Source organism: Pyxicephalus adspersus, chromosome 1 (genome assembly GCF_032062135.1).
Source record: "Pyxicephalus adspersus chromosome 1, UCB_Pads_2.0, whole genome shotgun sequence".
NCBI classification, from domain to species: domain Eukaryota; kingdom Metazoa; phylum Chordata; class Amphibia; order Anura; family Pyxicephalidae; genus Pyxicephalus; species Pyxicephalus adspersus.
This window is the reverse complement of record NC_092858.1, coordinates 22198159-22270247: the sequence shown is the minus strand read 5'-3', so window position 1 is coordinate 22270247 and position 72089 is coordinate 22198159. Positions and strand designations below refer to the sequence as shown.

Genomic DNA, 72089 nt, shown 5'->3' with positions numbered 1-72089 from the left:
TAGGTTGTTAACAGCCCCTCGCTGTCCTCATCTATAATGCCAGACTATTGGTCCTACATTATAGATGATTAAGATTTCAGGACAGAGTGAGGCTGCAAGGGACTGGTCACAGAGAGGAGGATCCTGCAGAAGTAAGGTATAAGGTTAAGGTAACAGTTTTTTATGGGCACCTTGGACATAAATGAGCATTGTTGTGGAGCCCCCAGGCAGGGGTATTATATATATTTTGGATGACACAGTGGTTTAAAGGGCTAGCACTCTAGTGGCTAGCTTTTTCAGCACTAGGGTCCTAGGTCCGAATTTCTCCACAAGTATGAGTGGGCTTCGTCTGGGCACTCTGAATTCCTCCCATCCCACATCCCAAAAACATACAGTTAGCTTAATGGACTCATTTTCCCCAAAAAATTTTTTCATGATATATGACTATGGTAGGGACATTAGATTTTGATCCCCTGATGGGCAGTGACTATAGTCTGTTAAATGCTGCATATTATGTTGGCACCTTTATAAATACAAGATTATATTATTCATATATTATTATTATTATTATACCTTGTTTCTCTGGAAGCTGGTGTGCATTTCTTCTCTCAAATACTCTAGGTTGTTAACAGCCCCTCGCTGTCCTCACCTATAATGCCAGACTATTGGTCCTACATTATAGAATTATAAGATTTTAGGAGAGAGTGAGAAGAGGCTGCAAGGGACTGATCACAGAGAGGAGGATCCTGAAGAAGTAAGATATAAGGTTAAGGTAACAGTTTTTTATGGGCACCTTGGACGTAAATGAGCATTGTTGTGGAGCCCCCAGGCAGGGGTATTATTTTGGATGACACAGTGGCTTAAAGGGCTAGCACTCTAGTGGCTAGCCTTTTCAGCACTAGGGTCCTAGGTCCGAATTTCTCCCCAACTATGAGTGGGTTTCATCTGGGCACTCTGAATTCCTCCCATCCCACATCCCAAAAACATACAGTTAGCTTAATTGACTCCTTTTCCCAAAAAAAAATTTCATGATATATGACTATGGTAGGCACATTAGATTTTGAGCCCCTGAGGGGCAGTTAGTAATGTGACTATAGTCTTTGTAAAATGCAGCATAATATGTTGGCACCTTTATAAATACAGGATTTTATTATTTTTATTATTATTATTATTAATAATAATAATAATAATAATAATATATTTTCTTCTCAAGTTAGGGTTTGGTGTCCCAATAGGTTTACTGTACAGTTAAATATTACCTCTTAATTACCTTTTAATTTATAAAAATAGCAAATCTATGCTTGTTCATTGCTGTTGATTTAGGTTGAATGATTTGCTTCATGCCTGAGTACTTTATTTAGGTGTAATATACTAGGGTACTATCTATAATACTGTCATTGTCAGATCACAATGGGTAAATTACTGATACTTGAATTCATTTCTATGTAAAAGAAAGAGGCAGTAGAGTGGCAAATGAACATGGACCAAAGAACAGGGTATGATAAAATCAAATAATAGAAAGGAAGAGAATAAGAGAATAAAAAAACACACAGTTAATATAGACAGTAACTACTTTTCTGATACCAAAAAAGGCCTGCTTTATGTGTTTCAAATACAAAATTGGTGCTTCATCGAACTAAAAAATGATTGGCTGTCATGGTTTACTGTGCATTTTTTAGGATCATTGCCCTTGGCATTGCCTTTTAAAATAAGCCCAAATTCTGCTGCATTGGCTGGTATTATATAAACCCCCAAATTCTTCTATGTCTCAAATGTGCAACGAAGGAAGAAAATACAGCAAGGCCCTGTGATTGTCTTGGCTGAACTACTTAACACTGCACAAAGGATCATTTCATTCAGTTTTGGATATTACACAAATATTGCCGGTATGCACTGCCTAAATCATTTACCAGAATGTGGTTTGGTAAAAGTTTTGCCTATGAAAGAAATGACTTGGTTCTCTTGGAAAAACATTTGCTCAGTTTACTAATTCAGATGACACTGTTCTTTTCACTTCTGCTTCAGAGGGAATAGAATTGTTATATAATAATGACGACAGTCCATTACCATAAAGGGAATTTCCATGCTTCCACAACTTTACCACTATAAAAATCTATAAACAAGCATTTTTATAATATAATGCAGCCAGAAAGGCTTTGCAAAATAAAATATGTCTAAATCTTAAAACAAAAATTTCCTAGATTGTAAGCTCTTCGGGGCAGGGTCCTCTCCTCCTCTTGTGTCACTGTCTGTATCTGTCTGTTATTTGCAACCCCTATTTAATGTACAGCGCTGCGTAATATGTTGGCGCTATGTAAATCCTGTTTATAATAATTAATCACAACTATGTAGTAAGTCTTTAGATGTGGTGACTGTGTTAGTTTTGTTGAGCTTTCTATTTTGGTGAATGCTAATTCAATATACTGTATCCATGGATGAGCCACCTTGTTTCCCTGGGCCAGTGGGTCACAGACTGGGTGCAGCGAGTCTGTAACTTACTCTGACCCACTATCGGTGAACAGGACAAGGTAAACTGAGCTACAACTTGCATGCACAGCTTAGCGAAGAGCCAAAATTAAAGAACTCCAATGCGCACGCATGCATCATTCTGGTCTGACCATTCCAAATGGCAGTAAAGGACTGTGTGAAGATGTTGGTGCCACCATAGGAGTTAGGGAGTTGAGTTTACATCCAATTTAAGAGATTTGTAAGGACTACAGAAAAAAAAGCAGGATAGTTAAAGTTGGAAATTTAATCAGTGGTGGCTCAGTGGTTAGCACTCTGGCTTTTGCAGCACTAGGTCCCAGGGTCGAAACTCAGCCAGGACACTATCGGCATGGAGTTTGCAGGTTCTCCCCGTGTCTGTTGGAGTTTCCTCTGGGTACTCCGACTTCTTCTCAAAAAACATGCAGTTAGGTTAATTGGCTTCCCCCCAAATTGACCGTAGGCTGTAATAAAGACATATGACTATGGTAGGGACATTAGATGTGAGCCCTTTTGAGGGACAGCTAGTGACATGACATGGACTTTGTACAGTGCTGCGTAATATGATGGTGCTATATAAATACTGTATAATAATAAAGGGAAGAGAAGTGGGATCTGGAGTGGAAGGTGGGCACAAAGGTGACAATGGTCACACAACTATTCAATAGTAAAGTTCACATTCAGCCTATCTCTTGTGAATTATCATTTGTAGTTCAAAGGGTGTAATCCTTTTCTGAGTATTTTTAAAGTTTCCTTTAGGTACCCAAAACAAAAAAAGCATGGCTAGGGTAGGTTTTGTGAAAAAGTTGTACAGGTATAACAAAATTGTCCCTTGTCCAACCTGATTTGCCGTATACCTTTTTTCTTATCCCTTAGCACATTGCATTATGCCCCACCCCACCCCCATGGAACCCTCAGAGTATCTCCAGAGGTTGCCAGTGGTCCCTTGAGTTGTAGCAGGTTGATCTCCCATAACATGGCACATGAATAGTTTCTGGGCCTACACCACTTAACAGAGCCAACTGCATGAAACCAAGAACCAAGGAGCTGTCTGTAAACGTAGCATTCTGACCTCCAATGTAATGGAAAGAAACCAATGCAAATAGCTTTTTTTCCTAGTGAATACCTATAATAGGTATACCCCATCACCTGCAATTTATTTAAGAGTTCAAAAATGGTTTCCACCTACCTAAATTGAAATGTTTTCTTGCTAATCCAAATCCTACTTACTAGTAAGGGAAAACTATCTTGGTGGTCTTTGTGCTATATAAATCTTGTTAGCATTGGTGACAACTGAACAGAGACATGATATTTCATGTTGAACATATATGAGTCTGTAGGAAGCACAAACAGGTCATCTTTCCAAGACATCATGGCGCTGTTATTGACCTTGGCTTTAAAGCAGCACTTACATTTTTTCTCACTAATTTGATGAAGAGATCTGGAAAACATGACCCATTAACAGGCACTAATGACAGGTTTCGGAGACATTGGTATTTAGCAAAAACCTTCAGACATTAAGATAATATCTGACTGCTTTTAGGCTTTTACATATTTTTGACAAAGTGCTTCTTAAAAATGTATTTCAACCTCTACCAAGCTCATACATGTCAGAAGAGGCAGAAGCATGAAAAATGGCAGTGAGCAAATTCTGCTTATCATAGGGGGAGGGGGGCAGCCAGCAGAAAGGCCTGTGCAGGAAATGTTTTGGGGCTGGGTATTCATTTACAGATCTGACAAACATATATATAGCACACGTAATAAATCAAAATGTTAAAATGATATTGGAACATTGGAAAACTGGAGAATTTAGAAGAAGATTCAGGATTGTAAATACTGGGATTCATTTTTTTTATATATATATTTCCTGATAGAAACAAAATCAAAACATAATATTTACTAAAACATGGTGATAATACATTATGTAAGTACAACAAAGAAGGGTATATTTGGAAAGACAACGTGCCTGAACTTCAAAGGATTCATCTGTACATTATTACATAGTTACATAGTAGGTTAGGTTGAAAAAAGACATAAGTCCATCAAGTTCAACCACTGGAGAAATAATCATATCAAATCCCCTGGTTAGTTATGTTAATATTTTATTAACTAGAATTTAAATAGCGCCGACATATTACATATATCTTCACAAAGTCCAAAGTCATTTCACTATTTGTCCCTCAAAGAGGCTCACAATCTAATGTAATGTTGCAGATTCATATCTGAAAGTATTACTAAAAAAGGAAAATTGTGTCTACACTGGCTAAATACCCCCCCCCATTACTATAGACCCCCACCCAGATTGTTCCTGTCACCACCAACTTTGCCTCAATTATTTCCCCTTTAAAAAGCAATTTGGCACTTTACAACATTGTACGGCTTTTTGCGGCATACATTCTCTATTAATGTATAACTGGTGTGATGTGACATTTTGATGCATCATTTTGTCAACCAGACCCGCTCTATTTTCAGGACCACTAACGGCAGCTGCTGTGTGAATAAATTATTCAAACACTTCTACATTTAAAAAATGTAACAATATATGTATAATTTTTTGGTGATTATGTACAGATCACAAGCTCTTCTATATACACTCATATTATTTAGTTTACATATAAACATACGAGATAACTAAAAAGACTGCACAGTAGAACTTTATTCCCTTAAACTTTAAATAAAGCTGTCCAGGAGAGGCAGGAATTTTCAGCTTAAGCTATTGGGCTCTGTGACCCGGTGGGATTCAACTAAAAACATCAAAAGGCTTAAAACTGCACCTGGATAGATAGAATATAAAATAAGATTGATTATTATTTATGTATTTATGATATTATAATAATACAATTTTATATTTGGATGAGAAAATATGTTTTTAAAAAATTTTATTAATTTTTCAACTTTGTTTTATATATTAAATAATATTTTTATGTATGTGTGTATATATACATAAATATAAATATATATGTATATATATACATACATATACAAAACTATTGCACATTCCCCTTAAAGTATATTATATTCCGTGCCCCTTTTAGCTTGGTAATATTTTGTCAATACTTTTTATACTGAAGCAATTCATATATCGATTTGTTCCAAGACAAGTCTTTTTTTTTAAGTAATGTTATCCTTGAAAAATTATTTTATTCTTTAAGTAATTTACAGTTTAATTAGTGTAAGCTTTAAAGATTTAGATGAAAAGTATCATTTTATTCTATGATTTGTAGTGACACTGCATTTTTGTACAAAGCATTGCAATCAGATTTACAGATTAACTTGTTTTTTTCATAAGTGCATTTTTTGTAGCTCTACCAAATAAATGAACAAGAGACATTAAAAAAAATCAATTATGAATGCAAACTGTAAAAACAAAAGCAGCTAAACTATAATAATTCATGGGAGAGTTCATTGGGAAATTAGCATTTACTTGGGGAGGTTAAATAAGGACAAATTTTTCAGTGACCTTTAGATGGGTGAATTTGAATTGACCCAATTAAAAAAGTGTGTGGGGGGGGGGGGGGGGTAATTTGCAGTGAATGTTAGATCTTAGAATCCCAGTTATTCTAAAAAAAATCATCAGGGAACTTTTACTTTGGTATTGGAATGTTTATTCACAATTGTTTTAACTATTTTTAGCGGTAGGAGAGGTATTAATGTATCCCTGTACTAATTTTTCTAGGAGGATATCTGGTCTTTCCTTTAGGTAAATTCACTTCTAGATTCCACCAAACCCCCTTAAATGTGGGGAAGAGGCTTTGTTCTTCAACAGTGTGACCCCATACCTGGGGTGAGGTATGGTACAAAAATGAGGGAGCTTATTGTCTTTTCTGGCTGCCTAGGCAAACCTTGATAAAGGTCTACTATTTCTAGTACTGGGTTAGGGGGCAGCTATCTGGGGCTCATTAATAGAGACGGCCCACAGATTCTAGATAGGTCCATTTGGTGGGTACTTGGGACATTTTGTGAAAGTTGCCATGTTTAGAGACTTTTTAATTAACATCAAAAGTTGACAACCTTACACTTGAATTCAAAAAGATCAAATTAGCAGTATTTTCTATTATCTGCATACAAACCAATGCCCATTTGTTACTATTGGATCAGCCAGGTTGATGTTTACACTTGGTCTTAAGGTCACACTACAGTCTAGGCTTGTAAATTCATTATGTATTATTTATATTTTGCCATCATAAGGGTACATTAAGGTAAAAGAAATGGCACACACAGCCTTGGATGACCTTGTGCACCTTTAATAAACTGTGTTAATTTAACACCTTTCACTTTTAGGACAAAATAAAATTATTGTTATTATAGAAAATGATAGGGTGTGGACTATGATTATACTTTGCAGATCCGTTGCTTGAGTCACGCTGAGGTTTAATGTACATAATGTATATGTTTATTTATAGCGTGCCAACAAAGCACACACAGCAGTCAAAGTAGCTGTCTGCAAATTCATGCAAAATATCATTCATCAATGAGCGCAGAAATTGCAATTTAAATCATTTTAATTATAACAAAAAAAAAAAAAGCATAAAAAGCTGAACAAGAAAAACATTATTTTAGTTAAAGGAAAATTCTAATTAAAATGAACATGTACCATTATGCAGATAAATATACATTAGAAATTACAGCTGTGCTTTTCAAAGAGCATTTTGTCACTGCCTAGGTGGAATTCCTATTGGCTGTCCAGGAATAAGGCCATCTTAATCCAGAATATTATAGCAGTGTAATGGCATCAGGCTCAGGGAACTGGTTGATACAAACACAGCTTGCAGTGCTGGAAAAATTACTTTATTACTGGAAAAAGGCCCCCGAAAGAATGCAGGCAATGAACCTACAGTACAAAAAGCTTTGCAAATTTAGTTTTTTTCTGTTTTATATTTTTAAACAGCAGACTAAAAAACAAAGTGGGGTATAGAGATGGGGTTTGCTGGTTTAATTTTTCTCATGTACTAGCTATATTATTAGGTGAATCAAAAACAGATTCTGTGACCTGGCACTGTCAGGTAACTGCCTACCCCTTGTTTTACCTTTTTATTAAGGTGCTATATAAATAAAAGTTATTAATTATAATAATAATAATAACAACTGTATAAACACATTTGCCTTCAGACATTTTCTATTCCTTAAAAATAAAGGATATGAAAAAAAACTAAATCAAAAACTCCTACTTCTAAATCTCCCTCTATACTTTGCAGTGTTAACTAGGTCAATATGTTCTTGGTGACCTGCAGTCTTCTGATAATCCTAACATTTGATCACTTTGATCATTTGATTTGATGAAATAGCTGACTTGTAAAACCATTAAAGGTTATCTGGAAAACACAGCAGGTCAGGGGCAATCACCTTACTCAGAAAGTCTAAAGCTACGTACCTATGTCCAATGCTTCTCGTCCGATAATCGGCTCAGGGCGGACATCGGATGAGAATTTGGCGTGTGTACAGTGCCCGTCATGCATCGTCCGAACCACTGTTCTGGCAGATCCACGGACGATGGACAATGAACAATGGTAATGGAAGTGAGTGGGTAGAGCGCACAGCGGGGTGCCGCTCCATCGTTCTCCCCTTCCCTCTCCATAGAGCAGAACAGTGCTGTATGTACAGCACTCGTTCATGCATCGTGCAGTCCTTAGTCATTGGAAAGGATCGGGAAAAAACCTTTCCAGCGACAATTATCGCACGTGTGTACCCAGCTTAAGAATGTCAATAATATTGAAGAGAGGTAAAAGGCATAGGACTGTGAAGGGATGTATAAAATACATAAGGGGGATGAAATAAAGGATCCATTTCACTTTTGGTAATGTATTTTGACTTCAAAAACACACAATCATGCATGCACATTGTTTTCTTTATTTCATAAGAAAATCTTGGTTGTCCTTTAAATGCACTCAACAAACTCACCTGGGCAACTCTACAAACAGGAAATAGGGATAGCAGCAAAACCCAACAGGAATCCTTATCCCTCCCCACTTGATGCAAAACTAGGAAAATAAATGTTTTGGCCTGACTTACATGTTAATCTGCAGCTCAGTAAGTTAAATTGAATTTCTGTTAAATTTGAAAATTTGTTAAACCAATCAGTAGCCTGGTGTTTTTTCCCCCTCTTATTCCTTATCATTTTTAACATTTCTGTAACAATGTTTACCTTTTTTGCCTTTTCTTTTTTGTTTCTATTTCATTTTCATTATTATTAGAAAAGTGGTTTAAGTGGCTAGCACTCTTGCCTTTACAGCAGTGGTCACCAACTTTTCTGACAGCGGGACCCAGTAACATAAAATAAAATTTTGCCACAACCATCAGTCCCCAACCCCAACAGTGTATATGTTTAGTTTGTGGGGAGGGACGTCTGGTGCTTTCACTCCTGATTGCACTCCTGCCATCTGCAGCCCCCTATTCACCGGCCATGGACTGGCACTGGTCTTTGGCCTGGTGGTTGGGGACCTCTACTTTATAGTGCCGGGATTCCAGGCTCAAATCTTGGCCAGGACATCCGGAACTGATTTTAAAAAGCTAAAATGAAATAGACTATCATGCCTGCCCATCATCCAGCTTGAAATTAATTTGGCAAATGTTTTCAGTCCTGGACTAGATCTATTAGGGTTTGCTGGATCACCCAGGTTTTACCCATGATTGTCTATATTCTGCAACCTTGGAGAGCTTTGATAAATCAGGCCCACTATGTGTACAGTTTGTGTATTCTTCCCGTACCCTCATTAGGTTTCCTCCCACATCCCAAAAATATGCATTTAGGTTAACTTACTTCCCCCATAATTTGACCTTAGACTGTGTTGATGACATATGACTCTGACATAAAGCTGCGTACACACTTCCAATTTTTATCGTTGGAAATGAACGATGAATGACCGATTGGCCAAAAATCGTTCATAAAAAAAGTAACCAATGACGCCGACGAACGAGGATAGTCGTTGGAAATGAACGACCGGACTGACGGATCGGATTGGACGACGATCGTTGACCATCTATCGTGTGTACGGTCGTTCAGTGATCGTCCATGATCTGAGCATGCGCGGTGAACGAACGTTCGCTCACTTCCTGTGGTGCACGTCACTTCCTGTATCGTTCAAACGATCGCATCTATCGTGTGTACAATATCTTTGAACGATCGTGTCGTTATCTGTATGTACAGGATCGGTGCCATACGATCGTTCGCAGATATCGTGCAGGATCGTTCGTCGTTCGTTTACCAACGGTAAAAATTGGAAGTGTGTACCCAGCTTTAGATTGTGAGCCCCTTTGAGGGACAGCTAGTGACATGACTATAGACTTTGTAAAGAGTCATGTGTGGGCGCTATATAAATACAATCTAATAATGATAAGTCCTTGAATTACTTTGTTCCAAAATTAGAGCTCTGACACATGTCTTACCATCCCACTGCTCTAATAAGTTTCCTCATTACTGGGTATGTTGGCAACCCATTTTGCAGTGGGTACTAGAATGAAAACGTGTTCAATCCTGGACCAGATCCATTTCAGGTTTGCCTAATCGCCCAGGTTCTCCCATGATATTCTAGCCTCTTGGAAAGCCTGAATAAATCAGGTCCAATATGTCATTGCTTCATGAGCAAGAGGTTTCTTCAAAGAGTAAGTACCTATAGTACATCCTTGATAGGCATCTTTTTGCTGTGAAGATAACCTTTCCCAGATCAGACTCAGATTCATTATTTCTACTTTGCTTTGGTTAAGCTCAGTGTAGACACTTTTTAATCAATTGCACTTTATGTTTTTTCACTTTTATTCATCTACAAGCTTGTATTTACTTGATTCCAGAGCAAGCTCATCATCTGGACAATCATCAAGTGTTGTCCCAAGTGCCTCATAGCACGGAGTAGTGGTGTTGCTGCATGAAAGTCTTTACCTGTATCTGTATCTGCATTAGTGTTTAGTTTGTATAGGTGAAGACTACGTGATAGATTGATAGGTGATATATTGGTGAAATGAATCTGGTTAAGCATTGGCATGTGATCCAATGCCTTACAAGTGTTTTTTTTGTACTATGCTTTGCAAACTGCCATGAGTATTTGAGAGAAACTCTAAAAAAACTTTATGATATAATGATTACTAATATTATTTCACAATGCATTACTTTAGTAACCTAATACAAAACAGCTTACAAAAAAAATCCCAGCACATAGTTCTGTCCACCAATGAATGAAATCCAACCAAAATATTACTATAAAGAGAGTTTTACAGCTATATACAGTAGCAAATACAGACCACAGATCTCTTTTCATTTGTTTCTCTTTTCTATGTTAATGTACAAGAGTACTAACACTGATATACAGTATAAGGAAAATGATTATTATTGGTAATAATAATAAACAGTTTTTATATAGTGCCAACATATTACACAGCCCTAAATAGGGAATGACTAATATAAACAAATACTTACCCACAGGTTACCCCAGAACTACTTATACTTAAATTACCCATTATGGACAAACTAACAGGTTCATTATTAACCCTGACCCCTTTGTTGTTCATGCTTATCTGCTTTGAATGGCCCGATGGATCATTTACCCTCCAGGGCCAAGTGAAAAAGACCTGTGTATGCTGCAAAGCAGGCCTTTCCAATGCCAGTCCTCAAGAACAAGGTTTAAAAGACTAAACGTCATATTTTTATTTAAAACCATGTGGTATCTAAACTGCCCACCCGGTATCACCATTGGTGGTGGGGGAGAAAGGTTCTTCTGTACCAGGCCCTGATCAAAACAGTTTGACTTTTTCAATGTTGGAACTTTTGGAGGAGAGGGGGCCTTGGAAGTTTACCTTGTATAAGAACATTTCTGATGGCGGCCCTGGTCTACCCAACATAACCTTAAATTATAATGGAAAGAAACAAGCTCCGAGTTAAAAATTTATGGTGTTTATGGTGCCCTTTAGGTGCTGACACTTTGGTATATTGTAAAAAATGTGAGAACTCTCTATTACTCAGCATGTCCTACTAACTAAGGAGCTAACCAACTAACTCCACTGATTCCATGATGCAGTCAGAACAGTTTTTTTCCCTATGTAAGTCATGCTGTTCAACAGCATTTAGTAGTTTGCAAAGACGTCATTTTCAGGGGTTTGTGATTAAGTACAACTACTTCTCTTTTCAAAAGTTCATTGCTTTATATTTAGTGTTCACACTAAAAGCAAGATAGAACTTTGAAATCCCTAAGATATTCAGAACAAGTATCAAGGAGAAAAAAAAATACATTCACATTGGAAAAAAGACTTTGATTATCATGGAAATAAAAAGGCATTGGGGCTTAATGACATAATTAAAAAGATGTCAGCTCTCATTACACAAGTAGCTGATTGAAGTAGGCTTTAGATTTAACATTGTATTCATTCTATTCTTTTTTTTTCAGTAAAATTAGTGGGCTCTTGTCATGCTGTTCAGTCTCTATCCACTTGCATATTATTTGCATGAGAGCATACAAGGGCTAAAAAGCTTCTATTGAGTTACTCAGTGTTGGAGAAATGGGCCAGGTTTTTAAAGAGTTAGGCAAGGCAACAGACTCCTCAAAATCCATCATATGCTTAAGAGAATAAGCTGACAAGGCTAAATTTCAGCTCTGTTTATGGTATGAAAATGTGATGTAGACAGAAATTGTTATATTAGTATTGCTGGGAAGGATGAAGAGTAAAAAAATGTCCCGTGTTCTCAACAATGCTGAAAATTTACAGTGTTTTTGGTCATATGATCCACAGTGGAGAAATAATAGAACAGCATTTTCCAAACAGTACATATTTTAGGCCTTGTAGTTTACATACAGCAGGACCATTGTCTGATCCTAATAACATCTCTAATAAATGAATATGAGTATACAGACATACAGTCGGTTTAGTCTGCCAATAAGAGGTCTGCAGAACTAAAAGCAAATTCAGTTTAGTTTCAATGTTTGCGAGGAGAGTGAGTTAATGAAGAGAGAGGTTTAGGTAAACCATAATAATACCAATAACATTTATTAACACTTGTGAGCAAGATTATCTAGACAGAGTACTGCTAATAATGTATACGAAAAAATTTTGGAGTGTTCTCCACATAGTATAAGTTTTAAAAAGACTAAACAAAAGAAGAGAATTTTTGTCTTGCATTTCGCTGATTTACTTCCTCAGGGGAAGGTGAGACACTGGTAGCAACAGATGTATCCATGGCTCCAAATTTTTAGAGTAAAAACCCCTAATAGAGTAGGGTGGGAAAGGTCCCCCTGGAACAGATGACTTGGTCGCTGATGGTAAATGGGATCTAAAGTAAGAGAGGCTTCTGCTCCCTCTTGTAGGCAAATCGCAGCTTTGGATTAGAAAGTTGCTGCTTTATACACCCGAATAGGCTATACAGCATATCCATCACCAGGAGTCAGCCTAATCCAAGGCTGCGAATAAGAATGGCTGCAGAACTAACAGAGCAGGCAGGATCTTTAATAAAGAATGGACAGGTGACGTCCGTTTTATAAAATTTAACAAACTTACCTGCTTGATCACAATCTTTTTTTTTTAATGTACACTGAGCTGTACATGCATTACTCAGCATAGCTGCCTGCTAGGGATGAATGAATTCCCATGTGCATGCAAAAAGGCTAAATCATTCTGGCTTGACCAATCAAGATGGCTACTATTATTCTTATTAAACTGTATTTATATGGCACCAACATATTGCACAGTGCTGTACATTAAATAGGGGCTAAAGATCTCGAACCCAGAAGGCACTGAATGAAGAGCAAAGGTGCCAGCAAAGGAACAAAATAAAACAAAACAAGTATACAGTATAAATAAAATTGCAAACAGGCAGGTAAGTTGTTTTCTTGCAGAAGGAACATTGCCTGTCTCTTCTGAAATAGAAAACCTCCTGCTTGCAATGTTTTACTTAGGTTGGTTCTGCTTTAAAGTTACTAAGAAAATAAATCCCATCTTGGTAAAGAATAAATCTGGACGTCACTTGAAGAGAAGGATCTGACGTGTACAATGTTCTTTCTAAATACAAACATCAGTAACAGATGTACTTTATGGAGAATGTTGATATGGGTTACCTCATGCAGAATAAGTTGATCAGAAGGTAAAGTGGGCAACCTGAAAGAAACAAAGCTTTCACTTTATCTCCAAGGAGACACAACCAAGTACATCATTTCTTTACCTTACTCTGTATGTTTAAAGGAGAGAATAGCTTTCTCAAGTTGTTTACATTCACAGCACTCTTTAGGTAGAAGAGATTCAAGGCACTTCAAAGTTATTCTATCACCAAAATCCTAATCTGATCTCTAGCAGTCAGGGTACAAGGCAACAAGTCATGTATGAAATGTTCCAGTGATATAGAGTAAGCATAGTGTGCAGACAAACACACTTATCCCACAGCTAATTGGCCTGATTGTAAGATCTATTATGTCCAGGGATCATGAGGGATAAGAGGTGGACCACTTGTTGTGTTCCATGCTAAACAGAGGATGTAATGTTTGCATTATTCCTGGCTAAACCAAGATAGCTTTGTTATCTCAGCAATTTGATGGTCTTTCAGTCTGCACTATCTTTGTAAGTACAAAACAGGTGTCACCACTTCTAACCATGAAAGATTCCAATGAGTATTCAATACCATGCTTAACATTCATAGGCAGAGTACACCGACTACAACTTAGACTTTAGAGGATTGGTATACATTAGAATTAACATAGAAAGATAAAGGTGTTACTAAATGGTCAAATGACTGAGAATCATTAACTCAACTTCTCACCAACATGTTCACAAATATCAGTGTAGAATCACAGGAAGGTGTAGAATATTTGTTTTCTTACATAAAATAGTAATTTAACCATTGCACACCTTTAGTCTATGTACACATGTCCAGTTCCACTGATGGAAATCATCTTTCATGATCTTTTCTCTTGGCAGATGAATGAATAAACACTATACACACACATAAGGCCTGGAGAAAATAGACTATCATGGAAGAACTTGGGTGATCCTGCAAACCTGGAATGGACTTTTCAAAAAACATTTGCTATTAGTTGGCACGTTTTTAATCCTGGACTAGATCCATTACAGGTTTGCTGGATCACCAAAATTCACCAATGATAGTCTATGTCTTGGAGAGCTTTAATAAATCAGGCTCATTCTGTTAAATTGATAGGAGAGGGAGGTGGATTAATGAGTGGCACCCCGCTGTGCTCTCCTCCATAGAGGTGGACTTCAGATGTTCCTGATCAGGACTGATGAATGATGTTGGGGACAACAGTACATGTGTCAGATTTTTGCATGAAACAAGCATGATCGTTCGTCTAGGGCGACAATGATTGGACATGTGTGTGTAGCCTTTTCCTATACATCCATAGTACATTTCACAAATGCATTATTTTATTTTCATATGAATTTACCCCTCATTTTTGCTCTCCATATTAAATACTCCATAATGTAGGCTCTAATTAAATAACAGGAAATCAGACATTCCCTCAAATATTCCCTGGTGAAGAATCCTCCAGGTCCTTGTGTTTCAATGGCAGCAATTAATTCCCACCAGGGAATGTTTGAGAAAATGTCAGATTCACGGTTTTATAAATGGAGCCATTTGATTCAGACCAGTGGTGGTATTTTTTTTTAATTCTTTCTATACGCAGTCTGGATATTATTATTCTACAGCGGGATGTTGTGTTCTGAAGATATGTTACAAATATGCTCCCCATGACTATTACCAGCTAATACCTTGCAAAGCTAAGACACTCTCATATTTAGTCTAGTTTTAGACTTGCAGAGGGGTCAAGCAATCCTGCACAACTCCTGTCCCAGCTGGCACCTTGCCAGTCACTCAGTCACTTGTACCACAGCAGGTGGCAGGAAGCCATTTGGTCATTAGCACATTTGACAGCTAGCAGCAGTAAGTGGTTCACTACCCATTTATTTTCTACTGGCCTGCAGTAGATGTTACATGTAGCGTCTCCCCAATGGCAGCAGTTCACTGGGATAAGGAAGCAGCAAACAAACCTCAACTACAACACCAGTCTGAGCATAGGCTTGGGAACCAGAGTATATTTTGTATAGGACAGTAAATACATACTGGTTAAAGACTGCATTAAAAAATGCTTTCAGTTTAATGCCTGTAGATAGAATTATCTAATACTGTAATTGTCTAATACAACTATATTATTCAACAATAAAAAAATATACATTTTCCCTTTTTATTTAATTAAATATATCTTTGAAATAAAACAACATCATGAAAAATGAAAAAAGCATAGCAAAGTAAACATTAGCATTTCAGCCTAGGAGTTACTGTATATGAGTACATGTGTACTACAGTCCTAGTTGGTACTTTTACCCTTTTTTACATTTTTATCCACTAGTTAGGATAATTAACAAATTAACAGGGAACCAAAAAATGTAAATGTGCTAAAAAAGAAAAATTACTAAGGTGGCAAATTAGAGTTTTAACCTACTTAACTGATGCATATGTATGCTGACAATTTTAACCTGGGAAGCCAGGATTCAATGGCCTTTGGACATTACATTTTAAATCCCATGTACTAACATTTAAAAAGGAAGATGGAAAACACAAAACACATACAACAATCCTGTGGAGATTAGGCTGATTCATGTGATATGGTTTACGTTGAATTTATTATGTGGCTTAAAAAAAAAGGGGAAATGCATAGTAGTAATGTAATGTTCCACATGTATTATGTTTTTGGGAAGTGACCCCATAGCCATGAGACTTTTGTACAAGTCCGTAAATCTGTGAAAGTTACTCATATAATGTGACCCTACCCTTACCACAGCAATACCAAACATGACATTTTATATACATCCACAAAAAATTGGTTTGAACAAGGTCGCTAATTAAAGAAATGGTTCTACTGGTTTAACATATAATTTAATTCAAAGCATAGGTCTAAAACCAGGTTGAGCATAGTTTTACCCTCTTGCATAAAATCAACAAATTTATTAAAAACAAAAAAAGAAAACAAATATGATACATATTTACTAACCTAAGCTTGTTATCACAAAATGGACCAATTAAATCACCTGGGTGATCCAGCAAACCTGGAATGGATCTGGTCCAGGATTCAAAACATTTGCTAGCAAATAGCGAATGACTTTGAAGAATTCTATTCCAGGTTTGCTGGATCACCCAGCTTCACTGATGAAAATGTATTCTCTCCAGCCTTGGAGAACTTTATTAATTTAGGCACATGGTATCTTAATGTGATTTTATCTTTATCTGTAATTAAGATTTTAACTGTTTGTTAAAAAACCTTTTAGGAGTACCAATAAAATCCCTGTGTGTACACTGTAAAAAAAATATTCACAATGCTAACTAAATCTGTGCTCTGAACAGAAATCATTTACCAAGGGTGTTTACAAGAGATTACACCTAAAAAAATCAACTGTCAAAAAGCATTAATATACAATGTGGAGGAAATAGAACCAGTTCACACCTACACCAAAATGTCATACCAACTGTAAAGCATGGCGGAGGAAGTCTAATAAATATAATTAAAATAATGATTTATGGCTTCGTTCTAATAAGAGGCAATCATGTAGTTATTCAAACCACAAAATCCCTAATTGTTTTTAATCATCTGTATATACTCAGCATATCAATATCCTTGAAAGCAGCATTATCTTGAGGAAAATAATTCTTTATTGGCTGAAAAAAGCCATAGAGTCAATAGACTTTCTCTTCGGTTTTACTAACCAGAGATGATTGCTGAAATGTCCTCTATATAGATTACAATTGTCCTGGTCAACTCAGGACTCTCTCTCTCATATATATATATAAAATGGCTTTATCTTGAAGAAAAGCCAGCCATAAAAAAAGTTGCACAGTTGTCTCCTGAGGATCATGACACCTTCCAAAGAATAAAATGGGTTTGCTCTATGGTAATGGAAGCATAGGTCACACCCAGCCTTTTGGGACCAGGACCAAGAATGAAAAAAAAATTTATACAGATTATAAAGAAATTATGCACTGCAAACTACAGCAACAGTCTGCATCAGTGATCGATGGGAATGTTGCCGGTCATATTAGTATGGATTCATTGCACTTTGTATCACAAGTCCCTTGTAAAATCATAATCGTATCATGCTTTACTTACTTATCATTCCAATGTATTATCATTACTGTGACTCTTAGCTGACTCATCGCTTCATAAAATTATATAACAAGTAACTTCATTATTCTTAGCCATAAACACTCGAAACAGACAACACCGTCTATTAGGGGAATTTTGTCTGTTACTGTAAAATCTGGGCATTGGCACGGTTATTTAACACTTGCTTTATGACGCTATATATTTTTTATACTTTTGGTAGTGTAAAAGGATTATCATGTTACTGATCTAAAACAACTGCCGTGTAAGCAGAGGGAAGAAATATCATAGAGACAGTGAAAATGTCCGATTTTATATCTATTTATGGATCCGTTACATGAGCACTTGCATTTTTTGGGTAATCACTACCGGTGGTATAAATAGCTTCGATCGGAGTTGACTTTAGCTGACTCTAAATTGAGCTATAATGATCTTGGATTAATATTACCATTATTAATATTATTATTATTACTAAAGGGTATTTATACAGTGCCAACATTAAATAGGGATCATAACAGGGAATATGAACAATCCTGGTTCAAATTAAGAATACAGATATCTTGCAGAAAGGAAAGGTGCATGGGATTATCCAGTGACACAATACTGCAATCACAAGCTTATCTCCGTCTTTTGCTGCAGCCATCTATAAAAGTGCATAGCTGGCCAGAGCACCATTTTCTCCTATTGCTAGTCTGGGATATGGCATGAAGCTAACCTAGGGAGAAATAGAAACAAGGTGGCAGACAGTCCCCATTGATAGATACTTTGGGGAAAAGTGCTTGTAGGAAAAGTAGGTGCATTGGAAAAAATAGGACAAAGAGCAGTGTGGCTGTTTTCAGGCTGTGACTGTTAACCAAGTGAAATCACAAATATTTTCCCATTGTGGTATAAAAATGTGTCTGTTATCTCTGCAGATATAGAGGTGAAAAACAAGAAAAATGGTTCAGCTCCCATGCTGTCCATAGTTTCATAAATTGGCTAAACAATTTCTAGTAATTTATTTTTAACAAAAATATTCATTTAAATCTACTTTCAAAAAAATCAGAATTCAGAGTTCTTAAATCTGGTCAAACTTCTCAACCAATCTGATCTGTAGTAATCACAAACCAGGGCTAGTTGATTTATGGCTGATCAAAGGGGTTAAGACTATATAGCCTAAATATTAGACGCACTGAAGCATTAGGTCTCTAATAACATACTACAGTATATATATATGTAAAATGACAGTATCAGGTTGCATTTCTACTAAAACTACAGCTGGAGGCTGTACTAAATCTAATACAGCCATCACATGTGCCTGTCATCATTCTCATACAGCCATCAATGGGATTCATTCACATACACCTTTTGGTTGATCAATCGAGACTGTGATATCATTTCTTTTTTTCATGATTTAATACCATGTATTATTATTTTGAATTATAACATGGTATGCCCAGTTAGATGCTCTTTCACATCTTTTGGGTTTTTCACTAATTAGTTTGCGGTGATCCTTACATCTATTGATTGTTGGGTTGATTTTGAGTCATACACATTTTGTGCATGTATTTATTTTATTGACTATATACATTGATATGTGTTTTGATAGTCCTATAGGTTGGGCAATACATGTGTATTGTCTTGCATTGTATTAAACTTTATTCATTTTGTAGATCTAGTATTCCAAGGTCTCACGTATAGCATAGCCACAGACGAAAAGGTAGGTGGGGGGGAGTTTATTGTTGGGCTTAGATATCCTTTAAATCAGGGGTCTCAAACTCTGGCCCGAGAACCAAATCTGGCCCCCAAAAGGAATTTTTTTGGCTCCCAAAGGAATTCTAAATATTAATTGCAGCTGGGCTGCTGCTGCATTGAAATAGCACTGCTATTACAATTCCCGGTATCAGTCGCATCTATAGACCAGCGGCCTCTCTCTGCCTATGTGTGGCCCCACATTGGACCGTTTTATTGACAAAAGGAATTATAGTAACTGTGCTATTTCTTTATTATAGGCGTGTTCAAGAATGAATGTTAAGCAAAACCTCTTTGTTTCCATATGAAAAGGTTTTATATCTAATGAGAAGGAAAAACTTTCTAAATTTTTTACAATAAAGTTCAAGTTTGGTCCGCGACTTTGTTTTAAATTTTGGTCCATTATGTATTTGAGTTTGACACCCCTGCTTTAAATCTTTAAATGTGCTGTCAATGGCTTTCAGATAAAATTAATATTATGTATATTATTAAAGCCATTAAGGATAGCCAGTCCCAGGAAGTGTTGGAACCTAAGGGTGTAATTTGCTTTTACCTTTTTTAGTGACTTCTGGTCCTCTTATGTCTTGTTCTCCTGACATACACTAGACTAGATAGTCCATGTCAGAGATAAAACCTGCCAACTGGGTCATGGGTGGCACAAACTTGAGATAGTCTATTCTAAAAATATATTTATATATTATATATGGATTTAGGCAAAAACTTACCTAGTTTGTCCTGGGGGTCACGCCACCGTGTTATGGGCAACACAGTAGCTCAGAAGATAGTGCTCTGTCCTTAGCAGAACTAGGTCCCTGGTCCAAATCTTGGCCAGGACACTATCTGCATGGAGTTCGCAGGTTCTCCTTGTGTTTGCGTGGGTTTTCTCCAGGTACACCGATTTCTTCCCACATTCCAAAAAAAAGTTAGACTAATTGGTAAAATTGAATGTTGTTACCTGAACGAGAGAAAGAAAATCCTCAAAACTGCTCCCCCATTAGACTATTCTCTAGGATGGAACTTCCCTTTACAACAACATCTGCATCTCTAGGACAGGGGGGTAAAAGGAAATCGCTGCAGTGGATTTTGGGCCACTTTAAAAACCCAAAGTTTTGACCCTTATTCACTTAAAGTGGACCTATCATAACATTTTAAACATCAAGCATTAGGGTGCAATAACCCTTTTATATAATAATAATATGTCTTTAATTGCTTGTTTTCCATTGTAAGGGAGGACCCCGCCTTCCCAAATGGGAAACTTGGAGCTTTGGGGTGCTCCTCCTAGGAATGACTTATCCCACCGCATTTTTTTTTATTACATTACAGAAAACGTGACCCTATCTAACATCTGCACAGTGCGAGATTGATGGCGTAAGCAGAAGGAAGAAGATGGAGGTGCCTGCCGATTCCTCTGTGCCAGAAGGAAGATATCTGGAATGGCGTAGGACTGAATCTAATCTGATCACTAAGGCTATGTACACACGTCCAATGATTCTCGTCCGATAATTCCCTCAGGGCTAGTGTCAGAGGAGAATTATGGGTGTGTACAGCGCCAGTGCATTGTTGTTCACGGATCCGACCTAGCGGATCCACAAACAACGAATGACCGTAATACAAGTAAAAGGGAGAGTGTGCAGCAGGGTGCCGCTCTGTTGTTCTCCCTCCTCCTGTTTCCATAGAGCAGAACCACGCTGTATGTACAGTGCTCGTTGAGCCTTTTTGTCAATTGAATGGATTGTGAAAGATCCTTTCCAACGACAATTATTGAACGCGTGTAGGGTTCGAGGGGTCTTGGAAAGTACAGGTGTTTTTCTTTTTTAATGAATTTAATTAATTTCACTTTAAAGCAAAAAAAAAAAAAAATGTTAGCTATTTTTTTTATTTTAAACATAATTTTTAATATATCAATTTGTGTTTGAAGTTTTATCAGCTTTAATGGTTGTTTTTTTTTAGCCTTGAAACTACCTGGAAGTGTAAAATGTCCTTGACATTTCTGTACATTTTCATTTTATCACAGATTGAAGCACTGCATTTGACTTTTTGTTCTTGAGTTCTGTGATTTATATGTTCTGGATTTAACAAATGTTCTTTTTACCATTTATTCTAATGCATTTAAAAGAGAATATTAGCATAGTTAAGTGGCTAAATATTCAAACAAATGCACTGTACTGGTGTGGTGTGGATATAGTGCAGTTTCTTGTAGTTTGCGCCTTGGGATTGCCTATCCTAATTTCTAATTCTTCAGTAAATGGTAATCCTAAATAATTATTGAAACAATAATTACATATAGAACACATGTGAAGAGATACACATTCGGCAGGTTCATCTGTTGCCAGATGTTATTTCTGATGATCCAAAGGAAGGCAAACAAACTCCCAGTGACGCACATTCCAAATTCATCCGTCAAATTTTCCCTTTAATTTAGTTTCCCTCCAGTGAACTTTTTCATGTGCCATAAAACCGTATTTTTTAAGAACGAATGCCAAAACTGCACTCAATTTGTCTACTAGTACAGTTTGTCCTTGGTGTAAAAATGAATGCAAACCTATACACCCTGGGAAATACCTTGTTTACAGAAGTTTGCAAATAAAATGTACATTGGGTAATTAAATGCTTTCTCATTTTGCCATTCCAAAAGACTAATTTCTTTAAATTGGAATGACACTTACCTTTACTTCCATAGAGCCCTTGATCCGTCCACAATCAGCTTCCATTTGGACCAGCGAAGAGGAACCAAGGAGCACGTCCATCTTTGTTTGTCTTCTTCCTGCTTCTGCTTACATCACCTGATTTCACAGCGTGAAGGCGAAGGATGGAGGGATGTTTTCTCCTGAAAAAGTATATAAAAAGTGCTGATCTCACTGCAGGTTCCTCCAGAGCTTGCTAGCAGTTCCTTGGGCAATTTTTACGCCTCAGGCCAAATTAACAGACACCAAAGATCTTTTTGGCTATCTGTAAGGATGACATTCCTGCAAATGACCGCTACAATATTGTACTGTGAGCTGTGGATACAGTATCATAGCATGTGATCACTTAGGACCTGAAAGTTTTTTCAAGGTTTCCCTATATTAAAAAAGTTGAGAAAGGCTGGTCTAGAGCATTCCCTATTTCCTGGGTTATGGACATCATCTAGTCCTTTCCCCCTCTGATTGACTGCCTTTAGCCCACCCTTCTCATTCATTGAATTTCAGTTCTTTCTGTCATGTTTAGCAGCAACATTAGCTAGGGCAGTTTGTATGAAGCAAGATGCTGTGATGTTTTCAGGAAGCAATAAACAACCCTGCTGGCTCATTTTACCAGCAATGATCTTCCTGCATCTCTGTCCTGGAAGGAGAGAAAAGATGCCTAAGTCTAACATAAGGTCAATAAAACAAAAAAAAGGATTATTTAAAATAGGGTTGATAACGCGGGGTGGGGGGGCCCAGGAAAAAATACTGCTACAAGGATTTGTAAGCTGGACCAACATACACAGCTCTAACACTACAGGATTTAGCCATAATAATCAACTTCGGGACACAATTGCCTCATATCATTTAAAAATCAAGCAGGATTTATAGTTGAAATTTTGACCACAAGCTGCCAACAGCTTACAACTACTACTGACACAGCAAATCAACCTCCAATTGTAAAATATCTCTGCTTTGGGGTGTTATGGTGACTAAAAAAAAAAAATAGAAAAACTAATTTTTTGCACATTGTGCCAGAAGGGCATTATATGTTTAAAAGAAAACTGCAGGCTTGAGTTAATGTTCTTTTTAAGGTGCAATTGATTTTTTTTTCTTGGCACACCTTTAATGCAGGTTAAAGAGGTAGCATTCCTAGATTTTACAACAAATATCTCAAAAGTCAATCCATATTTCAGGGTTCTTGGAGAGTTCTTTTACAAGCAGTAAATTCAAGCTGTAGTAGTAATTTAAAATATACCTAGCTTGTGGATTGTTTTCAATTAGGTATAATTTAGGTAATATTTTTAAAATTTCTTATCACTCATTGTCATCCAAAATCCTAATTCCAAGAATCCTAGAGATCTCCTTCAATCGTGGCATGACAACACTACACATTCATAGTAAAGAGAACCTCAATAGCTTGAGGGTTAAAGGAGACAGATTCTACCTATATTCCACGCTCAGAAAGAAGGAGGTCCTAACCACTGGCACCAAATCTGGAACACTTAATGGACATTTTTGTGGGCATAAACAATTATACAATCTGAGATGAATGTGCAGTTCTGCTAATTTAGACTTTTAAAACCAAGTGAATGTACTGTCTCGGTCAATGTAACACACTGGCGCATCGTATGCTGCACTGCAATCAGATTGGCAAAAGTGTGACAGGGTGCCATTCAACACATGTAATGTACTCTAACGGCAATGCAATATTGTATTTATGCCCTTAGTGTATCTCAAAGGATTTTTGTTTTGAATAAAAAAAAAATGTTTGGAATCTGTGTGTGATAGAGCAGTCTGCTACTGCTAGAGAAGATTCACCCTCCATATTTGTCTTAGTGGCCCCGCCCATAACTTGATTTTCTTTTTTTTCAGTCCAATATTTTGATTTGTCACTGAAATTGGATTTGGTCCATAGGTGTATAGAGAAAACCTTCCAAGGGGATAACTGTAACAGATTGTAGAAATCTATCGTTGTTGTGTCCTGAGAAAGACAATGAAGTAAACATTTATCCAATAGGACACCCACAAGAAAAGGAATGGTTTAATCAGCCTATGCTATTTGATATTTTGAGAACAAATTTAATTTTTATTCTTAAAACAGAATTTTCTATACTGAACAGCAATAAAAGAAAGAGACACACAAAATAGAAGACATTCAATTGTAGCATAATTTATATACATTTATGGCTTCATACAACAGATTGTTCTTGTGTCTGTAAATACATCAGGCACTTGTCTGCAGATATTGAATCATGAATTGTTAATACAAAGAAACATAAAAATGCTGCAACACAACTGACAAAGCATTTTTTTTACATGCCACCGTAAGAGATATTGCTGATTTAGTTGCATGAATGCTGGTTGAGACAAAATCTTGCTTGCAAGAAGCGTATCGTAGCCTCTAATATACAACATAAAATTAATAAAATCAGTCATAAATTAAAGGGATAAAAATTTATAATGAAAAGATGGAGGAAATCAGTAAAATCACTGATATCATCATCCAGTGGTTTAACAAGTGCAAATATTATATGAATTTTTAAAGCTGGTTCAATCTAGGAATCCTACATTGTTTAAAGGGCTTTCCAGGACATAAAAACTTTAACCCTACATTTACTGAAATGTTGAGTGACATGAAGGAAGTAATTGCACCCTTCTCCAAAACAGCAGGTGTCTCATAGTACATTAGAGCACCATTATATCTATATAGCCACAAGCATGTTCTATCTGATAATGGTGCCTATAGAACTCTGAAATTTATTATCCCATTCCCAATGTGAAGTTGTGAAGGGCCATACTACAAATGAAAACAAAACTCAAAATGTTACAATTTCAATGAAATTGTTAGGATTATATAAACTGTACTTGTTTTGATGTTTAACAAAAGAATAGATGTAAAACCCAATAGAGCACATCCGTCCAAAGAGAGTGCTGGGGGACAGCGATTCACGTCTTTTTTCCAAAGCCATGGTTGGAGACCACTGGTAAAAAGTCTAATTTTCTTTTTTAAATCCTGATAAGCCTCTTTAATTAAGGGTGCACTACGCTCTTGCAGCTTATAAGCATATAAATTATTAATGAGAAACTTTAGCATTGACCCAGCGTAGACATCATTCAGCTATTTAACAAATCACTGCTGAAGCCCAACTGAGCTGGTGCAAAAAATTGACATCAACAGCTTGCTTATATTGCACATAACATACTGTGTCCAGTTACAAACTACTAGCAATTTTGCCACAAATAAGGGCACAAGCAGGAGGGATTTCAGGCAGAATGACTAAAAATGGTCTTGTCATTTAATGTTCACATAGGCAGCAGGCTTGCACTGCACAAGAACTTCAGCTTACCAAAACAGAAAACACCTTAACATTTTCTCTAATACTAAAAACAATACATCTTTGTTGAAAACAGTCTACAACACTGAAACACAAAAATGAGAAAGAAATGGTGCATAGCTCCAACCATTCACACTTTTTACTGAAGACGTCATATACAAAACATTCTGACTTGAAATTAAAATATTGGTCTGTTTTCTATTGCTGGAGATAATAATGGTCATTGGACAATGCACAGAATGCAGAGGATGAGTATTATTTTACAAGATGGTATGACCTTGATTTATTAATGGTCTCCAAGACTGCAGAAGATAGACTATCTTGGATAAATCTGGCTGATTCAGCAAATCTGGAACTGATTTCATAAAATCATTTCATATTTGGCAAATGTTTTTAATCCTTAACCAAACCCATTCCAGGTTTGCTGGATCACCCAAGTTCTCCCATGATAGTCAATCTTCCCCAGCCTTGTTGCGCTTTTAATATATCAGGCCCAATGTTCCTAATATTACAAGATACAAACCCGTTGTGCAAAGGCATTTATTAAAAAAAGTACAGGGAAAATTTGTGTTCTTTTATACAGAGATGAAGTTTATGAATTAGATGACGGTAAGTTAGTGACAAAGAAAAATGGCAAATGCACTTTTATTTTTATGCAAAGGTTCCCTCTCCTGGGTACAAACCCACGGTTCCGTTTTTGCCAGAAGACTTATAAAAATAGCTTACAAACACTACAACAAATCTTGGGTTTTTGTTTGTTTTTTTAAACAAACTGAAAATAGCCTTGCCCAAAAAATGAACACAACAAAGAGCAGCTATATTAGATTGGGTAGTAATAAAATAATTAAAAAGGTATTTTAGAGGGTTGTTATAAGCCCTATACTGACATACATACAGGATGAAAACTTACACTGATAAAGGCATCCATCGGCATTTCTTTCAGTATGGGTATACTTTAAAAGGATGATCTGTAAACTGTGGTATTAACTAAAATTGTCATTATCTGTAAAATGGTGGCATGCCTTTACAATCCTAGACAATTAAATTCGGTGTTTGAGACAAACTTCTTTTAGCAATTTAATTTTAAACCTACATTACAATTTATTTTATGTAAACAGTTACATATCCAACACATTTTCCTTTTAGCATTTTTGCAGATGCTAAAAACTTTGAGATGTTTGAAGATCTCTGCAACTAAAAGTGCTTTTTATTAGCCCTATACACTAACAAATAGCTGTCACAGCTACTCAGATAAAGTTCATCAATAGTGAGAAATGCCTTGTATGAAAGATGTTTGCTTAATCTGGTAAAAAGTTGAAACTGTAGAAAGCAGGTTGACCCTAAAAATTCTGGATCAGGCAAGGCATTACTGTAGAAAGACAATGTAGAAAGGCAATGTCTTTCTGCAATAGGTATTCCTACCTGCCTGATTACTCTGTGGAACTATTAAAAATGCTGATCCCGGTTTCTCGTACTTACTGGTACTGAATGAACCTGTGCGCGGGAGTTACGTCATCCCAGGCCAGCCAATCAAGATGGCCAAACATTGTCTTGAAAAAGAGAAGGAAGCAGATAGTGGTGCCTGTGACAGAATGGGGACCAGGGAGTATAATGGGGGTTAGTTACAATTTAAGTCATGCTAAAATGGATTCTTAAGCAGTAACATGTTATATTGCTTAAGGAACTGCTTTAGCTATCACAACTTTTGATATTTAATTTCAATTTAATTGGATTTTCAATTTATTAAAAGTTATGAAAACAATGTAAACAAGGAGCTAAATCACTTCATCCTACTTTTACACAAAACTGAAAAATCCTAAACAGAAGTAAACTTTCAGACTGATGGGTAAGAGTGCTTGTGGACAATGAAAGGTTGTATTTGCAGTGTTGGGATCCCTGAATTTCATGATTTCTTTACAATTGTGCTTGTGGTGAAAAAAAAACTTTGCACTTTGTGCCTTTCAGGTCATTTTAACAGATACCGATAATCTTTTTAGCTATCTGTAATTTTGACAATCTTGCCAATGGACAGAAATGTAAGAGGCATTTTTACTGACCATCATCCTAATGTACTAAATTTAGAAAAAAAATGACTTGTACATTTTGTAAGTGGCTCCATCACATAAGGCAACATGGATTTCAGACTTTCTAATACGTGAAGGAATGTCACGGACATGGGACTAAAAATATACTGTGAAATAGGATAGCTGTGTAAATTTGCTGGGATCTATTAATATACAAGAGTTTAAATCCAAAAGACAGCAGTACTCAAAGGCAGCACAATATGCTTGACTGGCATCTCAGGTAACGGAAATGTAAGATGAAACAATGGTATGTGATAAACTTAAGGCAGCTAGATACAAATAAAACAGATTATAATTCACTGTGGGGCCTCCAGAAATAAAAACAAAGCAACATTTAATCATTTAGTGCCAGAGACCAGTAGCAGTATACGTTTCAATATATTCCTGTCTCTGGCACTAATGTATCGTTTATATGATTGATCCATATAATTCAATTTACAATAGAAGATGGCAAACTCCGGCTCATCCATGCTATGTCTACAAGTTGATCATTCTTTGGTTAAGAAGTGATTCTGTGACAGAACACGCATGGACCATACAATGCCAATCTCTCATAATCATGGTTAATTAGTATTATGGAAAGTCTAATGAAAATATATATATGCAAAACATCATTAGATACTCTCCCAAGCAAGCCATACAAATATTTATACATATCTTATTAAGGCAAAATGAAGAAATATTTACTTCCTATTTACATGGATTTCCTCCATTTTCCTTGCATTAAAATATCAACATGGTAAAAAGAACCCAAATTCTATAGGTACAAAAAGCTTGTAGTACAAAGCACAGATAGGAATACTGAACATTTCTGTGCTATTTGGGGTTACAAGGATGTTGGCACAGGCCAAAATAGACATTAGTACTGACAATGATATACTAAAAACAGCATGGCAGACAATTCCACACAGATTTTAAAAACGATTTCTGTACAAGATCTGACAATTTGTCTCTGTAGTTGACTGCTTGTAGGTTATATCCTTTCATTTAGAGAGATGCTTCTGAAAATGGAACATGTGGTTAGGTAGACAAAGGTGGTAACGCAGTCTGGGGTAAACCAAAGGACTCGGTACAGTCAGTACAATCTAGTAGCCAACAGCAAATGTAAGAAGCGGGTGGAGCTTGAGATAATATTGGCAAAACAAAAGGCCGTAGTTTAAATTGCAATGACTATTGTGTAAATCCAAGCATGGTAAAATACAGGTTTAAGGACAAAACGGCAAATTTATAAAAGCTGGTTTGCAGATAACTGAAGGTCTTCCATAATCCTCAGTAACAATATAGATAGTTCGTAGGTTAGAACAAAGCCTGCTCAACTATTAGATTCTTTAATAGTTCAAATCCCTCTTTTTAAATGATTTTACACCAGACTGTCTATATTCCCAGTCATGAAATAAAGTCCACTGAAAAGGTTTCACCATCTCGCTGCAGATTTTGACTTGCATGTTAAGTTGAACTTCTGTATCTGGACCTCAACTGCACAACATATGAGCAGCTTCACAACAAATTTTTCATTTGTAAGCATGTTCATAGTGTTTGCCATCAAGCAGATGAATAAAGCCCAGATTGTCCTTGCCCACCCTCTCAAGATGCGAGTGCTGCTGTGTGGAGAACTACATAAAACATATTAATGTTAACCAAAATGAGGAGGAGGGGTGAATAGTCTAGTTGTAAAAGTATTTGATAGGGTAGAAGGGTAAAACCGCTGTCAGTTTCTTTTTGCCACCTTTGCATCACTGGGGATATTTGCCTTCAATTCCGTCTAGTCTTCAGGACAGGAAGCGTTTCCTGTGTAAGGGATATTCCCTTCAAGATAGAATTTCACTCTTCCTGTTCTGATGGCAACACAAAATTTTGGATTCCTCCAATTATCTATTCTGTGACATGACACTGGTGATCAGGACTGTTATGGAGCATTGATCTTCCTAATGGTAAACAAAGACAACAATAAAAACCTGACAGTTTTAATAGTTCCGAATAAATGCAAAACTTACTAAATGGTAATACTAAAAATGGTATTTTCCTGCCTGGAGATCAGCTGTAAAGTTCAATTTAAAGGGGAATTGAACAAGGCAAATTCTCAAAGCAATTATATTATTAAGCAAAAATTATAAGTATTACCTTTGTCCCAGCCCCTGATGGATTCTATCGAAATGCACAGATGCTAGCAAAATGTAGTTTGGAATCAATTGTTCTTTCTACTTTGAGTGCGACACGGTCACTCAACTGATTCTAGACCACCAGAATCCAGAGATTATCGTGAGATGTATTGTAGTATGAAAGCAGATTTGGTTCATAAACGAGAATTCTCTCCACACTTTGCTTGTATACATATTTGTATTCACTCATCAACCCAATTGCTAAATCAGAATTTACCTTGTTCAATTTTGGGTTTGGCTTGGCTTTAAGATTTACTCTGGAAGCCTAAATAAATCATCTTTTGATGGTTAATTTGAACAATTGTTAAACCTCCTTTCTGCGTAAGGGCCTCAAAATGCAGGACATCCAATTGATCTTTAAGAAAAGAATTCCAGAAATGATCTTAATGATGTTTTTACTGGACCCTTTTCTAAACAACTGACAGAAACCAGCAGCTGGGTGAAGAAATGTTTGGATGAAGCTCTCTGCACTTGCTGGATAACCAATTCTCCTGAAGAAGCATATCCTACTTGAAGATTAGACATTCACACACTGGGACAGCGATATCAGCTCGGAAATCAAGTTGGCATTCTCCTTCTAACCTGGTCAGTTGCTATATGTTACACCATTTCACTAAAGAATGACTTGCAATTAAAAATCACAAAAAAAGGAATTTCAGAATGGTTTCAGGTTTGGCCATTGATGCGTCTAGGCTGGCAAAGGGAAATAAGATCATGTCAGACCTTCAACAACTATAAAACTTGCAGAACAACCTTTCTGCAAAGAATGCCAATTTCAATTTTAATAAACAAAAGACAAAGTGAATAATAATAATCTTCTAAAATTAAAGGCTGCCCCACTTAGAGCATATAAATTAAAACTTAGAATTACATAATTAGCACCAACCCTGCATTATTTTAATGTTGGTCCACAAACAGGGAAGAATCCCTGCTGGCTTGGAATGTAAATAAATTAGACTGCTGTTAAACACCGATTTGGCGGTTACCAAACAGACCGGCAGCACTAGAAAACGTTGCTGGCAATAACTCCTAAACGTAAAATGTTTTAGTGCAGCTGGGGACGTCGTGTTTTCCAGTCTTTAGGATAATAAAATGCTCAGAAGAGTCACCGCTGAGCACATCTGAAACTCACAAAATGCACCTAGAGCAAAGAAGCAGGTACACAAACTACACCTATTAAGTTATAATGTTTTTACAAGCACCCAAACAGCAATAGTAATAATACAGTCTGTTTTCTAGTCAGTTTGGCACTTCATAGTGAGAGAGGTCCAAGAGCAGCACATAACTGGCATAACTGAGACAATTCCATGATTCTGATGATCTGAAAAAGGTGGGAGATGGGCATCTTTGGAGTTGTCTTCAACTGTATTCTTTACAGTGCTCCCTGGAGAGGGTAAAAAAAAAAACAAAAAAAAAAAACAAAAAACAAATTAAAGTTAATTTCTACCATGTTTAATTTCTAGAAACATTGCCATACTAATGCAACACTAACACATGACTGACTTAATAAAAAGGTTTTATGTGGCAACGTAAAACTTTGAGATTGTACAAGATTTATTTAAAACAGTTGAACTGACTGTACATTTTAACTCCAGTAAACGTGTACTATTATACATCTTTATGCACATACTATACATTCTGAAATACATTATTTTACAGCTTTTTCCTCCTGTGCAAATTTAGGACCTTAAAAGCTCACCTACAGTTGTAAGAGTGATATTTTTTTTTTATTTATAAAAAGGGTCAAGTTGATCAAGATTTGTTTCTGCCTATATTAAAAAAGAATTTATATGAGGCAGTTTAAAGGAAGGCTAGTATTTTTCTCTTTTCTCAAAACCAAAGCACACAAAAAAATTACAGTCACACGTTGCTTATGGATAACTAATCCAAATAGAAATATGTAAGTAGATTTTAAAGATGGAACCTCAAGAGTAGTTTGGATGCTACATGGACCCAGAATAGACATATATAAAACGAATATCAACATTTCTGGTTATATCACCAATTCAAAACATTGCAGACTAAGTATTAGCAGAGCAGCCAAAGAACATTGTCCTAAAGGAGCGGTCAGAAATTGCAGCCTCCTCGCTATCGCAGCCTAAAGACTGTTTTACCTTAAGTGGAACAAAAGTTTCACTTTGGGAAAATGAGTGATCAGGCAGGTATTTGCTGCAGAAAACGACCAGCAATGTCCCTTCAGCAACATAACTTTCCTGCCTGATAGCCATCTTTAGCCACCTGTCCCTTCTGTAAAAAGGGAGCTGACTGGTCGCAATTTCTTTTTAATTTTTAGGTTTAGTCCTGCTTTAAAAAGCTCAGCTGAACAAATGTGCAGGTTGAACTTCTAAAAATTTCTGTCCTGGATGGCTAGTAAGCACATTTTTATTTATATATGCACATGCTAACTATACAAATAAAAAGAATTCCTTTCTACTTCTCCATTAGGTGTAATAAATTAAACACTTATTTTATAGCATCATACTTACTATATTCATCTTTAACCAGATACCCAGCTGTGTGTGGTGGGTGTGACACTGTGAGGAAAGCTTTGGTTAGGTAAAACACTATCAAAGTTAAAATCTGCTCCTCCATCCTCCATGAGGTCATTTCGAATAATAGATTCCATAGACTCCAAATCACATTCCAAGCTTTCAATCAACATGTCATCCAAGTCACTAGGCAACATCTCCTGGTGGAGAGAGACAATGCCAACTCTTCCAAAGCCATTGCAGCTATTTGAAGGGTAAGGATTCATGGTTGTCATTGGATGGTGTTGAGTCATAGGCACTTGTAATGAACTTTTCACTGTTGACAGGCGGTTAATGCCAGCACTGTGCGTCATGGTACTCCCGGTATGGGGCAAGGCACGACCATTGATAGACGTTTGATGATTATGTGGTTGATGTGTGTGGGCAAGGCTGTTTATTTTGTTATGGGGTGGCTGACTGCCATAGGCTGGCATTCCAGAATTAGATCCCATCATCACATTCTGACTCAAAACTCTACTGCTGGCTTGTGAAACAGCAGATTCTGAGGGGGGCAGTAAATCATTATGTGGTGGAGAATCTGCTGTAAGCAGTTCCTTCAACAGTCCAGCTGGAACATTATAAGGGCCTACAGGCCTGTAACCTGCTTTACTGTCCTGGACACTTTGCATAGGCATTTGTGACAGGGAGTTCATGCTAGCTTGAGCATAACCATACTTCCTGAACTCAGGGTCAGGGGATCCCATACTGGTGTTGGGAGATGTAAATAAATAACCAGACTGCTGCTGCATCATCGAGGCCGGTGAGGACTGCGTTGAAACAGTCATTGAGGTGTTCGGAGACAAAAGGTTCAGGTTATCTAAAAGGTTCTCCATGTTTTCAGAGTTTCCAATCTCTGAGAGGCTTGGCAAAGTAGATGCCAACTTGCTGGTTGAAGGAGGATACACTAAGTTATGTACATCAGGATCTCCAAGGTCATCCTCTTCAGGCATAATTGAGCTGGCATTAGAACTGGTCCTTGGCCGAAATGTGCTCCATGCATCAAAGTCGTCATTACTGTGGGAGCTGGGGCTACCGGGCCACTTAGGGAATTGTGACCCTGGGCTATCTCCACTCCCATCTTGACTTGCTTGGAGAGAAGCCTTTTTCTTGGCAGCTCTTCCTCTGCTCTTTGTAAATTTACTGTTGTTATCCATAGAAGCAGCTCGTCGTCTAGGAGACTTTCCATTCTTTCCACCTTCTGGATTAAGAATCCACCAAGAACTTTTTCCTGTGCCTTCATTTTGTACTCGTACAAACTTGCTGTGAAGGGATAGGTTATGCCGTATGGAATTCTTAAAAAAAAAAAAGAAATCAACAAAAAATTCTTATAATATATGTAACAAAAAGGGTAACCACAAAATAACAAAAAGTTACTAAGACTCAAAAGCAGTTACACCAGAGATCAAATATATATTTATATTGCATATAATACATCAAGGCACAAGACTTAATCTTAACTTTGATTAAAATACAGTTCTGGTCCTTCCAAAAAAGCAAATTTTAAGCATAATAAAAGCAGAAAATGTATACCTCTCTTTCAGCACAGTAGTAATGATTCCTAAACTTTAGCACGCATAAAACAAATTTTCATGGCTACTGGCCTAATTTTTGGTCTAATGTATAAAATCTGAAAAACTCTACTGGAGAATTTAAATGAAACATTGTATGGTATATTACATTTTACCTTTCTATACATTTATCGACAGAAAAAAGCTGCTGTTGAGCTGCTAAAGCAGTTGTAATATTTTGGAATGTGAATACTGTAGTTCACCTAAGACACTACACAGCCAGAAAGGTGACATTGGTTTAGCAATAACAATGAGCTCATTTTGCTTCCAGCCTGATCACTGGGCAATAAGTCATCATTGTCATTGATGACCAAGAAGTCCAGGAAGCAGAAAAACTAAACAAGGAAATGGTAAAATATTCTTACTGCCAACACAGTATTGGGAATAGTGTGCTAATGACAAGTGGTTGAAAAAAAAAAAATCCTTCAGCAGGTATCTAAAATAATTAGTTTGTGTGCATATTAGTAGAGCTTTAAAGGAATTATGCTTACATTTATTAAGCACCTAAATCACATAATTTGTTTCCATTACAATAGCATACATACAGATTTGTGGTTTCTACCCATAGTGGTTACCTGAACATCTGCCAAACAGTTTGGAGAAGTTTTCATTTTCCCATTTTGTTGGAAATTTCCATATGCACAGGCTAAAAAGGGAAGCTGTGCAAGGTATACTTGTATATAGGTAGGTATCTCTCTGTCTGTGGGTAGTGTTGGATTACTTAAAATAAGGCATGCCAAGAAAAAATCCTGGCTAAATACAGTGTAATAATCATACCTAGGGATCACTAACTGAATAACACTAATCAAATGTGCCAATACAAAAACTGACATTCAATAAATATCTTAGAACACCAGTTACTGTAGAAAGGACATCTAGGGTCAAAGATGTTGTTACCAAAGCCAAAAAATAGAATATTGAGGGGGGGAAAAAAAACCCACATTTCCGAACAGGAAAATGCCTGCTTGGCTCATTATACAGATTCCTGTTTTGATTTAAAAAAACAAAAAAACAGCAGGTTTATTAAAGCAAAAATACATTTAATGAAATAGGTTGGAAAAGATCAAGAAAGCCTTATATGTGTGTATTGTGTACAGAACACAGGTGGATCTTCAAAATGACAGCGATTGCACAAATTATTACTTTCTAAATATGAAACTGGTACCCGCTAACCAAAAAGCAAGTCTGCATTCTACAACAGGAAGAAGATACTGCTCAGCATATTACTGTAGGGATGAAATATGGATGGCTACCAGATGAAAGGAATGTGGCTATTACTTTTAGAATTACATTTGACAAATTTGCTAAATATTCTGCATAAGCAACACCGTAGCACACATGAGCATTATTACAGGATAGGAAGTTGTTCTTAGACATCCTTTTTTTTGATTTACTAGTCCGTGATTCAGAACATTAATCACATATATAAAGAAGATACCTCAATGTTCTACTGGCTGCATGCTTTTTCCATGAGAGTGATTGGAAACCTTTAAGGTGAACTAAAGTTCCAAATTTTTTAAATGCTTGGTCAGGCTGGTGTGAGTACAGCGTGTTTATTTATAAAGAATTTGCAGCTTTCAGACAGCTTTGAGCAAACTTGTACACAATTGGTTTAAAGACTTCAACAATAATACTCATTTAAAACGGATAATATATCAACTGATCTTACTTTTATAGTGTTGATACAGCACACTGAAATTCACAAATTCCCAGCAGCCTAAAGATACAGCTTTATGTTTTGCCTAAAGGATTCCTGAATAGATGCCATATTATTAGAACAGCACTTGAGATGCATTCGGACAATATCTTGTCATGTTTATGACTATATATGCTTGAGATTACTTTGGAACAAGGCGGCATAGACGGCTCAGTGCTTGCACAGGGCTATGCAGAATTATGGCCAGGAATGTGTGAAATAACTAGAACAAAATGGCTGAAATGAATAGAGCCTTCAGCCTGGGAAACTAAATCTAGCAGCCAAAGCATTAACTGTTCGTCTCTTCACATACACCATTCCAGAATGGACTGGCACTATGCTATCATGTACTCATCTGGTTAACTCAGATGTTCTGCAGGCTATATTACAGGGGGGGGAAAAAAAAAAAAAAGTATCACGCACTTAATTGTGCAACGATTAGGACGAAAAATATCCACACACATGACTAGAGCCGAATTGGTTTAACAATATAACTAAATGATGTTTAAGTCAATGAAGCTGGCATGGATCTGGTTTTATTTCCTTCATTTGCTGAGTGGTGAGATGTGATTGCTGAGGAATGCTCCATGGATGCAATAATTTTTTTAATGTTTCTTATGATTGCCAATTGCACAGATGCCTCTGAAACAGTTCATTATATATGAAGATTCAAAGTTTAGGTTGGCAAAATGAATATGCACAGAACAGCTGAAGTAACATTTTTGACAAAATTTAATAAAGCTACCTATACTTTAGCTGCCTAGTGCACAAATGTCTGATCAGATTGGCGAGCAAATATCCTTTATATGGCTAGTTGTGAATTTTTTTGCCATTATGAAAATTACTGAATGGCTGAGATTAAAGACAGATATAATAAGCAGGTGTGCACAAACAGTAACTGTGCAACTGTCCAGGCATTTTGTTCACCCTTCACCATAAGGCCATGTACACACGTCTAATGAATCTAGCCCAATATGAGCTGCAGCAGTGATAGATCCACGAACGACAGACAATGAATGACTGCAACAAAAGTGAAGGGAGGAGAGCACAGTGGGGTGCTGCTCCCCCTCTACATAGAACAGAACAGTGCTGTATGTACAGAGTACACTCAATCATATTTCAAAAAGTAAAGGATTCCTGAAAAGAACATAACTTTTAGCTTGATGATAAATTAAATTTGACTAATGCTGTAGATTTAAATGTGGTGTTGCTGTTGGGGTTTCGAGAAATGGTCCAATGGAAATGTTCGTCCAAACTGATGGGACAGGCAAGGATAAAAATTCCTATGGTATGGCATTAGGGAATGTGTATGACCAATTTTAGGTTCAATGTAAATAATTGTATTACAATATATTTGGAATAAATTATTTCCAAAACAGTTAAAGTAACAGGTCTCTGATATTACTTTACATTAGTGAATCACCTAATTTTATCCACCCAATATTCAACAAGCAGCCTTTTTCATGGTAAATATGGGACTCCAGTCTTACTAAAAAAAAAAAAATAGATAAAAAGCGTTGTACACAGCGAAATGTAGGAAACCTTTAAAAAGTAAAACTAAAATGCTTTAAAAACAGAATAAATTATCTCTGTATGATCCACAGATGACAATCAGGATACAAAAGAAAATGTGTCTGCACCAAAAATAAACACTTATTTAAGGTCACAAATTTTTCTAGGCTGTGCAGGAAATTTGCATGGGATAGGAAGATGTCCCCAAGAGCAAGCAGTTGTAGAACAATTTACTACAGAGATGCAATCATACTACAGAGGAGTTATTCTGTAGAATATAAAGAGATATAGTTTTCTCATAGCAATGAATGCAAATACACCCGTTCAGCTTTCCACCATTTTCAGTTTTAACTTCCCTTTGAAGCACTTTAGCAAAGGGCACATCCTCATTCCTATTAACAGTACTGAAGGGTTTGTGTATAGAATCTTCTCTTGGCTCAACACCCTCATGGCTCATGAATCCCCTTTCCCCCCTGTAAGCCGTTCCTCCACATACTCATTAGCATTCTCCACTTGCTTCTGAAATGCTCCCCCATTAATGTAATCCTGTCCTTAAGGTGGAAGTACAGAGCCTGTGGAGGCTTTGCATGGACAGGAATCGAAGTTGGATCACCCTTACAGCATGAAAAGCTGTGCATACTCACCTGCATAAAGTTTACTGCCATGTTATAAAACACACCCTACAGACAAAGCACTGTCCTAAGCTACTAAACAGGACACACAACTTACATTTGTAATACAAGCATATAAACTTGCATTAAAATGAACTTCGACCTATATTCATGAGAATAGTTAGTCCTATATGTGTATTTTGGTACACTGCTCAAGCAACATGTCAGGAAAGCGAAAGTCAGCATTAAGCCGAGTTGTATGATGTCCATTACATTAACGTAACTGTAGATGAACTATGTTCAGTCACTTGTGAGAAGAAAATTAGAAGGATGCATGACTGCCTTCCATGATTAGTAAATCCTGCCATTATTGAAATTTATATCAAAGGTTCTCCAATACTACTGATTGTACTGAATGACTACTGCCGATTGTATATTTTATATATTTTATTACAAAATACATTTACAGGAAATAGGTAGATAAATTTGAACCTGAGGTCATTTATAGTTTCCTAATCCAATGCTTTCTCTTCATATAACATCTTGAGGTCATTTTCTACAGTACACACTCCACAGAATGCTTGGGTGCTTTAAAATCCATCAAGCTTCTTTACGGAATGGCTCCAGAACTTAGCTCTGCCAACCAAGACTTGTACTTGGCACCATTATTATGATGGCCCAATTCTTTGGACAGCAGTGGCACTTGGCACCAAAACAGAATGGGCAAGGGACTTTTCTTTCTTACAATTCATGGAAAGACATTATAGACAGGATATCACCATTTTCAAACCACTACATTACAGGTTAAAAAAAGTTTGAATAATCTGTGCTGGAAAGTGGGCATTTGTGTGATTTAGTTTTAATGATTTTTTGAACCACACAGAGGAACTTGGCAAGGCGGTGCATCATACAGACAAATTAAGAAATGTAATACAGTTCACACCATTATCAGCTTCACATATTAGTCTCTTAGCTGTGGTGTATTAATACATTTCCTGAGGACTAAAGGGGAAAAAAAAAGCCTTATATTTATTATTAAGGACAGTGGGAAGTCAGGGTTTTACAATCAGTGGCATGCACTGCTACTGCTGACAATTCCTGTTTCTGTCATCTAGGACAAACATGTACAGCAAGTTGACTGCTTTCTTAAAAGTGATGACTGCCAGTGCCCCCAAAAAGTCCCAAGAACACATGTAAAAACAAGAAGGCAAAAATCCAGTAAAGTAGAGGGTGAGCACATGAGCACTAGACTCAGGAAATGAAAAGATTTTCTAGTAATGTCCTTACATGCCCAGTGAGATGTCAAACCCATGGTGCACATGAGCAAGGAGCCCTTGCTGATCTTTCCCCACCCCAGGCTCACCTGTCCCATATTCAGAAGTGTTTCCTATACAATGTATGATTACTAGATAGTGTAATCTGTTTTGAGTAGCGACATGAAATAACTGTGAATGTGCAGGGGATAATCTTTGTATCAGACAAATAGTATATAGCAATGCAGATCAAAACAGACAGGCAAGAATCCTATACTGAGGAAAATACATTGCCTGTCTTTTCTGCATTGAAAAGCTTGCCTGACTGCAATTTATTTATTTTTCCTTTAGTTTAAAGCTCCAATTTTGTGCCATAATTCCTAGAATTATTCACTATGTTTACTTGCAGCCTCCAGAAAGCAGACACCTGCCATTCTGTTACAAGTTCAGTTAACTTACTTTCCAGAAGTTCATTCAGCCTTGGACAGCTGTTCTCCTACACTAAATAAATAAAACGTAGCTGTTAGCAGTGGTCATTCATGTATGACTGGCCAGGAAGAAAAAAAAATAAGTAAAAATACATTTGCAGGTGTGTAGAAACCGTTGTAAACAGGAACAAAAACTCTTGAATGGCAAGGAAGTGACAGCTCATAAATGGGTATGAATAATTAAGTATCTGAAATTCAGTATTATCTTAATAAGCAATACAGGGTTGCTTTCACTTTTTGTTAAAATGAAAATAACAAATGTTTTCCAGGACAAAACCATGGCAGGAACAGTTCCAGGATAAAGTTTAATGAAACCGATCGATAACCTGGACAGCTTATTCCAGCACATCGATGACAAACAGAAGAGTTATCTGATGTGAATGACGTCCACCCACAAACATGTTGTAAGATGCATTCCGTCTGCAGTTCATGGTTCATACTCGGCAAAACAACTCATCAGGTGAGGCACAACAAACTTCCAAAACAATTCAAATTACTCAAATATTGGTAGCTAGCCTGGTAAACATTTGTTGCAGGTTTGAATGGCTTATAACAGACTTCAATTATTAAAATGTGAATTAATGTTCATTGTTTTTCCACAGTTATGATTCAGATTCAAAGTAGAAACCACTTGGGGGCTGTGAGAAAATCCCAGTTCTTATTAATATTTTTACAGAAAGCAGTTATCCTTCTTGCCTAGATCACCTTTACAAAAGCAACCCTTCCCCAGCACCAAAACTGTGCAGAAATTCAAGTAAATGTTACTAATGCCTTGGAGAATATTGGCTGTGCCCGAATAGTCAAACCACATAAGACTTATGAGACAATCACCTGAATTAGGAAATGTTTGTATATTAGTCTCTAGTACCAACTGTACAGTCATAGCCAGCAGAGAAAAGATTTCACTCAGTCTGTAGTAGGTTGAGACTTAAGGCATCAGTTAAGGTCTCTGCCCTAAAGCATCACACATTTTATGCAAGTGCAAAAAAATCTTCAGAATAAATGGCACCTGGAGTCATTTCAACCCAAAAGACTGAAGTTAATTTAGTCATAGAAATAAACTTTGCCTTAAAGCAGGTATTAGGGAATGGGGGGGGTTGTGTAGTCTATCTTGTAAAAAAAAAAAAAGTGTCCTGGCAGCGTTTTAATACTGGCACTCTGAAATGAAATACCCATTTTTGTTGTTTTACTTAGTCTTGCACAGTTGTACAGGATCTTTTCCTTAAATTGCTGACTTAAAATTGCACACACTCAGCTAAGTAACATAACTTTTTCAAAGGCTACAATAAAAAAAAAATCTCAGCTGTTCTCCTTTAGGCCAGGCTTTAGATCTGTCTGGTAAAACAACAGTATGATGCAACTCTAGGCATATGGAATTGCACCAACCTACCTTGCCACCAAACCTCAGAGGCATACTTCTTTTGGTGAAGAATGGATTTTTATTGTGGATTTTAAAATGTGGACCTTTAGTACCACTTTAACCCAGGGAGACAATGGCTGAAAAAAAAGGTAATTCATGAGTAATCCTTTGGGGAAAAAACAAACTGCCCTGTTTCTGTCATTAAGAATTTGGCAATTTTGCTGCACTGCATCAAAACATGGAGGAGGATGAATCACGGCAGAAGTCACAGTTCTATAAATAGGTCAAGTTATCCTTTCATGTAGCTAATAGTACTGCCTACCTATTAGCCATCCTTCCTCCCACTGCCCGCTATAATGAGCTAGCTCTAGGCTAGTATAAGATACTTTCATCCAGCAATCTGCTCCAACAATAGGTGGGGACTGCCAGGAACACACACAGATCATACATAAAACATTTTTAAAGATGTCCTACTAAGAAGTGGGGGGGTAACACAGAGGGTGTTCACATCTAAACAGGACAACCCTAAATACAGGATATAGACGGGCATTCCATGGACTAGTAATAACAGAATAGGCATAATGTATATTCAACAAAGGAATGCCCGGTTTTCTATCATTTGCTTCCTGTTAGCATGAACAACAGGCTAGCACTTACTTTGAAGTTTCATTCAGAATGACCTTTACCCTAGAAGTACAAAGAATGAGACCCTGCAACGCCTCTATGGGTGGGAGAAAAAAAAATGACTTTTGGTGAGAAGACATTATTATTAACAAGTACTAAAAACGTACTAAAAGTTCTACAGAGATCTGTTGTTACAAACATAACATAACATCACGCTTTTCATTTTTTTTTTTTTTTTATATAGAGGGCAATAACACCTTTTTCCACAGTGTTGCATTTTCGCTGGGCTTTGCTCCTGAGATCACACGCAAGGGAGCAGGGTTTCAGTCAGAAAAGGATTACCCCCCGTTTTGGTTAGCAAGGTAATTATTTCTGTTCCCAGTTATGATTCTGCCCTGTGTGGCCTGAAAAGGCCAAAAGCTCGGTGATATCAAATTGTAAAAAAGAAAATATTTTAAAGACCTCTCGCTGCAACAATGTAATATGTGAAGGACAGTGGAATAGTTTTTGAGGATATATGCTAGTAATGTGATTGCAGTTAAAACTGTAATGTAACTGTGATTCTAAAAAGACGTAGAAAGCTGAAAGAGTGAAGTTTTTATTTTTGGCCCAGAAGGCATAACTTGAGGCTCAAACGCATGTGTGTACTAGAACAGTACATGGCTGTGTGGTGCCGGGCAGAATCACACATTGAAGAACTAGAGAAAATGAAAAGCAAGTATTTTAATGTGAACGAGGAGAGAATGTGTGGTATGTTTAAAGGACAACTTTTTAAAAAAAAAGTTCAAAATAATTTTGAACGCCAAATGAAAACGGTTACCTTCTTTTACAGTGAAAGTAGACCTATAAACAAAATACACCAGCAATCTCCTATATCCATAAGGTAGATCCAACACTTCCAGGTAGCACCGGAGCATAAAGCATTTGTCCTGCTCTTGGTAACCAGATTCCAGCTAATCTTGTTTTATAGAACAGTGGTCTCTGTAGGCAGCGGACTGTTATAAATGCCAGGCATAAATAACATTACCAATACATAAAATGGCAAATTCAAAAAACTTTTCCTGCTTTAAGCACAAAGTGAGTGAGTTTAAACAATACTATGGTTAGAATATTTCCACAATGTCAAACATTTCACCAAGGTTCATATTTACAAAAGTCCTAAAGCATGGTAAAGCGTACTTTGAAAACACCTCCAATGGGTTAATAAATAAAACATACCATCTGACTTTATAACCTTTAACCTTTGCCCAAGCAGCCAGAGAAGTGACCTAAAAACACAGCTACCCAAAAATTCATGGCAGTGTTTATTTAATAGAGTTGAAAGAATCACGCTTAGCACAATATACATATATTACAGAAAAAAACTTTACCGACACTGCCCAAGATGTACAGCTTAAAGCTAAAGAGGAAGGAAACCAATGATATGATTGGCCACTACCTTTAGCAGGACCCTTAAAAGCAGGATATTATCCTGATAACAAAAAGTGAGGGTCAGCATAGTTTACTATTGCTTTCTTACCGTGCTGCCAACCCTCCACAAAGAAAAATATATGGAAATGTGCTTGCATTGTTTCTAGGTGGATTGCCACGTACAGGATTTAACTTATATCAACAGGGGGAAATAAAAACAATGTTGGAAAAAAAAAAATAACAGAAAAAGAAGAAGTTTTAAACAAAGAGTTCAAATTAAATAATAAAAAAAAACATGCATACTGGTTGAGAAAATATTTGGCGGCAGCATCTAATTTCTTTGGGACATCTATTCACAATTAGAATTTCCCATGTTATAAAGGTAGAGAAAGGCTGCCCTAGATCATGGAATCTTGTAAATGTATGGAAGAAGGCTTGCAAGAGAGAACTCTATGATGAGAAAATATTAAAGCATGTTACAGTAGGTGCATGTTGAAAAAGGTACATTCTGCCAATAGTGATATGTGAATCCATCACATACAATATATGAGCCACAATAAAACCCTTTACCAACATTGCTACATTTAGTTATATTGGTTCTTAGTGTAGGTTAGATTTCTTGTAACCAATGCCCTACACGTTTGCCAAAGTAATTTTATTACCACCATTAAAGGAAATAATTCTGAAAATATAAGGAAAAGTAAGCCCTGGAGCCTAGAAGAGGAACGACAAGGTGGAGGTGCAGCATGACAGGTTTTAAAGGGGTTCAGATACAAAGGAGTTAAATGAGGAGGCAATGAGAAGAACACAAAGCAGGGAATGGTTAATGGTGGCTTTGGTAAGGCAGGGAACAGAAATGTTATAAAGGCAGGAAGGGGTCAGAAACTTTCAGAAAGCATTGAGCAGCTGAAAGATTCCTGCCCAGCCATCCCTGTATGATGGTTTTGAGGTTGTTTGGGGTTAGGCCACATGTAGGGGAGCTGCAGATGGAGAATATTAGCACCTGAGGCAGAGTAGTGCACCTGGAGGGATAATAATTGGAAGTGTGTACGTAGCTTTAGTCTGTGTGCCCAATTTGCTGACTGGAGTTCATATTTAAAAGTTGCAAATATTTTTAAATCGGCAAGTACATAGGTACCAAACTCTTTACAGAAGCAGAGGACTATGCATAAATACTTTTATAACATTTCAATTTCCTCATGAGGAAGAAGTGAAGCCATCTTCTGCTAATACAAAGGTAAGCCTTAACCTGAGTTAGCCTTCTGTACTGTACCTTGGACATACCTAAATGAGATTATTACCTAGTAAAACTGAAAGTAATTGTCATCCCTGTCTGAGCATTCCAAGCTGACAATACAGCCAGGCAACACTTGCCACACCTTATTTTAATGATACTTAGCATATCTGGTTAATGTGTCCCAGCCTTAGTAATTCATAGCAGTCATAAAAGCCCATTATTCACAGCCAAACACATTCTTATGCTAACACGCAACGCACTGACTCCACATAATAGGCTGAAATTCTACATCCTTCTTCTCAAATACCACAACTCAAGGCATTTCAGTCTTCTAGGTTTAAAAAGAAGAAGCCCAACAATTCTTTTGGTCCAAACAATAAAAGAGAAAAACAGAGTGCGTTTTTTGCCCATGATCAGGGGTTAGGAATTTTGTCAGGCTTCAATAAACAAGTCGCTGTAAGTGTTACGCAGGTCAGTGCGGCTTTCAGTCCAAGTATGTCACAAACCTACCAGCCAATGACCCTATATACAGCAGCAATGGACAGCATGCCTTTTTCAAGGCCATTTCAGATTACCAAGGCAGCAAAACAGTGCTTTTGTATCATTTAACTTGTTGCTAAAAGCTTACAAAGAAAAAAAAAAAGTACTACCAGAACAAAAACATCCTAAGTGGCTACAACAACCTGTATGTTAATTCATGGCACTAACTTTCGGAAGCTTTATTCCCAGGGTCGTAAAGAATATCAAACCCATGAAGAATCTATCAGGTAGTTAATTCTAATATATGACTTTTAGACAATATCTAGAAACCAGGCACTAACTTTAACAAACTATTTTCAAACAAGCTGGTTTCCTATTGAAGTCAGGCATTGATGGATATAAAAAGTTTCTTAGAAGAAAAAACTGCAAAGCCTTGGCCATCAAGCAAAGTAATTGTCCTCTCCAAAAACTGGGCCTTTAGGTGACACTAAATTTGAACAGTACATATGTATTGCATGTATTGTAATAATATGAATGGGCAGCAAGGTGCCTCAGTGCCTAGCACTCTGGCCTTTGCAGTGCTAGGTCCTAGGTTCAAATCTGGCCCAGGACATTATCTGCATGGAGTTTGCAGGTAAAATATTTATAGTTTTGTTTAAACAAGCTTTAGTATCATTGCCATTAAGCATGCCTTGAATATAGCATATCCTGCACATGCATCAGTAGGAAGAATGTAAATGAAAAGTAATGTAAAAAAAATTGTATTTTAGATTAGAAATTTAAAAACATTTATCAAACATATACAAACTGGAGCTTTCAGTGTTATATGGGGTAATATGAACACATTTAGCAATCATTAAGACAGCCTTTTTCCACCAATTCGCTCTTTTATATGTATAGGATAAAGACACAATAGGGTCAATTTAAAATGTGTTCTTCCAAGATTTACCATATTTCACACTGAAATCAACAACAATGCGTGAATTACAATTTACACATTTTTCTTTTTGAATCCAATGTAAAAAAAAATGTCAATATTGGGTAAAAATTGGGCAAACCATGGGTAAAACTATAACCGTGTTGGTATTTCTCCCTGTAGAATAGGTATGCAAAATTGTTGTGACCAGTGCATGCTAAATAGGGTGTAGAGTTTAGCAACGGAGGCACAAAAATGCTTTACTTGCCCTACAACTCATTTATTGCTGAACTATGGGCAGAATTATTGAAAAACAGAACAATCCAAATATACTAGCTATCGGCTGCAAACGTCCCAAAGCATCAATAGGACTTGTAGTAGGTAATGACAACCAACTTGTAAAAAAGTGTAACATCGCTCTCCTCAAAAACCTCCACCTTCCACAAGCCCGATACCCAGATAATCTGAATGTAAATTATGTCGGAGGCATTTCAATATGTTTCTGCCCAAGTAATTATAAGAAAAACACTTTGTTTTGGTTGTATTTGGGATGAGGGAACTTTATAAGAGATTAAAAGGGTTCTGTACCTGAGCGTTAGAATAAAGAAGCAAGAAGGTATTCGGTTTAGCTTTTAAAGATCTCTCCGTGTTCCAAAGTGTATCAGGGATTCACGCTGCCAGTTTTGGGTTTAGTACAGAAAGTCCCATATGTAAAGAGACTGTCAAATCAAAGGAGATCAGTTCCTTGACCCCCTGCGGTAATTATGGTGGATAATGGGCAGTTAATGCAAATTCTATTGAAACACATCTGTTCTGCATGGCAAAGACACTCTAGTTTAATGTGGTAAAGCATTTACATTATCTTAAAACAAAAAAAAAAAAAAAAGATTTACATTTTAGCTTAAAGAATGAGACAACTATACAAATACAAAGAACAAAAAGTTAGGTCACCAAATACAACTCATCCCTGTTAAATAGCCTATATATAAATTTTTCAGTACGTGGAATATTTACACAAAGTTGATGCTGCTTTAGTCATCTCCTAATGAACAAGAGCGAGCCAATACCCACACCCAGACACCTAATTCTAATGTTATAACATCTCGATGGATTTATTGGGCACCCAGCAAGTTACTAGAAAGCCTACCTGCTATTAAGAATCCGTACAATGAGAGGTGTAATCTAAAATAATTCATGGCTTAATATACTAGCCAGGGGCAGCCTTTTAAGTATCAAACACAAGTATCTAAATATTTACAGCAAGTATTGTTTGCTTGGCACTGCCAAAAAGTAAAAACTATTAAGTGTTCAGGCCAAGTGAGAATCAATGCAGAAAGACAATAAGAAGCAGGTAATCTTCAGACCTGGCGTCCAAGGTTTCTGCCTTAACCTGTTGCTTGCGATTAGATTTTTAAACATCTCAGTGTCAGCATGTTTGTGGTGAGTCAGAGCTGAAATAATAAATGGTCCATTTTCCACGCTTGTAGAGGAAATACATCATGGTTCATTGTGGATCACTCGCGGGCTGTTTTTACAGGAAAGTGTAAAAATAACCCAGTCATTCTGCTTTGGTGCTTGTATTTTTTGTTTAACAAAGCCCCTGGTGAAACCAATTTCATACAGAAGAAATGTGTTTTCAGTATAGGCCTGAACAAAAACAATGAGCGGCAAACAAAAAAACACAGAAAAAGTGGCATAAACAGCTTGAAAGAGAAACAAGTGAAGCAATGAACATTGAAGTGTGCCAAAAAAGGAATATAATTGATCCACACAGCAGCACAAACAACTGCTGCCGATTTTCAAAACTGGTCTTTTGATATGAAGGGAAAACTGCCAAGTCTTGGACCAGATTGTATCTTTATTTTTGTTTTTGACCTGGGCTGTTTGCAGGTGTATTTTAGTAGAGCATAAACTAGTTTGGCAGTGAGGTCAAGCATAGGTCGGTGGGCAGCATAGGGATCTCAATTGACACAAATAAATCAGTATAAGTTGGTTCACCTTCTGAGAATTTGTACCCTTTTTTTAATGTATTTCTTCATGCTTACCTATGAGACCTCAGACCTTCTACAAGAGTGACCTAAGAGATTATAAACGGTCATTTCTGAAATGGTTCTAAAAATCCCACTTCCCTGGATGATGTTCTGTGATCCCGGCTTTAATGCCTTCAGAATTTCTGACCCAGAATGTGTTCAGCTCAGGTGTTTAGCTAATTGCACTTTATATCAGTTAGCAGTTTGTTTGTTTTAGATGTTTGACAAACCAAAAGATCAGCTTTACACCCAAGTAATCAGCATTCTTCAAAATGAGTTCAGCATGGCAGGTTTCTTAATCTCTCCGCTTCTAGAGGCCATCTGAATGTGTGTTCTTCAACTGAAGTTATGACGGTCAGTGAAATCATTGGGCTTGACAGCCATTCACCAAAACAATTTGTCACCAACAGTTTAATGGCATGCTTTTAAACATTGGTTAAAAACAAATTGCATCTGTATATAATGTATATGACTTTCTATATTGCTCTTCAGTCACTACCATATTCAGCACTTATTCAGTCTTAATAGTCATTTATAAAAGTCCAACTTGTAGGTCACGCGCCCACTAACGCGGTGTTCTCCAAAGCACATACATTGCCGTCCGTGCCTGTTAAATTGCATTTACTCTGAACAGCCAGTTTATTTGAAAAGGCGCCCAATGCACCACATATCACTGAAAAACTGCACAGATGTCCAAAGTATAACATTTTTGAAGGGGGGAGAAAAATATTCAATACAATTTCTGCTGTTCCATCAAGAACATCTTTACCAACACTTTAGTTCCCAATCCTCATGCCTACTGGACATTTGAGGGACAAAACATGATTATTCAGAGAGATTAGAGGTAGGAATAGTTAATACTGTATGTAAAGATATCTGAAGGCACCTTTATTAACCAAATAGTAAGGAAATATGTCATGTCACATCCATACTATAAGTTACTGGAAAGTCCAGCTGGGAATAGTCGTCCAGGAATCTTTAGGAACATCACAAGCAAGAGCTGTCTGTCTGCATTATGTTATCAGCTTGCAGTGTTGTTCTGAATGAATACTTTAATCTATCACAAGTCATTTTTAACAGGCATGCATGCTGTTGGATGCAACACTAAGTAAGCAAACAAACTGGGAGAAATCAGGCAAATGTAGGTTTTAAACATGATGTCTTCAAATGTATATCAACTTGTAATAGCAGTAAATTATATAAAGGTTTACAAAGTCAAAACATAATTATGACAGTTTATACCAAAATCAGGCCTGGATATTCCCTTTAAAATCTGGAATTGAGGTCCCTAATCAAGCCCCACCTCTTAAACCTGACTGACCCTGGCCGACCCCTTTCACTCATTGAATTGTAGCTGTCTCTATCACAGGGACTTAGCATCACATGTGAGATATTCACACACTGATGGGTGACAAAGAAAGAACTGGGGAAGGCAAAATATATTCATAATAACTTTACATGCAGGTGGCACCCAATCCCAGCTTTCACTGTCTGCTCGTGGTTCTGACGTACATTTGGGAACCATTTAGCATGCCAAGCATCAGCCTATAAACCTACACCAAAAAGAATTCAGTGCCTCCTGAGCTCCAGCACAAGGTGTATGTCTAGAGAAAGGCTGATAATTAGATCACAAAACACCAACATGTGTGAAACTAACTGCAGGTCTTGTTACAATTTTGTTTAGGTTGCTCGATAGCAAATAACATAACAATTGGAAGAAGCTTTACATCCACTCTTAGACAGCAATTACTTATCGGTATAGTTATTACCCAACTATAATTGGTACATTTAATCTTGCAGCGTTGGCAAAAGCTAAATAGTAAAGATTAACTTTCCCTAATATAAATGAAGAACTGTCTGGCAGAAGTATTTTTTTTCCAAACAAGTGAATATCTTTTAAAATGGTAAAGTTGTTAAGATGACAAAGCAAATTCCTCAACAAATTTCTAAAGCACACAGACTAGAAAAGTACTACGGGGAAGGGGCATCATTGACTTGGTATAAACACCAAAATTTTTCACTACATGTATATAACTAGAACTGTACATTATGGCAAGACCCACACCATAAAAAAGATTGTGATCAGTGGAGTTTATTATCGGTGAGACATCCAAAGAACAAAGAGGTTAACAAAAATGTAACTAACTGCTATGTATACAGATGCACTACACTGCACATATTTTCTAATAACTGACAAAAAAGAAAGATGTATTAGTTTATTTTTATGGAATACTGCACTATTCACAAGGTCCTTTAAAAAAAATGTGTTCTACCGTATATCTTAATCACAATCAAATACTAAAGAAAGTCTGCCAGTTGCAGTAAACTGTTCATTGGTATACATTAAGGCAGCTGTTCTTTAAATCTGAACATTTCCAGACTAGGGATACATCTGTGGATCAAGATCCCAAATATGGAAGGGGTTGTAAAATAATTATTTAGGTCCATACACTGCTCTAAGAAACTAGAATGAACACTGGCCACAAATAATTTTGGTTAGTGGCTAAGACAGTTGATCAAGTGGGTGCTATCACTATCTATTGTTTCTCAAACAAGGTCCCGTGGAACCTTAGAGTTCTCCAGAGGTTTCTAGGGGGTTCCTTGGGCAATTTATACCTCTTAGGTCAGTTTAAGAAACACCAATGATCTTTTTGGCTATCTGTAAGGGTGGCATTCTTCCCAATTACCTGTAATATAAGGGGTATTTTTCCTACTGACCACCAAACTAATATACTGTGAGCTGTGGATATATTACTTATAGTAGAGGTTTACTGAAGACCTGAAAGTTATTTCAAGGGGTTCCCACATGTTAATGTCATCAAGAAACAGTGATATAAAATCAAAGGCGATAGTACAATGACACTTGGGAGTTCCATAAGGGGGAAAAAAAAATTGACAGTTCAAGAAACATCCTGCTAAACTTTGTCCCTTGACCTCTGCCTTAAATGTATCATGTGAGAAAAGATCAAACAGTTACAAGGAAAAGTAACCCATAAACTCCACAACCATTAATACAGCTTTGTCTACTATTGAGAAATATACTAAGTAACTTACTTAGCTGTAAGCTAAATGTAGAATACCTGTACCCAAGACACTGATGGTTGCCAATCAGAAACAAGCATCCAAAACACTTGGAATGTTTTCTTCTGTTTGAATTTACTGTGATAAATATTAAATAACTCACAAATAGCAGCTTTACATAAACAGGGGGTCAACATAGCATTACTATAATAATATAGTATATGCTCATTAAACAAGAATATTTCCATGTTCCCTGTGTGTGGGTAATGTTTTTTTTGTCTAGTGTGTTTCTGTCCTACATGAAGTGGATGGAAATCTTCCAAAGTTAGGACAATTAATTCCTCTCTTAGATTTTGGCCCCCAAAACATTTATCCCTATTGGAAGATTTTCCCTTGCGTTTCATTTTGGGTACAACTCTAAAAATTAAAATGTCCCCTCTCTTTATCAGTGACAATGATAACCAGTACAAATAAACAGAGGATGAATTTCCCAATACTGAGTTGACACAAGATCTAACCAGTACGTACACTATTTAAAACAAAAATAGTGCCTAGAAATACACTTTTTTTTATGCAGGCTTCACATGCTTTTTACACGTTTGCCCTTTTATATTGAATTACTGTATTGAAACGTTTTTACTGTATTGCAATTTTTAGATTCTTTGTAATTTGACATGGCCCTTCCAAGCCTTTTTAACTATTATATCATCCTAGGCAGAATATTGTTTTTAGAGTGACCAGTCTCAGTTCTGCATTTTAAAGAAAAGGTAAAGTACCACTAATGTGGAGCACTGAGAAACTAGTGGTACCTAAAAATGTAATGAGCAAATTTTGGCTTTCACTCTGTATACAGTTACTCAAAAATGAATTCCCCCCCCCACTCCACTGAAAACAGTTAGCTGGGTACTATACTTTTACCAGCCATCTGGCAATGTTCACTACTACTACAGCTGCACAAAACATTTTGAAAATCTTTGGCTGCTTCTTTGCACTGCACAATGGCTTGATTAATTCCAATAGTAAGGATAATCTCATGGCAGCCTGTATACGGCTATCCTTATAAAATCATTCAATTACAAAACACAGGCTGCAAGGAAGATGGCAAAAGCAAAGTGAAAAACCAGACAGGAAGGATAAGGAGAAAGAAATTGTGTGGCAAAACCACTCTCTTTTTGGCGTGCCGTTACCCCACATGTTCACCTGTTGTTGCTTTCATCTGAACCAAAGCAGGCAAAATGGTTTCATAGTGGCCTATATTTCTGAACTGGGCAGAATTTAAATTGACTTTGGAGTGTTCTGCTAATTTTTTGACATGTATAGAAGTAGTAGGAAAACATTTTAACATAAAACTAGTATTCATGCTTACTAAATATCAGAAAAATAGTGTACATATTAGTATTTCCTATTTTATTTTGTAGATTAGTTACTACACTTTACACATTCTTCTGTGAACTAATTAATATGACTTAAAAGGTTTTCATTTCAAAATGAGAAGAGCAATGATGCATGCAGTGATGATTTTTGACACACATTTTGAAAGCAAGTCTTGTCTGGAAGCAACAGTACATTTCTATGTTATTTTATAAAATAAAAACCTTTTTGTTATTGTAGGAGCTATAGTACACTTTTTCTGTCTGCTTTCTGTCCTAGGCTAGTGTCTCCAACATGAATCATGTCTGATGGAATATTTCCAAGTTAAAAGTGCTACCTTCTCTTTCCAAATTCCTGAAGACAAATCTAGATTTTGCATGATTTTATGAAGACATGTTAAACTGATGCAGTTCCTTTACATGCTTTTTCAATACTTTTTTTGTAGATCCAGGGGATAGCCATGTACAGCTTCAAGAACAGGAGTATGAACCAAGACTGACAAGTGCAAGATGCTGGTCCCTGTGGTTACTGTACGACAGGAAGAAAGCCTGATGGTAAGATTACCAAGCAGGTAAGGTAAATACAATGAACCCAACAACCAAATGGAAGGCTCATAAGGTGAAAGGGACAAAGATTGTGATTGTGTTGGTTTTCATTAAGTTACTATAAACAAGAACTTATACATAACATTTAAAAAAAGATGAAAGATAAAAGATGTTAATGGCTAGCTGTACATACAGAATATTGCAAAGGGATTTTTTCTTTCATCATTTCGGCCTTTCCTAAAACATCTTAGAAAGTAAAACTGAAAAACTTTTTCAGAAGTTGGGCAATTTTATGTTGCCCCTAAAACTGTAAAAAGGACAATACAAAAGGCTGTAAGGAAGTTTAAAAGGAGCACCAACTGGAATAAAAAATACTGGTAACTATGTGATAAAAGGTTATATGCATTTCTCCCATGTGAGCTGCAGCATTTACTGAATGATACAAATCCAATTCTAGCAATCATGGAAATGTTCCAGTCAGTTGTGACTCCTCTGTTCTATGCTGGGCAGACAATTTAGTCTGTCAGCAGGTAGCAGTAAGTCCAACCCTCAACTACCCTAAAACTAAAATTGTGGCTTTTCTTTCCATCTAATCTTCAAATTTATACAGTCATTCACAAAGTACAGGTGGCCTTGCGACTAGACTTTTCTTTGAAGCATTTAAGAAACAAGGTCCCGTCATCTTCCTGCTTGGACAGTGAAGTAGCGAGCAACAGACTAAGGAGACGATCTCAAGAGTAGGTAGTTGGCCTATGCAATCCCATTCTCTCTCCCACTAGTGTTCAAAAGATAAGACGCAGAAGATCAAGGCAAATTCAGATTGTTATAATAATGGTGTTTAAAATACATCTAATGACTGTTGCATACATAATATATAACTAGAATAATTGGAGTTTTTTTTTTTTTTAATATCTCCAAAGCTTTCAAATTTAAGTTCAACGCCAAATACGAGAGGTGTTTAATTATACTTTAACTTCTTAATATTAAGGTCAAGTGGAATAAAACTATGCAGTAGAAAAGTACAATAATCAACAAAAACATTAAACCACCTTAGCCATAACTTTGTAGGCCCCCCCTGTACAACCAAAGCATTTCTGAAATGTTGAGACATGGACCTCACAAGAACATGTTCTGTAGTATTTGACACCAACGGGTTAGCGGCAGTTCATTAAGTCCACACTGCTTCTGCTGACCTATCATTATCCCATAGTGCTGCCATTTCCTTCCCATTATTATTATTGATAAAAAGGATTATTAGACCGCCAACATATTACATATATGCACATATTGCGCATTTTTATGCTTAAATGCTCGACGTAGCCACTTTGGGTGCTGGACAAATGGGCGCTCTGTCTGGCCGGCAGCTACACTGCATGCTGTGATTCACAAGGTAGACAGGTTTGTTCAATGGACTGCATTAGCTTATTATTATTAAACAGGAATATTATAGCGCCAACATATCACGCGGCGCTGTACATTAAATAGAGGTTGCAAATGACAGACGAATACAGACAGTGATACAGGAGGAGAGGACCGAAGAGCTTACAATCTAGTAGGTGGAGTTAAATTTTTTTTTTTTTTTTTTTTTTTCTACAGCAGCCCTTCTGTGAGATTAGACCAGATAGACTGCATTCCTCACACACAAAGTGATCCTGGGGATCCTGTCACCAATCTACCAGCTTTCCTCCACTGGACTACATTTGGCAAGCACTTACCACTACATACTGCGAACACCTCGCTAGACCTGCAACATTTTAGTTATGATCTGACCCAGTTTAGTCATCAAAATTTGGCCCATAGTTGTTCAGATCCTTAATCTTCCCCTTTTTCCACCTGCCTGCCGTTTAATATATTCCAAACCCCTGACAGATGCCATTATAACCAGATAGTCTGTTATTGACCTCACTGGTTTTATTGTTTTGGTTTGGAAGGATGAGAATTACTTAAGAAAATCCTAGAAGGCCATTTCCAAACAGTGTGACCCAGAAAAGTACTAGCAAGTGATTTTAAATCACTTGATCTACCTAATTGTTAATGGTTTAAAGTTATATTTGTATCACATCTTCAGAATGTATCTTTATAAAAAGTCCACAGCAAAAGTTTTGAGTTTACAATTACAGTATGAACAAAACAGGGAAAGGAATAAGCTGCAGGAATGTGTCAGGAAAATACTGTAGATAGCCATGCACTTACTGCAGTTTTTTTTCGTTTTAGCAAGAATTAATTCATGGCCCAGTTGTAATCTAAGCCGTGATCTAAAGTAGGTAAAGAGTGAACTCTGAACGTATTAGGGCCTCTGTTATCTAAGAGCATAGTCCTTTAACACAGCAAACAAAGCACGCTATATCAGCTAAGAATTTAGCAATGATGAGACATGAAACCCAGAAAGATACTTAATAAGCCAATATGGTGAACATATTTATGAATACAGTTCAGTGGGTGTATAAGTCTTTGTGAACCCCCAAAAAAAAAATGGTTCACTACAATATTTAAATAAAAAAAATAATTGTACTTAATCAGACCAATTCCTTCAATTTCTTGGTATAGGGTGACAACACCATAGGCTGCTATATTCGGCTTAGCATTGCCACTACTTGCCCCTCTTCTCCCATCACCAGTACATGTGAAAGGCAACCATCCCTCCCAGCACGGTTCTACGTTTACATGAAGGCTGGCTCCTTCAGTAAGTTTCTTCAGTATGGGACAAAAATGTAGCAATTCTGACAATAAACAGGAGTAGCAAGACAGGAATTGAGAAAGGTTTACTACAAGGACAAATCTAAGATCATAAATTCTTTCCTCGCCCACTCTAAAGTGGAGCTGACACAGAATGAAACCTTGGCCACTTTCTGCCAATTTCACAAATTCACCAAATCTTTCTCAAACATTTGCAAATCCTCTGAGTTTTAAGCTCTTCACTTGCTATACAGGCTGCAGAGAATTCTTATTGAGTGCAGTTATATGCTTAGAGGGGCATCAGAACTGGCTACACGGAATAACATGTACATTACTATTAATCAAGTTTGTATTTCAGCTTTGTGCTAGAATAATAGTCTAGAATTCTGCTTTTAGGACTGAATTGATTATTATAATAATTATTATTTTATGACATAACTTATTTCAGATAAGAAAAAAAAAATATAGTAGATAATATATATTTTTTTACTTAGATTTAATATTGCAATATACTGCTATTGCTGCCCCCACCCAAAAAATGTCTATTTTCCTGCCCCAGAATAAATATGTGGCACATTATCAGAGGTCTCCATTATAACTTTCTCATGTAGGTGCTAAGCTTTATGACAGGTTTCCCCTTAAAAGTACTAAAGTGACAAAGTCAGGCTGCAAATCCGCCCACACACACTCATTATTATGTGTTTAAAATTGGTTTAGGCTTTACAAATGGAGACACAGACTCTAAATAAAGTCAATCTATGCAAATAATATATTCATACAGGGCAGTTCATGTGAGCTTTGGGGCATTAGTCATTTTACAAGTGAAGCTAGGATTATTCACATCTGCCACATTTGTGGGTTTCTTTCAGTCTGCTCCACCCCAGCTATTTCCTTTGCTGAACCAAGCATGGCCAGTTGCACTCGCTCATCCTTTCTTCATCATACATACAGATCATCTAGACAAGGCAGCACATTTAAAGCAAACTTGAATTAAAAAGAAAAAGCACATGCTATGTGTATATGTGGATGTATATGTGGAAAGTTTACCAAGTCTATGAGAATACATATGACAATGTTTACAAGGGGGTGGCTTCAGCATCTATATGGCACAGGATTGAAGCTAAGAATATAGCTATTTTAAAGAGTTTTTTCTAATCGACTCAAATATAATATATAAAATTACCACAAAACAATGCTGCATACATACAATGTAGACATCTGTAAAACTATTTACACAGAGTGCTCATGTGGAGAAATGTAATCCATAATTCCTTGTACAACACAACCAAGCTTTACCTACAGTAACCAGCTGTTATTCAACTGCACATTTCCCAGCACTCCAGGCAGACAAGAACATCAAACAATTGCATCTTTTGCAACTGCTTAAACAAAGTGAATTTACTGGTATATTAACTATTTATGGGATATGGGGAAAACCTGCTGCTGTATCTCTCTCTTAAAATAAAATTCTCAGGTTCCAGTGGTTTAATATCAATGCTATAGTGGATATTGGAAAACCCCTTTATTTGTTATCTGACAAAATATATGAGGAAAAAGACATGCAAGGGTCTCCACAAGTCAAAGCAATAAAATTAATAATTTCCAGTACTTATAGACCAGACCTTGCACACTCTTAAAAAAATAATATATATATATATATATATATATATATATATATATATATATATATATATACACACACACACACACACACACACACATACATATCACTCTATAGTAGTCCCATAAGCTCTATGCTTTTGGGAAAACCCACTTGAACATCAGCAATACAACCTTCATGCAGACAGTGTACTAAATGGGACTTTAAGTCTTGGCTAACAGCAAGCAGGCTTTCTGCAAACTCCTGGACTCACTTTCAGGCATGACTTGGGAAAGACTAACCTCACATGCAGCCATGTCCTGATCTTTCTCCTATGGTCAACCCTACTCAGCAGAAACAAAGAATTGGCCATCATGGAATGTTTCTGCATCAAAAGCCTCCAGGTGCAGTGCTAAAATAGTTCTTTAGAGTGCTGGTTGTGTTGGATTCCACATGGGAGGCAGTAGAAGGGGACTGTTCATGCCTCACTGTAAAATGGCTAACCTGTGAGGAATAGGAGTAGTTTAAGATGACCCGTGCTGGATTAATAATTATACAACATTTCCAACTTGCTAAGGGATGCAGCAACAAATGTAATAAATAGTAAGCATGCCTCTATGTCTGCAGTCTATATAGCTCTACAATGAATCCGCAAACATAAAACACACTTAAAGTTAAATGCATTTTTTTTTTTTTTATTGGGGTGGGGGGTTTGAGCAGGAACAATGTTTCCATGTAAAAATGTACAATCTTTGAAACTACAAAAGGATGCAGACTGAAAACGTCACACAATTGTGAACTTGTGTGACAAGAAGCCAATAACAGACCAGTGTCAGTCCCAACAAGTTCCCACTCCACAAACAGTACAAACCCAAAGTCTGCCTGCTGAAAACTACAGCACCCGGTCCACCCACAGATGCCACTTTCAGCCTTCCAGTCTCAACACAAACAACTTCCAGTTGCCAGATCAATAAAACAATACTGATGCAATGGCACCCCAACACCCAGTGTATTCCTCCATCTACAGAAGTTGCAGAACCCTGCCTAATGGCACAAATGACAGCTGGACGACATCTCTGTCAATCAGGGTGTATGCCATGTGGTACAGGTGTAAAGCAAGGCTGCCACTCACTGGCATACAGGAGATTATGGGGGGGGGGGGGGAATGGGCACTGTGTTGAAACATTTTTTTTAATTGAAAAGCAGCACTGTTTTGCTTGTACAGAACCAAAATAAATGGGTTGATTTTATGATCAAAAATCAGAATAGAGTTTTTACAGGCAAGGCAGTGTAAAAAAAAAACAAACACACACACACACACACACACACATTAGTATTACTAACCATATGGAGATAAGGATCTGACAAAACTAAAAGAAGTTTGCCATGCTCCTCGGTTGAATGCTATGAAAAAAAAGGGAAATCTGACTCTCAGACATCAGAAACATCTAAATAACCAACCACACCACACCAGTGTGTAGAGCAAGCAACTTTAGCATGCATTGGATATAGGGAACCAATTTAAATTGGCCCAGTTCCATGTACCACTTTAAATGCATTGCCCTACAGCAGACATCCTCCTGCAAGCTGAGTTGGGGTGTCATACGAGGTGAATGGCATCGCATTGTACAGATGTACCACATTGCAATAGAATAGTGAACTCGAAGGCAAAGCAATAGTTTGGATATTTGCCAGACCACTCCGCAGTACTTTAACTTGTCATTCACCTTGACACTTTCTAGTATGTAAAAGAACTCACCTACTACCTTACAATGTAATTCTCAAAGCCCGAGGATTCACTTTAAACATTTCATTGACATTCAATGGTGAATTGGGGGTAATGAAGAATCCTACATTCCCATAAATAAGTAGCATCTTATCCCTGAGAAACTGCAACTTCAAAGAACTGATCACAATTTATCTGTTTTTGAAATGGCTTATCCAAAATGATAAACGGGATAATGTGTAGCTTTGGATCTATTCTATACCAAGATTCTGTTGCTTAGAACCTATTCTGTGCCTTTTGTCATTTGTAGAAGAAACATACCAAAGTCAGACAAAAGAACATCTCACATATACCCCAAACAAGTTCCAAACACGATGCCAATCACAGAAAGCTGCAAAAAAACCATCCTATTGATTTACTGCCCATTAAAAACATGCTGCCAATTACACTATCCTGTACGTCAAAATCAAATTATTTTCTTTTAGAATCTAATTAGCTGTACAACATATCTTTTCATCAGAGGAATTTGTTACCTCTGTTATAAAACCTTCATTGCAAACCTTCTTTTATAGACCTCATTTTATGATGTGATCTGCAGGCAAATTTTCAAGTCATTACAAGCTGCTAAGGATGACAAAATGCTCTAATTACTCCTGATTTTGCCAGCTCAGAAAAAAAAATACTTGTTTGACCCTCCTGGCAACAAAAAAGGTGATCACGTTTTGCTTTCGTCTTTTGGGTAGCGTGTGAACTTTAATCCCCATAGGAATGTCAGAGAAACCCCTGCATCAAGAGCTAGGTTATTTTTCTGTGAGAAAAGTCTGGTAGAAGAGGGAGTGATGTGATTATGAACTTATACAAAAGGTTACGAGCCATAACCTCAATATGGGCCATCAAATAATAATGACTTGCTCAAAATATATTAGGTCCATGACCAAGATTGATAAACATTTCTATTCATTGTCCAAATATGCCAATGTTGTCTATATAAAAAATGGACAAAATATTATTTTATTTCAACTTCTAATGTAAGATATATTCAAATAAACCAATCATAATGGATCTATAGTAACATTTCAGACAGTAAATGGCTGCAATTTTATAATTCATATACTTCACTTCTCCTAAAGCTGTCAAAGTCAGTCATCAATTTTGATATTGAAACCATAAAAGTTGTGGGTTTATGCCCCTGAATTATTCTAGGTCACAAAAGTTTTCAAAGATGTCCAACATATCCTTATACAGGCAATATAAATATATTTGTACTTTCATTACAAATGGATACATATGTATATTGTATATTTGGTTGGGAACACTGTTCAGCATCATGCAAAGATGGTTTTATAGAATAGAGTCTAACAGCAATGGTTCTGAATACAAATAAAGTTTTTTTTACCGTAAACTCCTTTACTTTAAATAAACCTGTTAAAATATTATATCAAGATAGAAGAAGGGGAGGATAGAGATATAAAACACACACAAAGAGCAAAACACGCATAAAACAAGTTCCTCAGATCGTTAAAAGGTTTAATGACAATGAGAAGTCATCTGTATGGTTGAGCTGTAATAAAAGACATTCCTCAACTTGTGGCACAATATTATAGTTCTGAGGCCATGAATCTAATCTAAGTCACTTCATGCGAACTAGCATGTGGCACAGGAGCCTGTTTTCATCTGTGTCGGAGTCTGTCTAAACCAAGACATTCACGATGATCATTAACCTGAGTCACAGTACAGCCGGGACGACACAGAAGTGACGTCCCTTCTACGCTGGCTTAATTGAATGCGCACATAACGTTTATAAATAAGAATGATTTCAGAGATCTGACAAGTTGGCTAAGGAACCCCTCGAGGATAATGCATAGAAATCTCAACAGTTCATTTAAGGCCACAATCGGGGAAATGCCAAGAAAGTTTTGTGTAAAAATTTTCAGAGATATTCTTTAGAGGAAGACAAACTTACAAGTTATGTGTAGACCAAAATAAACCCACTGCTGTAAGGGAACTTTAAAACAACCTATTGGCCGCATGGTGCAAATACCAACTTCACATGATAATGAGATTTCATTATCCACCAATATACTAAAAAAGGAAACTTGGGAATCAGCTCTTCCTCAGGATGCACCCAGAGGAAATGGACAGTGGAGGGAACGTGTCATTGTACACAATAAGCAGGGTCACAATGGGATGAGAGCAGTGTTCCTCCAGAGGTTGCTTTGGGTTCTTGGAGCAATTAGCAATCTGTACCTCTCACATCAGTTTAATAGATACCAATGATATTCCTGGCTATCTGTAAGGGTGCTATTCATCCCATAGGCCAGCAATGTATGAGGCATTCTTCTCACTGACCACCAAGCTAATGTGAGCTGTGGATATATTTATAGCAAGGGTTCCCCCCCAAAGACCTAAAAGTAAGGGGATCCTCCATGTTAAAATAAAAAATTAAGAAAGGCTGGATTAGAGTAACAGAAGGGGGCAGCTCAGAAGCCATCAGAGACCATTACAGACAGCTCATTGGAGTCCTATTACATTTATCATGGGGAATCCTGGAGTCTAATACCTGCACAGACACAGACGTGGTCCCAAGAGTGCCATTACAAGTCAGATCGCACATTCATTCTATTGTCAGGAAAGCTGACCTGCTAGGTGCCTCCCAGGGCTTAGATTACTGCAAGGTGTTCACACCCTGCCGGGTATTACTAGAGAACGTCACTGACACCGGTTACAAATCACTGAAGTGCCAATAGCTGAGGCTACACACAGACCCTTACCGCAATCTGTATTTCTTTTAAGATTGGCAATGTTTTATACAATATGGGGGCTGACCCCGGCTCATTTCCCACAAATCACAACAGTTTCTAAACTTCCTACCTTGTGATCACACTTATTCTCTGGATGCACACAACAGAGACTTTCCAGTACCAAGAAACATTTTAGGAAAAAAACGGGCAGGGGAGACACAAATCTATCTCAGTTGTCAACAAAGCCCAAGCTTTGTTTTTGATAAAGGATTAGACCTTCTATAATACAACTCTACTAGCAGGCTTGAGAAATATTCCCACACTGGACAATGGGGTGGAAATTGTCACAAGAATGATTTTCACTTCCTTGTCAGGGAGTGAAATCTCCAACAGCAACACACAAAAATATAAACTTTTTTTGGCATCTGCCCCGATTGGTTACTTTCCCACCACTGTGATTGCTATTGTAGAACACACCGCACAAATGCTTCACTTTAAGATCATTGCATAGGACTAGGGGAGGAACTCTGCATCTGGAGGAAAAAAAATGAGTGCAGAAGGGATTCTTCACAGTAAGGGCTGTGAAAATAGGACATGAACCCCCTGGGGCTAAGTGTTTTGAAAATAAATGCTGGACGCATTCCCAAATGCACAATTTATGTGGCTAAAAATGTAAAATTAATGACAGCAGAGACTGCTGATCCAAGCAATATCTTATGTCCAAAGGGGATCAGAAAGGATGTTTTATCCCCATTTGGAGCAAAACTATGCTGATTTCCTTTCTCTTTCTTTTGCCTTCATCTGGATTAGCTATGCCTGAATATATTACAAGGATCACAGACACACAAATAGAATAATAAAGGATCATAGGCACCTGAATATATCACAAGGATCACAGGCACCCCAATAGAATATTACAAGGGGTTTAGGCACCCCCAATAGATTACAAGGATCACAGGCATCCCAATAGAATATTACAAGGGGTTTAGGCACCTATATATATTACACAGATCATAGGCACCTAGTAAAGAAAAGAATACAAGATCACTTGCACCTGAATAGAATAACCAAGATCACTATTTATTTCTTGAACTTGTGTTTGATATACAACTCCCACAGAGGGCTTCTAACCTTTCTCTATGTCATCTAAATACAAAAACTTGTGCCTGGACAGGGTATAAAGCTTGCAAGAACATTGCTCAAGCTGCACAGAAAAACTCCTCTATGTGGATCCTGCAAGGAAAATCCAAGAACCTGTTGCTTTTTCTATAGCCTTGGTTGTGAAGGGGGAAGCCCAGGGCTGAGATTCCCCTAACTGCACATCCTGGCTGTGTGGTCTCACTGTCACTTTTATCTACCCAGGAGTTCCTGTATGGAAGCAGAGAGGGGGGCAGAGTTTGGGGGGTAGGTATTGTATCTCTCAGGTGACACTTTTTAGCTAGGGGTGACATTCTTTACACTGGCCATGCTCAGACTATAATGATAGGACCCCTGGCTGTGATATGTGTGCTGCCATACTTATATTATAGTGATAGGACCCCTCTGCCATACATATAGTGATAGGACCCCTGGCAGGGGTAAGTGTGCTGCCATACATATAGTGATAGGACCCCTGGCAGGGGTAAGTGTGCTGCCATGCTCACCTTCCAGCCGGCAGAGCTGTTGCTGTCCCCCTTGTCCTTGAAGTAGGGGACACTCTTGACCATCCAGTCGTAGATTTGGGAGAGGGTGAGCCTCTTCTCCGGGGAGCTCTCTATGGCCTGGCTGATGAGGTCGGCATAGGACAGGTTTCCCCAGGCATTGCGGCGGGACGAGCTGCTCTTTCGGGGCTGCTGGGCTCCCAGGGGTGCCGGGGAAGAGGCCGGGGACAGGGCCGGTACACTGGGCGGTGCATGGAGCTGTTGGTGAGGCTGTGGCTGCAGCTGGTGCAGCTCCTGACATTGGAAGTCCCCGCAGACCCCCAGCGCCTCGGCCGGGTCGTAGTCTTCGTTCTCCTCCAGCAGGCTCAGGTTGCTCATAAAGTCCACATTACCGGGGGCGGCGGCGGACGGCTCCGGTTGCAGGGAAGGAGCCGGGGACGAGTTGGCCGAGTTACTCGGATTAAACTCCGGCCGGGGCAGCGGCCAAGTACAAGACCGGGGCCGGGACAGCGGCTCGAAGTCCGGGTCTATCTCCACCACCGGCGGAGCCTCAGCCATGACGAAGTCCGCCACTTCTGTTTTACTTTTCCCGTTACAAACCAAGGAGAAAAAAAAAGTTTCAGTCACTTCATGGGAGCTGCGTCACCTTCCACAACACTCCTTGCGGCACGGCTGCGTCAACCGGTGCTGCGTCACCACAGAGCGGTAGAGGTGAGTGCGTCACCGGCTGTCTGAGCTCCGCTCTCCTCGGCAGCCGCCTGTTGAATGTCTGAGGAAAACTCCGACCTGCCCCCGGCAACCAGCCGCAGTTTACTGGAACCCGCCGTGTGTGTCACGCGCCGGATCCTCCCACTCTGACAAGAAGGAGAGGGGGGGGAGTTGTGGAAATGGGCAGGAGCTCACTGACAGAACGGTCTGAGGTATCGTCCAATCAACGAGCTGCCCCTCTGTCTCCACCCCCTCCACCCTTCCTTGTGCCACGCCTCTTACCTAGCCTGGCCGCCGAGTGGGCGGGGAAACGTAGACAGCACACTAACTGACCCTTTACCTTCCGGTCAGGGGAGGAGAGCTGAGCTCTGTGAGTGGCTGGAATTCTTCCCGGCCGGCGGCGAAGGGGTTACGCGCCTATGTTATTCAACCAATACCTGTGACCCCCCCTCCTCTGCCTGACTGAGGTTTGTTTATGTTCCTGATTGCAACGTGTCTAGAGCCTTCCAAAGAGCATAGGGGGAATGACATTTCCAGATAAGTGAAGTAAAGGGTGAACACGCGTGTTGCTCGTGATTAGAAACCCCTCGCCTTGTGCGCTGTGCCATGTCACGTGGTTTCGAGATAAAACAATAACTTGGTTGCCTAGTAACGGCAACTTTAGCTTTGCTTTCCCCCCGGTATAGGTCAGCGGTGTGGCACTGCCATTTAATTCCAGCACAATAAAATGAGGTTTTCTAATGATATTATAAGAATTCTGCCATGATACTTGGGTGTGACTGCATAAATGTGACACCATGAGGTCTGCTTACCAATGTTTTCACTCAAAATGTACTTTCAGCCTGAATTTTAAAATACCTGGAGTTTGTAAGTTCTCCCCGTGTTTGTGTGAGTTTCCACATTCGCCGGTTTCCTTTCACATTACAAAAACATGAAAAAATAATTGGCTTCCCCCCAAAATTGTCCTTAGACTGAATTAATGATATATGACTATGGTAGGGACATTAAGATTGTGAGCTCCTTCCAGAAACAGCTAGTGAATTGACTTTGTACAGCGCTGCATAATATGTCGGCGCTATAAGTACTGTGTAATAATAATAATGGAATCCCATGTGAAAAAAATGTGAACGTTTTGTCAGTCTTGGGTAAAAACATGAAAAGACCCCTTTATGTTATAAAGAGTTTCATTTTGGCATGTGTTGACAATGAGCGTTTTCAAGGCCCGTTGATGTAGCAGGTCAGCCTGTGTGAAATTCTGCTTTAAGGGGTTAAAGTGAAACTTTCCTAAAGCAAAAAACAAAATACCTTTACAGGTGAAAGGCCCTTGATTCCTCTGCAATCTGATGTCATTAGGTCCCGCGCTCTCCTGGCTTCCTTCTTTTTTCTGACGCGGACAAGAAAACAGGCGTCGCCATCTTCCTCTTCCAGATTTTGGTCATGTCACTCGATATTGCACTGTGCAGGCCCAGGGTCACATGACTTTGTGAAAATGTAAAAAAAAGAACACCCTTGAGATCGGCACTTTTCTTTTTTACATTCTAGGGAAGCCCCTGATGACGCAGTGCCCGATCTCATGGACTGACCCAGGCACGTGGACTATAGCCATAGTCATTTTTACCCATACAGATTGGTGTTGGGTGTTCCTATGTTCCAACCTTGGAAGTTGTTTTTTTCAAAGAGGAACTAAACCAAAAAAAAAATTCATACTCACCTTTACTCCTTTAAAGTCCCCGATTCTTCCAGAGCTGTCCTTGTTTGGGTCCCGAACCATCCAACTTCGTCCTGGCGCAGAGGAAGCACCAGGCACTGCCATCTTCCTTTGTCTCCTTTCTTCTTCTGGCAAACGATCCCACACTGTGCAGGCAGAAGATCCGGTGACATTGCCTGCTGATGTCAATGGGAAAAAAAAGAGTGCCCATCTCACTGCACATGTGTAAGATCAGCATTTTGTTCCCTATTACAGGAAACAGGAACAGCCAGGAGCTTCCTGAGATGCGCTCCCATTCTGTCTTTACTCCCGCAGACAGAAGGGAAGGGGCTATGCGCTTTTTATTTTAAAATGGTTTCTTTTAAAAAAAAAAAAATTAAATAATTTTTACTTTCAGGGTTGTTTACATCTTTTATGTTTCAAGTAACAATGTTGGTGATAGGTTCGCAACCAGTGGTTGCTTTTTGTATCCAGCAGACATAAAGGTAATATCTGGATCTTATTGAAAGAAACACAAATTAGGGCCCAGCATCATAGTTTCTTTTCTATCTAATGCACTATTGTATAGTTGTCACTATATGTATTTTGAGGCAGCATTAAATGGTTATATAGTAAGTAACCTATGGCCTTTATTAAAAAAGGTAACCATGCAAATGTTGGTTATCAAATTTAAACAATAAATGGACTTAAAAATAAATAGTATGATTTATGTGTTTCTTTGCTTACTGTCATACTTTGCTCTATTAATATGATATGTTCTTTCATGTGAGTAACATCAGCCAGGCTGCTAATCGGCCATACAGAATAAGTATCTACTTTGGTGCCATTATCCTATAGTCTGGGTCATTTCACCATTGCTGCAGCTTTTATTGAAGGAAGATGTTCATGCTTGCTTGTTACAATTATTGATTCAAATAGGATCATCACAGGGAATTCTCATTTTTCTACTACACGTGGTGTGTCATCAGTCCAATTATGTGATATTACGGAGCAAAATATGGAGGTCACAAAAATATAGACATGTTTGTGTTTCAAGAGGCAAAACTGAGGTAAGTGCATTCATATGGGGAAAGATATCCTCTGTGCAGAGATATCAAGTCAATGTAATGTTAATCATAAGAAAAAACACATTATTTTCACAGCATATACAAGTATGTTTAAGTTTTTGTACAGACAAATCACAAACCTTAGTTACATCTAATATTAAATGATAAAAACAGGACCCCTTGGATACATGTCTGTAATGGACAACTGGATCCCTAAATCTATGTCATGGATTCAAGTTAATTGAGCAGATATGAGCCTCATTTCATATATATAAATGAAATATGAGAACATTCACCAGTGTTTCACCAAATGCAATAAATACTCAACCTACACCCCTCCTTCCCCACCACTCTCCCCCTCTCCTGCACCCACTGTTCCTTACTACCCCTACCGATTCCCTGTTTACTTTCCTATCACACCAATCTACTATCGCATTAAAATATTTGATATGCAAAACTGCCTACACATCACAAAAGTACTAATACAATACACAAACCCCTGTGGATAATGCAGGAAGAATATCTAAGGCTTTTTGTAACCAAAGACAAATCTTTTTTCTTATGCTATTACTTCTATAACAATGTCAACAATCTTTTATTAGTGTTAAACACAAGTCTAAGGCATAGATATGTCTAAAGCTGCGTACACACTTGCAATTTTTGTCGTTGGAAAGGATCTTTCACGATCCTTTCCAAGGACAAGGGAGTGCACGATGCATGAACGATGCTGTACATACAGCACTGTTCATGCTCTATGGAGAGGGGAGGGGGAGAGCGACGGAGCGGCACCCTGCTGCGCGCTCTCCCCTTCCCTTGGGTTAACAAGTGCAAGACCCCATGTAATATTGTACATTGATATTGTAATATAGTTGTATCACTGTTCTAAGCAGTGGACTATGTATAGCTCAGGATACAAAAAAAAGTCCATCATTCAGTAAAGCAGGTTTTGATTGAAGTGTTGCGACAAAAAAGCTGTTTCTTTCTCTTCTTATTTTCCCATTTAACTTTAATGTAAAATTCAAGGCTTGGCAACCCTATTAACAATAGTCCTTTGGGTACCCATTATTCCTTTCCCTACTGCCTCCTAGTGACTTTTTGTTTTTTGAGTTTAGGTCCACTTTAAAGAGATCTATTTTATTTATTGACACCTCATTTTAGGTAGTGCTGCATGTGAATAAGGAATCATCCTGGATGTCATTACATAGCAGAAACTCAGCCAGATAGGGATTTCCCAGTAAAGTTGCATTCTTCTATGACATATATTTTGAATACTTCAGTAGCAAAAGGTAACTTGCATGTCAGGTTTACAGGGCCTTTCATGTTTAACCATATATAGAAGCACGCTTGTTGTAATTTAACACTATAAATGTTTCATATTTATATGTTATATATAAGGACATGTAAGCTTCTGGCATTTGCAGACATTTTTTAATTTTTTTTTCTAACAGTGTGGGGTCCCTCCTAATAATAAAAGCAGACCCTTAAATAGGCCTGGGCCCTTCATGGTTGGGAAATGGGGGCAAAAAGTGTGTGTGGCCCCCTCCTATCCATATAAGGTTTTCTGGAATTTGGCTTGGAACAGAAGAAAGAGAAAAGTATTTAGCCCTCTTTTATTTGGTAAAACCGAACCCTTTCCTTCTCCCCCTGAGGTAGAGGGCCTTATTCCCACAATGTAAATTAAAATGTTGTGGGGGTCTGCAGGTGGTGAAAATATTTGAATCTGGGAGCCCCCTTTAAAAAGGCAGCCTCAGATATCTACCCTCTCACCCTGGAGAATGAGTACATGGTTAAATTGTATCCCTTACTCATTCCCAATAAAGGCTAAAACAGCCCTATAAACAACAAGACAATACAATAAAAAAAGTCTTTAATGCTTTTTTATTTAACTTATCTTTGCGGGGTCCAGCAGTGTCCAAATAGGAAATCCCACGAGGATTATTCCAATGCCAGATGCTCCCTTCTGCATAGTGACTGGAGCTTCGCCCAGCTGGGCCATGTCCTGCATGGTTTACCTATCTGCAGCTGAACACATGTAAACAATTCAGGACTCCATCCATCTGGGCAGAGCTCCTGTCCACTGGTAAATTAATATTTGATGCGACGTAATAAGTAGGAAAGTTTTTTCATCACATAGATTCGGAACAGCGTCAACAAATCCTTTTATATTTTCTACTGATGAGAAGCTTTGTCACTAGTAAAACTAAACATAAAAACTTATTTTAACTTACTTAAGTTTGAGTGCTGTTTTATAAAAACTAAACTAATTGCAAAATAAAAACAATTATTCCAGAGCCAAATATGCCTTACCGAGTAATTCCAGCTCACATGCAAGGGAGCTACATCAGCAGTGACTGCCCAATAGATGCAGCAAGAATTTATCAGACCCAGAGAAAGAAAAGGATATGGCAGGATCAAACCTCACAATATTTGAGGAGAGCACAGCCAGAAGTAAGTGTCATAATGAGATAATGTGTTAGGTGTAATAATGGCACGTTATTATAAATGCAGGCCACCAGCACAGTGCTTAAAATTTACTTTAGGCATCCCCCAAAGTTCGAAATAAAAAAATCTATGTTTTTTCAGGTATTTTTTAAACTTTGGCATCAGCCCCTATCCCTTATTGGCTCTAATAATTGACCAGAATGACAAATAGGATTCACATCCTGAAGACATCAATTTGGCTCTTTGGTTGTCCAAATAGAATTTGTCAACTTGTTCCCCTTAAACCTTAACTACAACAGAAGCAGTGATCACTTCCACTCACCTATGGGGATGCTGTCCTGCATATAAAGCTGTGTACAGGAAGCCTGGTGTCTGCAGGTCACTATCCAGATATGAAAGAAACTATTTGATGGGTTAATGACCTCAATATATCTCTTAAATAACAGAAGTAAGAGGAAACAAGGTGAAATAATATATTTGCCAACAAGCTTGATTTTCTTTAGAAGATCTAAGGTGTCAAAAGCACTTATTCCTAATGATAGGCCTTTTCAAATGAGATATTGGTTTTGTCTAAGTCAATTAATAAAATAAAAAAGAGCAAAAAAAAAGAAAAGAAAAAGAGTTCTAATTAGTGATAACACAGCCACCTGTGTTGTTTCTTGGCCCAAAGAAAAGTGACAACTAATTGCTGTCATTGGAGATACACAGATAATAACTGCAGATCCACCATATGGAGATTTATTTGAAGAATATTAACTTGAATATTAACTTGAGTACGTCTTTTACTATAAAAAATATTATAATATTTCAATAAAAAAATACACATATAAATGAATATTTTATAATTAGTCATAAAACTATATTAAGGTACCTTTAGACAAAATAGAAAAATGAACTAAGGGCTCCAAGTGCACAATATTTTAGCTGCCTGCACCCCTGCCATTCTGTGAATGGGGGCCGTGGACAATTACCCAGTGTGCTACACTGGCCCTGATCATATTTCTATACAAAAGCAGTGATGCTGCTAGTCAATAAATATCATTCTTACATCCTTACCCTGTGCCACAAGACCCCACTTTGCTATTTGGATTCTAAAAATTACAAGCATGGTGCCTTCGTATAGGGCAAATATATTCATACAACTATCAACTCCATACATTAGGGAAACAAATGACATGAAGCATGGGCAGCATGGTGGCTCAGAGGTTAGCACACTGGCCTTTGCTCGAATCTCTGCCAGGACACTATTTGCATGGGGTTTGCAGGTTCTCCCCGTGTTTGTGTGGGTTTCCTCTCACGTTCCAAAAACATTCAGATAGGTTATTTGGCTTCACCCCTAAAATTGACCTAAGACTGTATTAAAGACATATGACTATGGTGGAGACATCAGATTGCAAGCCCCTTTGAGGGACATCTAGTGACATGACTATGGACTTTGTACAGCGCTGTGTAATATGTTGGTGCTATATAAATACTGTGTAATAATAATAATAACTGCTGCATCTACCATGAAGTCAGGGAACATAGGGACTTTGCTTAATGATATATTAGATCATATTATGAATACTTAACCACTACATTATTATACTTAACCTTAAAATTATTAATTTATTAGATAATAACGTGGATGAGTATTAATGATATACAGTAACTGAGTAATAACACATTTGAGGTCACGTTAATAGCAAGGCATAGGTTATTGCACTGTTTCCCCTTGTAAATGAGTCACATAAGGCCGGGGAGTGACTCTGTGTTGACCGCAGTAAATTGTCAAGGAAGAAGTCAGGTTATAATCCTCTATGAACTTTGCTTTAATTCCTTGCCCTGAGCTGCATTTTGCTGTCACTACCTTGAGGTTGGCGTGCAAACCCTCTATAAATAACACTGGATGCACGTGAACACATTCCATATATATATATATATATATATATATATATATATATATATCTTTTTTTTCTTTAACAAATATTCAGCATTAAAAAAATGCTGATCTGTGATATCTAAACGATTGAAATAATGTCATGAAGGTATCTGTGTATTTTGTTAGGTATATTGTCATAATCTGAGCACTAAAGGTGTCCAATCTGGTTTCAGACAGACATTTTTATCCCAACTCTGTTGCTTCTGTCGGAGTTAGGCTATGTTTAGACTGACCATGAGGTTGTGGTTATCTCCAGTGAACTGCTAGTTTCTTCCTGTTGCAGTCCCATGAATGGGGGCAGCAGTAAGCAGGCATCTCTCCCCTGCGCATGCGGGCAGTTCTGACTCTGGACGTCTCTGATCTCAAGCTTTATCAGTTTCGCTCAATCTGCTGGCCAATAAGAAAATAGCCTTTTAATCATCCCTGGCTGTTTAGCTAGCTCAGACACAGCACTCAGCGTTCGTGCAATGTGTCTCCACTGGTGCCAAGTTCTGTGAGCTAGTTCCTGTGCACCTGTTGGCTAATTCAGTGTTTCCTCTGTCTAGATCCCGCGTTAACCCCTCATTGTCCAGTCTGTTGGTTCCTAACCAACCTCCCTGTGCTCTTCCAGTGTTCCAGTCTGTCTGTGGATATCCCTGTGTCTCCTGTGCCTCCTGTTGCTTCCAGTGTCTCCTGTGTTCCCTGTGCCCGCAGTGGCCCCTGTATCACTGGTCTCTGTCTCCTGGATCCCTGGTATTTGACCCCTGGCTTGGGACCTGACCTTTCCTGCTTGCTGCCTGTCTCAACGCCGGCCTTCCTTGACTATCCTTCAGCTTTGTGATTTGGTACAGTGTTTCATCCTGCCCACCCTGGTGTGCCCAAGGACCGCAACCTGGCAGTAACCAGCAGCACAACATCCTCACCATCAGAGGCTCTGGAGAAGACCTGGTTACTGCTTAGACGCATCTTGGCCCTTCTTAGGGGTCACACCACCTCCGTGCACGCAGTAGCGCCCCCCTACTGACCCTGTCTCCCCAAGCGTGATAAGAGACTTGAACCTGCCCTTAGAATTGGTGTCTGTAGGTGTTTTTTTGTCTGCGTTGATAAAAACAGGCAGTCGTGTTCGTGTTTCTAGAAAAAGTAGGCTAAAACGTTTTATTATGTTGGCTAATCCAGAGAAGAAATTAGTTGAAGGTTCCACAACATTCCTCAAATCTTCTAAATTAACTTTAAAGTCACCTTTTCAATAATTCACAAACTTTAATGATTTAGATAAAATTATAATTTATTTAAACATTAAAAAGAGAGAAGTATCCTTTGTCTACACAGGTGTACACATTATACAGATCCAGTTTCTCAACGTGTTTCGCAGAGACTGCTTCATCAGGCGTTTTGACACTGTATACAACTATGTACAGGTCCGAGAAATTTTTTAGAAAATGTTCAGCTTTGTGTTTTGTATTCTAGAGATTTTTCATTCATATGCCCTGATTTATTAAAGCTCTCCAAGGCTGGGCAGCATACATTTTAATCAGTGAAGCTGGGTGATCCTGCAAACCTGGAATGGATTTTTTTTAAGTTATTTGCTATTTGCCAGCAAATGTTCGAAATATTGGACTAGATCCATTCCAGGTTTGCTGGTCCACCCATCTTCACTGATGAAAAGGTATCCTCTCCAGCTTTGGAGAGCTTTAATAAATCAGGCATATTGTGTCCAAAAAGATTTCGTCATCTATT

At 37.7% G+C, this 72089-nt stretch overlaps 1 protein-coding gene across 1 annotated transcript; it reads right to left on the bottom strand.

Annotated features, from left to right (window-relative positions):
* Positions 1–24086: 24086 nt before the first annotated feature.
* FOXO1 (forkhead box O1) lies at positions 24087–63373 on the bottom strand. Its single transcript, XM_072403842.1, has 3 exons — positions 62552–63373; positions 32002–33335; positions 24087–30899 (listed from the first exon to the last, which is right to left on the bottom strand). The coding sequence occupies exons 1-2, from the start codon at positions 63104–63106 to the stop codon at positions 32013–32015; spliced, it is 1878 nt and encodes a 625-aa protein (XP_072259943.1). The 5' UTR covers positions 63107–63373; the 3' UTR covers positions 24087–30899; positions 32002–32012.
* Between the last annotated feature and the right edge of the window lie 8716 nt (positions 63374–72089).

What these genes read in the sequence shown, in the direction of transcription:
- FOXO1 (XM_072403842.1), bottom strand. Translation starts at nt 63,106, where the DNA reads ATGGCTGAGGCTCCGCCGGTGGTGGAGATAGACCCGGACTTCGAGCCG. An exon ending in ACAGCTCTGCCGGCTGGAAG is followed by an intron (nt 33,336 to 62,551) that starts GTGAGCATGGCA and finishes TTTTTTTTTAAG; the next exon opens with AATTCCATACGGCATAACCT.